Here is a 72,089-nt window from a genome sequence, read left to right as displayed (position 1 = left end):
AGGTCAGCCAAACAGTGTTTTGAAATATTATGTTGTGGAACTCATACATGCCTCAACCAGCCTAAACCAGCAGGTTTTTTCAGTATAAACAGTGCTTTCAAATTAATTTCAAACAGAAAAATCAAAACGGAATCTTCTGTGAAGGTACACAACATTTCTAGTGAAGTAAAACAAAAGGATCCACCCACATTCTTTCTATGTAAAAATTCATTTTAAAACATATTTTTTAGACAAGTACAAAGCTCTGGGAATTTATATTTGTCTTTCTTTCAAGGAAGTTAAAGAATCATATTTTTAGATTTCCCACTTATACTAATAGTAGAAGCCATTAAACATATGTGCCTGATGAATAAAAAAGCAAATTAGACATATTTTTTTCAGAGACCAGATCTGTAGTGGTTAGTTCACAACAGAAAAAGAAAATGAGATTTGAAAACTACTGAATTTACTGGAAGGTTAATAAATCACAATTAGAGACTGACTGATTGATGCTTTAATACTTTTTGCATCAAAGGATATTTTTGGAACATATTTGAATTAATCATCATGATGAGCTATTGTGATATGTTGGACAGAACAGTTTTAGCAAGAAATGAGTCATGCAAAGAGAAGTACAGTTGGAAAGAGAGATGTCATCTGTATTTCTGTGTGGCCAGGCAGAGTACTGTAGAGGCCTATAGAGAGGGGCTAAGTGTACACAGAGGAATAAATCACTAAATATTCAAATACAAGTATTAATTCATGCTATTTAAAACTGACAACCTCTATAAAAGTTTACAGAGAACACATTTTAAAAAGTATGGTAAACCTTTTTCAGCAATTTTGCACTACTCAGTATACTTTCTGTTCCTTTTTGATAGGTTGGCAATCAAGTATTCAGTTTTTCTTCACTTCTAGGTGCTCTTCAGCTCCTATAGCCACTCCTTTCAAAGCCTTCTAAAAGATATGGTCTAATGGGTTTTTTCCCAAACTCCTTCTCTTTTGCCCTTCAGGATGAAAAAAACCATAAAAGAACCGCCTTTAATTCATTTAAGAACTATCTCAAGAGAGGTTGTTTCCCTAACTGTACTGGCAGTCATCTCCATGTAACTAACTAGTAAGCAATCTTTTGTCTATTAGAAAAATGAAAATCCCCTCTGTGATGAATATACTACCCAGTAAGGAGTATAACTTCCATTCTTATTCAAAACTTTGACTACAATAGATTTTACATTTAAAACACCATACAAATATCTAAGCAGCTAATTTTCTGTTGTATATAAGTGATTCTTGACTAGGAGCAGGTACGCCAGCAATCCATTGCTTTACAGCAGAAACTTTGAGGAGTTATCTTCAAATTTTTTTCAATTTAACAGAACTACAGTGGTTTCAGAATGGATCCTAAGCATTTGTGTATATTTTGTAAATATTTTGTCACTATCCATTATCCATTTAATAAAGAAGGTGTTTTCAGGTTTGAAAAAACAAACAAAAAATAATTCCCAAAATACAAAACACTGAACCTTATTTTTCATACTTTAAAGGAAGAAGCTTTCACTAGACTTTATTCTTCCATACTAAATATCCTTTCTGAGTTGAAAATTCCACTGTATGAGTTGCACTTACTACTTAAATTTTCCTAATATTGAATTATTTTTTTATTATTTTTCTCTTTGCTTTATGTTAGCTTTGGATGTTGTCCAAATGTCATTAGAATTAATGAGTAGGGTTGAAGTGTATGAATAGAAATTTTATTGCACAAAATCACCACTTTAGGTAAACTCCTAATTTTCATATTATAGAAAAAAAGGATGCTTTACACAAGAAAGGAGAGCTGCTCAGCATACACCTTTTTTAAACTTCTACACTATTCTTCAGACTGAAACATTAGATATCACTTAGCCATGTATGAAATAGGGCTACCTGGTGCATAAACCTAACTAAATGTACAAGCAGTCGCTTGGCTTGACTTAAACTATCACAGATACAGTAATTTCTAATTCTTTCATTCTTTCATTTTACACTGGGAAGGGGCTCTGTGGAAAAGGCTGTGATTGTTCTGGTAGGCAGCAGGTTGACCATGAGGCTGCCCTGGCAGCAGTAGAGACCAACAATATCCTGGGCTGTATGAACACAGCTGGGCAAAGTAACTATCTCCATCTACCCTGCATTCAGTAGGAGCTTATCTAAAATACTGCATCCAGTTTTGAACCCTGAAGACAGAAAAGGCACTGATAAACTGGAGTGAGTTCAGCAGAGGGCTCCCAGGATGCTATATTATGCCAATACTTGATAAAACAAACAAAAAGCCCAAGCAAATACACAAAAATGGCCTTAAAATGTAAACTGTTTTGCTTTTTGGTTTTTGTATAATTTCTGTACCTTTAAATTTACAATGAGATTTTGAAGCTTTGGTAGAAATGAAAGTGCATAGCAAGGCATTTGAGTGGTATCTTAATCTGCTGACCCTTAAGTTTATTTTGCATAGTATGAAAACCACTCTCTCTAATCAAAAGTACTTTCTTGCTGAGCAACCTTATTGGTGAATTTCAGTTCCCTACTGAAAATCCTTTATAATAAGAAGGGATTATTAAATTTTGATTAGCATCAGATTATACTAATTTTATCCACCAACTGACATTTCTGCTAATTGAGGATAAATGCACTAGTCTGATACCTCCCCAAAACAGAACATATTGAAAGTCTCAGCACAAGCTGAAAACTTAATTAATATTCATTGTGCTTCCTGGAAGCTACTGGTTGCCTAAACCAGAGTCTTACAGATAAAGCTGAAAATGCAGTCTCTACAATATCACTATATGGCACATTTTGTTTGAATTATTAAATAGAAGTGATATATCTAAAGTTATTAGCAAAGTGTTAATGTAATGACTTTAGTCATTACAGACCTTTCTGTGATAAACTATGCTCATGTGCACTTATTAAAGAACATCAGGCTAATGTTGATTTCCCAGTCAGGAGAATTTCACACACACTTGAAAAATAGGAACAGAATGAATGGCAACAAAACTGGTCCTATTTTCTAGTAGCAATGAGTAGGATTGGTAAAAACATAGACATCTTTCTTTCTTTCTTTGATTACTTTCATCAAACCTAAGCGGAAATCTTAATTATTGGAAATGGAAGATACTTTTGGTTTTATTGTGAAGCCACGTCCCTTAATGCCTCATTGTCATACTCTAAAATGGCTGTATTTTGATGTGAAATATTGTTATTGCAAAAGTTTTACGTTACCTAAAATGCAGAGTCTTTCTTTAAAATACTGTGCACCTCACAGTTTAAAAATCAGCAGTTTAGCTATTTCTCATCTTAGATAAGGTATCCAGGGAACGCAGCTTTGACTACAAAAATGAAGCTGAAAGGAAAGTTCTTTTTTTTCAAGGATAAACAAATGGATAATCTGTGATATCCTTTTTTCTGTTAAGAATAGGGCAGATCACATCAAATGCACAGCACTAACACTCTCATCTAACTGCAACAGTCTTAATATTGATTTAGATAAAGGAGAAAGAGGTTGAAGAAAGTCTATGCCAAATTAAATACCAGTTTATTGTGTCACTTATTATGAATACAAGCATATTAGTGGATTTATTTGACGAGCTAATCTCTGGAATATGCAATTCTTAAGTAATCATTTTTTGTTTGCATTAATAATTGAATTAGAATGGAGTACAATTGAAATATAATTAGCAATTCAAATCAGATTCAAATTTGTGAAAAGTACCCTGAATTTCAATTGTAGCTATTTCGCCAGCATGGTTGGACTTTGAAGTGTTTGGAATTTTATAACATTTTCCTTTTCATATTCTGACATATCCAGTTGCACAATATTTTATGTCAACAAGTTTCACACCCATCAAAAAATATATAAAATGAGTTAGAATATTTTTTACGATTTTCTGATCTGATTTTACAATTACAGTATAAAATGATTGGCATAAAATTAATTAAAATAGTTACAATTCATTTAAAATTCATAATAATCCATCTTAAATCAGCTTGGTTTATTGTAAATCCTTAATTGCATTTTGTGGTATAAATGTCAACATAAAAGTTCTTAGTTTTCTGCAAACTCAGAAATCCAGTTACACGGTGACCACGACTTTCATTTCATTAAGAGCATTTTCACTTGTTTTTATACTTTGTGACGTTTTACTTCAGAGTTATCCTGAGACTTTTGCTAAGCATGTCTTGATTGAGAAAACAGAAGGAAAACAGAATGTATATTCAAAAGTATAATAACTTAATGCACCAAAGACCTTGTTCTCTTCAGACTGTGGCTGAAAGAGTTTGTTGATATGCTCTGTGCCTCCAGTTTTCTTTTAGCAAACATTTAAGAGGAAGAGGTCTTTTTTCACTGAAACAATATATACTGATATCACTACTATTGGCATTGTAACTCAGTGAAAAGCTCTACTTCTTAAATTGCAGGAACATAGGTTGTTCTGCCATTATGGGAAATGCTCAGAACCTATCACGCTCTTTCCTATTGCCTTTCTTGTAGAGAAGTAAGATAAAATTTTAATATTGTTAACATTTCTTATTATTCTTGGTTTAGAACCAGAGATTTGTTGCAACATGAGAAGAATGGAAGGGATAATTCCAGCTGCAAAGTTTCCTGATTAAAAAAATTCATTCTTTGTTGAAAGTGGGCAGAACTGGTACACACACATAAACAAGTTGTCACACATGCCCCAGTTGTATATTGTTCAGGTACGTGCATATTGGACCAAGCATATGGAAGAACAATAGCCTTACAGAAATATCCAGTATTTATTTGATACAGATGGACCTACATACTGTTTCTGTAGCATATAAAACTGTACCATCTGGCCTTTTGCTGTCCTTCTTTGAAGTATTATTAGGCTGTAATTGTGAATCATCAAATTTATAACAATGTAGATGTGACCTGCCTATCCTGACATAAGCAATTGGCAAAGTGAACAAAATCACCAATGAACAGACTCGGTAATGCTTTCAGAAGAACTTAAACCTCTTCTTTTCCCCATATTGATATTAGTTTGGGGAAAAAAACAAACAGAAAAAAGTGGAATTACATTCACCCTGGGCATTTCAGGAAAAGAACTGCTGAAGTTACAAATGATTGAATCCCTGAAAAAAAAGTTATTTTTATAATTAAAAGAGGAAAGCAGAATTTTTTTCAAGTTTTAACATCTCTTCTGTAGCTTTGTCCTCTCTAAAGAGGTTTACACAAGCTGCTTCCACTATTGCCTAAATAAAAATCATTAAGGACTCTATCAACAAAATGATTATTTCTGTTAACTAAAGAATGGCACAGTGCCCAATAATATAGCCTCAAAATTACTGAAACTCATGTGAACAGCAATAGCTTGATTTCAATTGGTGGTATTCAGCAACACTTTCATTAAACATCACTGCTTATGAACACATACACTCTAATGCCTTTACTGGCATTCACTATTTAAAAAATTAATGATTTTGAGTGTTAGTATCAGAACATACTAGAAAAACCCATTCTCTAGTATCTAGAGTTGTGATGATCTTGGATTTAATCCTACAGTCACATAAAATAGAATTATTCCTGCTGTAGGTGATTATAGACTATTCCTATAAGAAGGGACGTCAAGGTCTTTTTCAAGAATAATAGAGAATAAAGAATTAATTTATTGAATATTATTGAATGCAATGAAAAAACCCAGAGAAAAATGTACTTTTATTCTGAAATTCCATTGAAATGTTTGAGAAGCAACTACAAATTACAAAATATTCTCCTATTTCTGTTTCTGCTAAAACAAACAGAAGCACACAATGAAGTTCCTGTTTCGAATATGATGACAATTCAATTTATAGTACATTTGGAGAGACAGACAGTGAAATTTCATAAAAAGTCCGATCCTTACCCAGACCAAAATCAATATACAATGGGATTTAAGTTTGCTGTGTTCTAGCAGTGGTTAATTTAAATTAGCATTCTGTTTGCTGGTTAGAATGTAGAATTCTATATCAGACAGTTGAATTGCAGTTGCATTCATAGAGCTGAGCCTCTTCATGTAGGTCTCGCAGCAGGAACACGCTAATTCTTCCCTTCAGAAATCCTAACCTTCTCCAGAGGTTAGACATACAAAATTGCAGAGATCCTTTTCTCAATGTCAGCAATTAATTTTTTCTTCCTTAAACTCCAAGTGGCTTGCTTATTTTAAAATATGCAGGTAGGAGAAAAGTGCTGATAATAATAGTAATATACTATCACAACTGTAGCACATTTATGAGACTTTATCCTGAAATGAAAGCAATAGCTTCTGGTATTGCCTGTTGGGATACGTAAGTGTGAACAGGACTTGTTTATTTGACAATAGACAGGTGAGGAAAATTTCAGCACTACAAGGCTCTTATCACCTGTCCTGGTTTCTAATGGGAAATAGTCGATTTTCTTCCTAGTAGCTAAGTCATTTTTGGATTCAGGGTGAGAATAAAATAGATAACACATTGATGTTTTGGTTGTTGCTAAGTAGTGTTTCCCTAAGTCAAGGACTTTTCACTTTTCCATGATCTGCTAGTGAGGAGCTGCAGAAAAAGCTGGAAGCATGGGATTATGGCCAGAACAGGTGACCCAAACTGGCCAAAGGGATATTCCATACCACAGAACATCATATCCAGTATATAGACTGGGGAAGTTACCCAGAAGGGCACTGGTCATTGCTTAGGGTCAGACAGGGTCAGCAGGTTATAATATCAATTATATTGTCTATAATTTGTTTTCCTTGGGTTCTGTCACACTCTCTCCCTTCCCTTATAATCATCATTATCATGATCACCATCATCATTATTTACTTTCAATTATTAAACTGTTCTAATCTCAACCCACAAGGTTCACCTTTTCTTTCTGATTCTTGTCCCCATGGGGGATGAGAGGGGGAGGGAGTGAGCGAGCAGCTGCATGGTACTCAGTAGAGTCTGTTTTGCTCATGTTGGTACTTAGAAAGCTCTTTCCCTTCTTATCTACACCCATAAACCTTTTAATCTTATTTTGTCTCCAAAGAAGAGGTGAAAAGGAAGGACCAAATTGAATGTAATTTAACAAATCTGGGAAAGTGGAGTGGCAATGGAAGGGTAAAAGAGGCTGTTACAATTTCAACAATGTGGTCAGTATGCTTGTCTTGCAACACCTCATCAAGGTTGTTGTTCTGCCTTCTTGTTAAACTTCTCTAGTTCTTGCTATGTCACCTTACTTTATGCTCTCTGTGTTTGGGGGGTACATGATTCACAACTGAAGTTGGACTCGCCAGTGAGTCAAAGGAGACCCACATGTGCACAGATGAAGCACTCATCCTAGGAATAATGCAAAGACTGAGCATAGGATCTGACGATGGGAATTTGGCAGTCTTGGAGCAAATGTTAATATCAAGAAATGTGCAAATGTGGGTGTGCCTGTGAAGGGAGGAGATCGGTGTGTGTGCCAGTAGTGAACCTCCATCCAAATCAGGCGAAAATAGGATGAGATTAGGCCTCTTGTGCTCACATGTATGAGAGTGTTGCTGGTGCTTACCTGCGTGCTGGTAAAGGCACTGTATCCTGTTGTACTGATCAGCATATCTGGTCATGTCTGTGGGCAGGTTTGTGTGCACACAGATACCTGCATCTTTGGAGCTCATCCTCACTACTGGCTCAGTTGAGGTTCACAGGATCCATCTTCCCTTAACAGTTTCACTGGAGATGTACTGTCTCTTACGATGAGAAACAACTGAAATTAAATTTCAGCGAAGTAGCATAACTTCACTGTTCTAGGCATATTTGCGTTGGCTGCTGGTTTTAAAAATAAAGCCTTAGTCAAAGTTATTGTATTCTGAACTATATTTCATAAAGAAGTCAATGTTACGCTTTTTCAAAAGGTTCATTTTGGTGTTCCCATCTCTACAAATCTCTGGAGCTACCAGTTATATTAACCCTATGCAGTGGGATTGGGTTTTTTACACTTAAGAAACTCAAAACTCTATGGACAGCTGCCAGAAGCGAAAGCAATCAAACAAAGAAAAAAGTATTTATAGTTTAAAAAGTTCCACAATAACTTTAGTTCAACAGCAAAATATCTACATGAAAGAAAAAAAACAAACAAAAACCAAACCAGCTAGCATTGTAGCAATTTAAAACTCATTTAAATGATATATATAGTTTTCTCTTTAAAACCATCATCATGAGGATCCTCTGATAAAGCCACCAAAGCATCTTTTTGACAGCTTCTGGTTAGTACTAGTACACCAAAATATTATGCTTTTGCAAATAATTAATGAAGAGTAAGATCTTTGACATATGTATTAAAAAATTTCTGGGGTGAATAAAAGTCAAACTGAAAGTTCTTTATTAAATCAGTATTAACAGTGGTCACACAGCATACAAAATCTGATCTAATCTAAGTTACTACATAGATGGTCCAGCAGCTCTTCAGAGCTGGTCCTGTGAGGGCCCCTGACACTCACTCTGCATGCAGCAGAGCAAACCCCACCTTGCATCTCTTTGAGATGTTCTTACGCTGCTCCTCTTACCGGTGAAGTTTGGCCTCAGCTGGCTGAACCTGGCTGCAGCAGCATAGTTTCCTTGGTGCTATGCCATTCTTTTACTTGTTTAGACTATTCTGATTTTTAACAGTCATATAATAAATGTTTAATCCCTTGTCTACACTGTCACTGCAATTCAGATAGGCAAAGTCTAGCAGTATGACAGCTCTTACATTTTCAAAGATACTTAAACCTAAAAGAGGAGTGATTAACAAGGTGGGATGCAGGGTCGTCTTGAAGGTGTAGCACAGCATAAGACAATGCTGCATAATTATTAATACTAACTCTTGAGTACTTTTCAGATTCCCTCTTTAATCAAAACTAACATTAGTTGTAAAACATCTCTTAACAGAAAAACAAAAGACAGATGTACATTTCCTTTAAAAAGCCAACAAAGAGATGTTTTCAAACTAAACCTTCAGGTCTTTTAAATGATGACATTTGATTGTTAAAAGTAATATAGCACAAATGACTATCCCCTTGCTTTTTGTCTATCACCTTTTGTGCTACAAAATGTTTATAAAGAAAATTTTCCCTTTTTTCTTACTTTTTTGCTCTCTAAAACATCATTTACATGTTATTTCAAATAACTCACTCTAGTCATTTTGTCAGTTTTGTAACTGCTTCTGTCCATTTTATAATTTCACGCATGACATTTTCCATTACCTTTAAGTAGCCAGTGGCAGTTATTTAGAGAGGTTTTTTCTTCAAAATATTTCCATGGAGACTAGAATTAAATAGTCATTAAAATGGGAGAGTCCTTTTGTTCCTGTAAAATAGCTCTTTCACAGCACTGGAGTTGCTGAAATTTGCAATTACATAGAATCATAGAAATATTTAGGATGGAAAAGACTTTTAAGATCATCCAGTCCATGCAGGAATTTAGAATCTATGTGTGTGCGTGGATCCGTGTGTGGGTGATGAGTCGTGATGGTGATGCCCTTAAAAACATCAAGTTTAGTATTTAGATAATAACTAGAATAATAGATATACTGACATACCTGTTCCAGTCCTTCTGAAGATTAAGGCACTAATATCCTCAAGAAATTTGTGTTTTGCTATAGCAAATAGACCTCTCTTCAATTTTTCCGCTGCATTCATCTACAACAGCTCTGAAGAACAAACAATGAACTTGTGTGAAAAGAGACAAGAACTAAATTTCAAATGTACTGTGGAAGAAAACCCATGAAGTGAAGCAGCAAATGATACTTGGGAAAAGAAACCCCAGTATTGCTGAATATGAAAATAATTTGAAATTTAAATGCAATTTAAAAAGTAAAAGACCTGTAAGACAAATATTTGGGTTTTTAAATACAGGAAACATTAAATTAAACATTTTGTTTATTTTTCATGAGGCCAAGACAAAAATAACTGCCAGCTGCCTTTTGAGAAGAGGGAAGGGTTGGTACATTTTCAAGCTGAACAAAATTGTGAAACCTGTTCTTATAGTTAGGATGTATTGTGAGATTCTAGAATACTAACTCTCCAAAAATGCTTACTACTCACTTAAGAAAAAAGACAGTAACAGTACAGAAAGCCAGCACTACAACTAGTACCACAGGTATTCCCAAAAGAAAAGTAGCGAAGTCTAATAATAAAATTAAGGCAGCTGAATATATTTAACTACACTAATTCTGTCTGTAAGGTACATCTCATGGTCATTAAAACTTGATAGCATCTGACGTCACCATGCTCTACAATGAAAAAGGCTCCTAGAAATTCATTCTGAATAACAATCATATTTGTTAAAAATATCCAATTGAGTGAGTAAACATCACACATTCAGCTGACATCAAAATATTATGTGCTTCATAAACCAGGATTTTTCTTTGTATTTTTTAGATGTTCAAATAAAGTTCTAAACAAATCTTGGTTTGGACTGCATGAAAATGTTTTCCCTGCTTCTTCTGAAACATAGAAAATAGTCTTTAAAATAAAAAACATGTAAAACTAACTTAAAGACAAGGTGCTTTTAATTTATTTTTATTCACATCTTAAATTTACATATGTAAATAGAGATAGCCATGCACACTTCAATACAAATGATCTGTTCAGTCTTTTGGTAGTTTATCTAAACCGCCTCCCTAACATAAAACTCTCAGTTTCTTATATAAAACTTTCAGTATGATGGAAAGAAAAATCTACAGCTGTGAAGACATAAATTCACCTTACAGATTAACATATTGAAAAATCATAAAAAATCAAACAGCAAAACAGTACGATTATCTGAAGGCTTTCACATAAAACTGTTTTTAAAGGCAAAAGTAGGTCTCCCACAGGTGTACTTTTTCACAGAAACATTTCACAAGTATACATTTAACTCAAAGCAAATTAACTCAAAGCAAATTAACTCAAAGCAAAAAAAATTAATTTGAGGAACAGGAGATGCAAACCAGAATAAAAAGCCAATTCAGCTTTGTTCTGTGACCATCAGAGTTGCCTCGCTGTTTTGTAAAAATGTAGTTTGAATTCCTCATGCTGTTTTCTTCTGCTTATTATAAGACTATGCTCTTGTATCAGATATCAAGTGAGATCAGTAAGGCTTGTGTGCTTAAAGAATATTTTCTAAATTTACCATCTATTAAAAATCACAGAACTGTAAAATCATACAATCATTTAGGTTAGAAAAGACCTCTAAGATCATCGAGCCCAACCATTAACCAAACACCGCCAAGTCCAACACTAAACCACGTCCCTGAGTGCCACATCTACACATTCCACTGGTAACACCAGTTTTGGAACCAGATATTGGTTAGCTGTCTCCTTCTGTTTCTTCCCTCATCATTCCCTGCAACTGGAAGGACACTACTTGTGCTCCTGATCCCTTAACCTATTGTCCCAAGCCCCTGAATTCTCTCTCAATCATCCTCTGACTTCTTGTGTACTACTTCATTGCTGACCACCTGAAAATAAATAATAGATGATAATCTGAGGGCTGTACTGAGTTGGGAAGGTTTGTCTTCCCATGTTTAACCCAGGCCCCAGGAAGACAGCAAACTGCCCTAAGGAGTGGGTCCAGTATTGCATATTGGGCTTTCTGTTCCCTTCAGAAGGGCATTGCACATCATTTTTTTCTTGATGGAAGCAGTTTGATACAGGGCGTAGGATGACACAACCTCAGGGACACCTCCAACACAGATGAACCTCTTTATTGTGCCATTCCGCTGGCAGAGTCTCATACCTATTGTGCAAGGGCACCTGGGAAGCTGGGGCAGTCAGAGAGAAGATGCAGCTCTGTGTTGGTCAAAGATAAAATAGAATTCCACAGTACATTTTTTAATAGTCCAAGAATCTAAATAATTTCAAAATTTTGACACTGATAAAATGTCATGTTTAAATGAGAAAGTTTTTATGGTGTTCAGAAAAGGTTACATACATATCTAATTAATACAAGACTCACCAAATTTAGTAAATTATTCCTAGGCATAAAGTTAAATATTACAAATTTGTAACATCAAATATCCAGTTTCAATAAACTAGGACTAAAGTTTTCCGAATGTGCTTGTGCATTTCAAGCACAATATTCTCTAACTAAAAGCCAAAAATTAAATCCCACAAAACATTTACCAATATTTTGTAACCAGATCTTTATTTTACACAGATTACAAAAGAAAGTATACTTTTTCTTCCCCTAGAAAACTCCCTCAACTTTTTAAATTTAAAACAAATATGGAAATAAATTATGTAAAGATATAATCCAAATGTTTTCATATTCTCAAGGAGAAGTATCTCTGTCTATAATATGAAAAGAAAATTAATGTTATTCTTTTCACAGGTCAAAAATCTCCTTTCTTTGCACAGCAATCTTACCTCCAACTGTGACAAATCAGACTTTGATCTCAGAGAATATTATGCCTCCTCATTGACTAATATATTGGTAGTGATTTTACTTAGAACTCAACTACATATTTCTAGTTTTGCAAAGTAGAAAAAAGAATTTCCATTTATGTATTAAAATTACAAGTAGATGAAGATGATACAAATATAAAGATGAAGCTTGATATATAGATGATGCTACAAAATAGCCCATTATCTTGGTTATTGCTATATGGCAAAAAATAGGAAAAGGGTTATGTCTTTTTTTAATGTAATGTCATGTCTATAGTATTACCAATTTCTTTTACAGAAAACATTAAATTTTGATGTTATTTTTAGTTTTCAATCCTGTTTCTATGGAAACTATTATAGCTGCAGCTTGTTAAAACATTTGAAAAATGTATTTTATTGTTTATTATAATCACATACATGTCAGAACATAAAAGAATAACCTGAAAACTTAGTTCCATATCTAATTATTCAAAAATCCTGATGGAGTAAAGCAGTGAGCTTTTACCCAAACTGAAATTCAGTAAATGTTGCAAAGGTAAGATGAGCTTTCAAATTGCCAAAATCTGCCATCACATCTAATCTAAAAGACTGAAGAACCACCTTGGGCAATAAAAGAGTACTGTTTTACTCAGGAATCTGTGTTATTCAGTATAACCCTAAGAATGAGATATAGAATATAAATATTTGTAAACTTAAATGAACCTATATTATTTAAATGGATGATTGCAGTAGCATATTTACTGAGCACCTCGATTTCATTTGAAGATTTCATTCATCATGCATAATCTGACATTTCTTCTTCCAAAGCACTTATTTAAACTCATAATATCACTGTAGGATCACATAATTTGCAAGGACAGGAATTTTCAAAGAAGTTTCACAAAAAGAAGTGTACATTCTGACATATGTAATTATACCATCAGGTTATATCTTCATCTTGACTGAAGGCAGATTGAAGCTGCAAGTTTCAAACTAAATGCTAACACTTATTTACATTCTTATTTGATTGTTAGGGTTTGGGGTTTTTTTAGTTTAAATATTTTAGTTTTAATATTGTGTTAATGTTTCCGAGTCTTTTCTTCATTTTCTTTGTCCATAATTTGTAAATATATTTAGAAAATGGTCATTACGATAAAATTTAGCTTCTCCAGATAAACATAGAGAATATGGTCATGTTCGTGTCTTCCATCCACAGGGAAAAAAAATATTACAAATTCTAAATAATAGAATTTATTTTATAATAAATTTTATTTATCCTAAAGCATACACTATTCAATGTGCAGAAACACACCTGAACTCTTTTTTCTGCTGACAGATGAAAGACGTGATCTCAGAGAAACCTCACACTAATTCATGGGAAGTTGATGATACAGTTTGCCCAATATTCATTAGAATTTGTTTGCTGAGAGTATCTGTGGGATCAGTTGGGTTACACTCTTATTTATGTCTCTACAAATATACAGGTCCAAAGAAATTCTGATTCTCTAGTGGAATATCAGTTACGGAAAACTTCATCTATATTAAAAAGAAAACCAAAAATCTACAACATATTAAATCATTGAGATTAAAAATAGACCACAAGCAATAAGCTCAGGCAGTAGTGTTTGGAATGTTGATTCCAATATTTAAATCTAGAATAACATAAGTGGAAGAGTTGGAATTGTCCTCTATCAAATACTAGCCCCTAGCTGATAAATAAAAAGGTATATCTGTAGAAATAAACAAACAAAAATTTAGAAGCAAAATCAACTCAAAAATCTACTATAAAGCACTGACCTTTCTTTCATGAGCTGTGCAGAGGATTTAGTTATATGAATCTTCTCTTGAAAGTAACCACCAGTTTATCATTCAGCACTGCACAGCATATTTCTCAGTCTCATTTACACTATTCTCATTTTTATTCATACAATTTCCCCTGTTGCTAAGTGGTAAGAGGTGAGATTTTTCATTCAGCTAAACTTTGGAGTCCATCTAGAAGACTACTGTATTCTTTCCCACCATTTTATTATTTAAAAATTTCTCATTAAAAAAAAATCATGGAAAAAATGCATATACCTCTGAGGCCCTAGTTTTCTAGGATTTCTTTAAACACATGTTTTTAGTGAACAAAGCCTGCTCAGAATTTGAGTTTGAATATCAAATATCATTATTATTACTATTTTCAATATTAATATTTTGAGATAACTGAGATATTAGCTGACCTTACACCCTGGTTAATTCCTATGTATCTGTTGATCCAAGATGCACTACTATCTTAAAAATGCAATTGCAAATTATTCATCCTTAAGACTTTTTGTTAAAATCAAGTATGGAGAATATTTTTTAGTATATTAGTCCATAAACACTTAGTACTACTATCTGTTAAACCTGGGCGAGCTGATCAATTGCCATCCATAAGAAAGCTTTCATTTAAAAGAACATGACTTGGTGTTCTCTTCCAAGAAGCTCAAGCCTGCAACTGTAAGGAGATAGACTATGCTGTATTTAAAGACCAGGATCAGTGATAGTGTTTCTGAATGTTAACTCCCTGCTCCAAACGGTATTCCCACCATGGCAGGGATTCAATCTGTTACATGGAAAGTTACTGAGCTTGTTCTGATGTTGATTATGAATAAGACACCTTGTGCATTACAGTTTATTGGTATTCATAGGAAAAAAAATGCATATCTGATAAATTCCAGTGACTATGATGTAAAAGGCAAATTAAAATATTTTCATTCAATAAAAAGGCAGTTTATTCTTCTCTCTAGAACAACAGCAGTTAGAAATGGATATACACAATTAGGATGAAGATATTCAAATTGGGCAAAGAAATATTTTTAAAGTATACTATCAGAAATGATGAAAAAGCAAGAAATAGCTAACTGTAACAGCAAGAAATAACAACGAACACTTTAAAATAATGATCAGAGTTAATTAATACTGAATGTGAATCCACCAGAAATACTCATTCACAATAATAGTAAATGAGTTCATCATTGCTTTTATGAAACCAACATTAAGCCAGTGAATTGGGAGTAAAAGCAATTATGTGCACTATGATATTTCTATTCCTCATTTTGTATCTATTTTGTCTTCCCACAAGTTCAGTCCTCCAAACAAATTCATGAGTAAATGAGTACATGAGTACACATTATTATCATGCATAATTCCATGGAGTGAAATTTATGGAAATTCAGGAAGATTGTTTTAGTGATGAGTCATTTGCAAATCAATTCTGTGGTCCCATTCATCTTGTCTATATTTGTAGTTCCTGCTAAGACATCTAAACTAGGAATTATCTCCCTTCCTTCCAGACAGAAATGGCACATGACTAATTTGCAGTAAACCAGAATGAAAACAGGTAGACTGAGTCAGACTAAGAAACAAGTCTGTCAGAAAAGCTATGGGTGTCATTGTTCTTTCCTGGTGATTGTGTAGAGTATTGTCTGTTGTCCCTTCCATTTTAAATACTTGAAGATGTACAAATGTAAATCCAAATGAAAATATCTGATCCTTAGGGCCCAGAGAGACAAATATGTTGTCTGAAGGCAAAAAATTTCAGTAAGAAATGCTTCAGTAAGGATAATGAACCTCTGAAGAACAGGGACAGAAATGCCTGGCACTCACTCAGCAGCTCCATCACTCCCTTCCTCAGCAGGATAGGGGGGAAGAAAATAAGATGAAAAAGAGCTCATAGGTCAAGTTAAAGGCAGTTCAATAAGAAAAGCGAAGATCACATGCACAAAAAGAGGAAAGCAAAGAAAAAGGTTTATTCTCTACTTCCCACCGTTTGGCCACTGCCTGGGAAGTAGGACCTCAGCGCACTTAATTGCTCTAGAAGACAAATACCCTAACGACAAATGTCCCCTTCCCTCTCCTTTGTCTCAGCTTTTACTACTGAGCATAATGCCATATGATATGCAATATCATTTTGGCCAGCTGTCCTGGCTGTGTCCCCTCCCAGCCTTCTGCCCACTCCCAGCTTCCCAGCTTAGGGGTGAGGGGGTGTTAGAGAGATGACTGTGATGCTATGGGAGCAGTGCTCAGCAGTAGTCAAAACACTTGTGTGTTTTCAACATCTTTCTAGCTACAGATAGAGGCTACAGCACTATGACGGCTGCTGTGGGGAAAGTTAACTCATTGCACTCAGATACAATACACAGGCTAAGGGAGAATTTTACCTTTTTTCCCCACTATTTTTAGATATAATTCCATTCCTTCGTATTCACAAAATCTTCACTGGATGCACATGTTTAACTACAAAACAAGTAGTTCTCTAAGTACCAAACTGAGAAATTTTGTCTTCCTACAGATCTACATGCTAAATACTGAATGTCTGGGGAGAAATAAAGAATATGCAGGAAGGTAGCGATTATAATGAATTCCTCCCATTTCCTGCATATAAGTTTAAGAAGGTATGTTCTGATATTACAGGTAATAGTCTCATTAGAGTTACTACAATCTAACTGCCTATGTTCATCAGACATGTACATAATTCATTTTGAGGAAGGGGAAAAATGTTTAGTCAAATAGTAAGCTCAAAAGGTATTTATGGGAATGACCACCCAAAATGTGATTAAAAAAACAGGAGTAAAATTCACAGTTCCTCTCCCATAGTCTTATTTAAGGATGTAATTAAAATATGGATATGATTATTTAAAAAAAAAATCCAGGAAAAGAAGACTAGAATATACTGGCATGGTATAACTTGTTTTCCTTCACTGAGACTTATCTTCCCATGAAAATCCTCTTTCTACAATCATAAATATTAAAACTTGGTAGCTTTCAAGGTTACTTTTCATTCTGAGACTCCCAAGCAAATGGCAGGAGTCCGCAAGCTTTTTCAAGGAAGTTTTAGAAAGTCTGCTTTGTTTGAATCTCTGGCAAACAGCTTGGTGCATTTCAGTATTTTTCTAACATATTTTGTGTTTGCTTCAACATATCTTAATTTAATAAAACCTAAAATGCTAGAACAATTAGATTTAAATTTGATATAATTTCACAGAATCACAAAATATGATGTGTTGGAAGGGACCCACAAGGATCATCAAGTTCAACTCTTAGCCCTGCACATGACACCCCAAGAGTCACACCATGTGCCTGAGAGTATTGTCCAAACGCTTTTGCCCCGCCTGCTTTACTTCCGACATTGGGGAATTGCCTGCTCCTGCATGCTTAGGACGTGACATTTAAAGTGACCAACACTGATGGACCCCAGGACTGGCAAAAACATTACACACTAATTCCCTGAGCAGCCTGAAGTCAGCTCTCCTCATGTCCAGACTTGAGCTTTTGCTGGCACCTGTCAACAAAGACTGTAAACTCAATTACTTCATGGTCGCTGTGGCCAAGACGGCCACCAACTTTGCTCTGTTGATGAGGAGTAGATCCAGGAGGAAATCTTTCGGAGTTAGCTCCCTTAGGACCTATTCCATAAAGCTGTCATCCAGACTTTTTAGGAATCTTCTGGCCAGGTTGTACCGGCTGTGTGATACTCCCAGTTAATTTCTGGCAAGTTGAAGTCCCCCATTAAGGCCAAGGGCAGTTGACTTGGAAGTGTTCCTTAGTTCCTCAAAGAATAATTGAGGAGGCTAGGAGGTCTTTAGTACACTCCCACAATGACATCCACATTACTTGCTTGCTCCTTGATCCTCACCCAGAGGCTCTCAACTGTGCCACTGACTACTGTGAGCTCCGTACATTCTTGCCCTTCTATAACACAATGCCAACCCCTCCTTCTGCCCTGCCTATCCCTCCTGAAGAGCCTGTAACCACCCAACAGGGTGCTCCAGCCACAGGAATCATCCCACTCATGCCAATGATGTTCCAAATCTTTGGGTCTGGACCAAAACGCTGAGCTCAGTGTGTTCGTTCCACATGCTGCATGCATTACTGTAGAAATATTTCAGGTGTGACATGTCGTAGCCAAAACCTCTTGAAGCAGATCGAGGGTTCCCATTAGTGCCTCTTTCCTCAAGTTTTGGCACACCATCCCATTGCTCATGACTGGTGAGCCTGGTTTTGTTCCTTACCCCTTCCAAAGTAGTTTAAATCTTTGTCAATGAGACCCACTAGCTCCTGTGCTAGAACTCTTTTCCCCCTCTGAGATAGCTGCATCTCATCAGGTGTCAGTAGACCAGGTGTTGAGTAGATCATCCCATGATTAAAAAACCCTAGTTTTTCCAATTACACCAACCTCAGAGCCACACATTGACCTGATGGATCTTCCTACTCCTATCAATATTACTCCTTGTTACCAGAAGGATCAAGGAAATCACTGCCTGTGCTCCTGATCCTTCTACCAATCATGCCAGGACCCTGAAATCTCTCTCCTGATTGCCCTTGTATTTCTTTTTTATCAGAGAGCACAAGCATTCCAACTTGTGATAGAAACACAGAGGTAGCCAATTCTAGCCTCTCTCCCCTTTATCCTTGAGTTTGAAGAAAGAAGAGGGGTTTGTTGCTCCATGGAAAGCTAGCACCTACTCAGTGAAAAACAACAATATAGTAAATTTTACTTTCTAGCTGTTTCACCTTCCTTGCTTTTATATAGAGTCCTTTCCTTTTATTGCTAGATAGCAGTATGCCCTGTTAGTCAATGTTTCATTTCAGCTGCCTGAACACATCTGCCATCACTTGCTCTGTGTCCATGAGATAACTGGATATATGACACAGCATCTCTGAGACATATCTGTACAGACCTACCTACTCAGTGCCTCAGTGCAATCTCAGATGGCACCTGATGGCTACGCTTAGGCAAAGTATATATGTATATGCCCTTGCTGTCAAATCAGCTGATGTCCAAAAGTATGGGCCTTAACAGAAGTTACTACAATCGAGACCTGAGGGGAAATTAACATTTTGCCTCAGTTAAAGACAAGCTTTTGCTACATGCACTCATTTTATTATTCATTCTACTGGGCATGCATTACAGCCTAATGTAAATAAGAGTGCGAAAATAAAAATCACTTCCCCAGAAATTGCATAAATTCTGCATTGTTATGAAATGAAACTTTCCAAAAATTAAAAAAAGAGTTCGCATAAAGTGCAATTACCACATATCCTATAGTCCCTTGAAATATGTTGAGTCTATAACCAGAATTCGACTGTAGTCAGAAGTCACCTTGCTTAATTTGCACCTTGCTTAATGATCATCATGGTAATTTCTATTTTGTTGCCATACTGATGATACTGCTATTCCAGGATATACAGCAAACTGTCCCTTCAAGCTTGTTCTGTACAAGCAATTCCTTATTTTAGTATATGATTGAAACACTAGGGAGAAAAGCTCTTATCTGCTATATTGTTTAATCTTTTATTGATTAAGGACAGTAATGGATTTAATGAAAACAGTATCCTATGTATCATACCTTATATAATATTTGGGGAATTAAATTTTACATTCCTGACTTCCTTTTTAAGGGTTCACTGCCTATTTCTCTCTGGTATTCTCTCTGTAATAATCAGTCTACTGCTGAAATTCCAATCAGTGTTGCAATTTAAAAGCCAGGTTCACATTAACATCATTCCAGGCCATCTGTTCTGGTTGAAATAAATTGAAGATATCATTCCAAATGCAAACCAATTTTAACATAATACTTTATTTAAGAGTTAAAAGCAGAAAATCCATATTTCCACATAAGTCATCCCAAAGGACATAACAGTAATGCTTCAATTTAAATGACAGTTTAATCTTGCTATATTATCCTATATTTTCCATCCTTCCAAAAGTTAGAAAGTAACATTCATCCTGCCTATTATTACAAGCACACACATTTTTAGTCTTTCTTTCAGAATAAAAATTTCCCCCCACTTAGATAAAACCCTAATATTTCTTTCAAAAACTGGGGGCATTTTTCAAAGACTGACTTCTTCTTGAAAGGAAAAAAACACACCACAAAGACATGAGAACAAACAAACCCATTTTTTCCCCCCCACTTTTAAGAAGAAATGTTGTACCAGGTGGCTGTCAAGGCTTTTAATTGCGCACACAGTTTAGATTATAAAGCATATAATGGCATAACCATTAATAGCATATAATGGTTGTTCAAGTATTGATGTCTGAAAAGCCATCTTACTTCTGAGGTTTCATTCCATTTGTGAAGTACTTTATTTCACTGTAAACTATTTTCCTTTGAAAAAGTCAAAATATCTGTATCACAAGTTTTGACAAATTATTAAAGTCCCTTTCTTTATGTTCTTAAGAAATAAATTCTCTCTTGTCCTGTGTTCTGAGGTTTTTGGTGAATTTAAGAAAGAGTAGACCAGGTACTGTGTATTCTTCTATACAGCAAATAGCATTAAATTCCCTATAAAACAGTTTGGTCACTGACCAATCTGTTTGCATTTCAGGTTGGTAAGTTTAATTTAGATGTTTCTGTGGTCCATGATTCTTATTTAGAACAAGAAAGCATAAGGAGTCACTTCTCAAACTATACTTACAACAACTGTACCCTGCACTAGGCAGAACAGATGGTGCATCTCAAATGACATTGGATATCAAGTGTACACAAGTGAAAGAAGTTCCTCTTGAGTGGTGAGATCGAAATTCTACTGAATCAACCTGAAGTATAATGGCAAGATCAGCTTCTAAAATGGATTGTATAATCACCCCCATTTTAATTGTCTTTTCCACAATGGAATGTAATGTTTATTTTCCTCAAGCAATAAATTTGTGACTTCTCAAATAAGGAAAATATTTTCTTCCATTTCTCTGTTTATCCAAAACCAAACCAAAAAAATTGAATGTTCTTCCTTCTTTTCTTTACCAAATATAATAAAAAAAGAGAACATTTTAGGCTCTTATGAAGCCCATATTTTTTTCTATTATGCCAGGAAAAACCACCAGGTATCTCAAATTCCACAGCAAATATAAACTGATTTCTACTTTTTTTTTTTCTAGATCACTATGAGAAGTTTATTAGAAAGTCGTAAAAGTAAATGAAATTTTTAATAATTTACACCATCTTCTCTGTAAAAATATCAGCTAAAAGGGATGTCCTTTATTTTCTCAAAGAGTGAAATTATGTTTATGAAGGGCAATTTTAATTAATCCTCAGAGTGAATCTTCCTCTTTTATTTTTGCTAGTTATATCAGTACAAAGACTAAAAACCAAATTAAATCTATTTTTCTTTATTGTTTGTAGTTTCTTTTCCTAGCTTTTTGAAATGGCAGACAACTTCAATTACTTCTAAAAAGTTATAAAATGCACTCAACTTCTGAAGTGTTTCAAATTCCTTTCTCCACACATGAAAGAAAAAATGACAACAGAAACTTGCAATTTATATTCAAATATCATTTTTAAATTTGATCTGATTAAGATGTTCAGAAAATATTATATCTTGACATCTAATTGGTGATCACTCTGCATGTCGCTAGTCAGGCTGTATTTGATTCTGATCATCACCCAAGACACAAAATTGAGGGAAAATTCAGATAAAAAAAGAAAAAAAAAAAGAGCATTTAATGAATTAAGATAGAACAAAAAGAAGAGGAGCACCAGGAGGTAACCAAGGCTTTTAGAATGCATTGGTAACCTTCAGTGGCTTGCATTCCTGGCAGCCTTTTGTGCCTTTGAACATTTTCTTTGTAAGACTCAAGGGCAGAAATTTGTTTAAGGTGATAGAAGGCAATGTAAGCACATTTATTTCTGACAAAGAGAACTGCTGTTGTAGGCTGTAGAAGAACCACTGCTCATGGTTTTAGAACAGATTAAGCACAGCACTAGAAAAGGTACTCTTTGGAACAATCCTGTAACGGCAGGAAGATGATAATTATGTAGTATGTGTGCCTACAGCTTGTGGAGAGAACATTCTTCATTTTCCAAATGACTAAGCTCACAGAGTTCTGCTCTTCTTATTCATGTTGAGTCAGTTTTAATTATTAAGCATTGGCTTGATGTCAGCCTCTACTGAGACACCAAAACAGTAAAAATTCAATCTCTTGACCAAAAGGCCAAGAACCTTCCTTGCATCCTCACATATGTTCTGAAGTTCTCCCATGCATCAAATGTCCAGGAGGAATAGTTTATTCAGTACCTCAGGCCAAGGAGATTAAGCCCCTGCTGACTCCAGTGTAAAAACTGGAAAATTCCATTACATCTTACTTTTCTCCTGAAGCTTGGAAAAAAGTGTGCAGGGCTTTTACTGGTTTATGTCAGATTTGGCAAGCAAGGACCATGATTTTATCTTCATGGTTCTTAAGTGCTTAAGGGTGCGTGTTATATAACCAGTGTGAATTTACAAAGTGTTAGGAAAGTAATTCAATAGTCCATTTTATGACCAACCCCTTCCTTTCTATCACTGAAAATGTCCTTTCCTGGGGTTTAACTTTAAACCCAGATATATGATGGGGTATTCTTTCCAGTTAATCTTCTCAAATGGCACAGGTCCTAATCCTTGCTTCAAAGGTATTGGTTCTTAGCAAAAATGCTTTCTGAAACACTGGAGAATGAAATCTTCTTTTATTTACACTACCTGACACTGTGCTGCAGTTTATGCTTCATATCAAGTTCCTTGGAAAGTGGCTTCTTTTTCTTAGTGTTTTATTTGGTTGGTTTGGTTTTTGTTTGTTTGGGGTATTTGTCTGTTTTGTTTTGGTTTTTTTCCTTGGCGTGGCCAAGCCAGAAAAAACAAAGATATTGTAGCAGAATTAAGTTTCAGGTGAGTTCCTAGCTCTCAGAAAAGAACTGAAGCCCATTCCCCTTTCACATAACTACATAAATGGCCAGCAAGGGAATTTTGTTGACTCCAGTGTTCCTTTTAACCTCTGACAGTCTACTCAAATATTATATCATGTTCTTATCCATCATAACATGTTTCTATTAGCAAACAAACCGGAAGTAGCCATAGAATACTTACCAGGTGTTTGTAGTACAATTCCAGTTTCCATGAAAAATACAAGTAATTTTTCTATATTGCAATACACTGAGAAAGGTTTTCAATATGTTACTTGTCTGTCTTTGCAAGATAACAGCAAACCCATATATACTCTTATGAGTTTTCTTAGACTGAGACTAGTCCTGGTGAAAAGGAAAAGGAAAGTAGGGATGGTTGCATAAGAAATTTTTCACCAGTATTCAGTTCCCTTTTCCAGTATCTTTTCCTCATTTATCTGGTCCAGCCACACCAGCATTTTCTGTAACAATGACTTTGAGTTGGGCTATCATAATAAAACACCTTAAACCAATGTGTTTGTGAGGGAAAAGGGATGACCTATCTTAATTAATGAAGAAATGACAGTTCTGTCTACTTTTCCTGTCTTCTTGATGAAGATACCATAGCAAACATCTTGATGTTTATTAGACCTCTTCTTCACCTCTCACTGGACCATATAGTCTTCTCCAGGACATAAGCCAGAAAATATCTATGTACATATTTTCAAATTGAAAGTTTACCATGCTCTTCTCAGTTAACAGAATGTTACCATTCTATTCCAAACCCTTAACATTCTATGATTCTATGAAAAACAAAAACCAACCATACAATTACAACTTCAGTCTAGTTAACCAAAATAGAATCTTCTCAGTGTCCATAGTTCCAATGAAATTATATAAGTCTTGAATATTTAAAATGATTAATGGATCAGAAATATCTCTGCTCTCATAATATCTCAAAATATCAGAATCTCATTGCATCCAAAGAAATGTGAGCACCAGGCCAAGGTAGGTGAGTGTGAAAACAAATTTCCCTTAGGGGAAAAATGAGTACAAAGTCAATCCATTTTTGTACAGAGACTGGAAATATTAGAGGGAGAATAAAAAAGTTCATATATTTTAGTAGCATGACAGGTTATTGAGTTGGGAAAATGACCTAAATGACCTTCACGTGTTTAAATTAAAACAATGAAAATCCCTGCTATTTGATATAGCTTAAAACTTTGGAATTAGCTCACAAATCTTCAGCATTCAAGAGACTAAGTAGTCAAAATTTGGAACAGAAATTAGCAATATCTGTTACTAAAGTACTTGTAATTGAAAGTTACCACCTGATTTACAGATTTTGGCTGTCTTCCAAGCAAGTGGCTTTGACTTAGCTTTTCTCTCCAAAGGTAAACAGTGCATGTAATTTTAAAAGATAACTACCTATTTCCTGAAAAAGAAGTGGAAATTCAGGAGTGCTGTATTCAATCACCTAAGACAGATGCCAGCACCACAGCATTGTCATTTAGTTAAGTCTTTCCCTGTCTGCTTACCAGGTTTGCAAGGAGCAAAGCAGAACTCTGCATCTTGTATCTCTTCAATTATTTGTACTTTCCTGTAGTCCATTGATCGAAGGAGCAAGATGCCAGGGAGAGTTAGAGTCCTATCTATGGCTGTGGAAAGACAAGAATCTGGTAGGCTGGCCAGATATGCTTAGAAATGTTACACCCATTACTAGACATTGTGATGACTGATGCAATTAATATATCTGCACTACTTTGTTTTCTTTTCAGAATTAATTTTATTTACTATAACCAGATAATTAAAATATAAACTTCATTATTAGCTACCAATCTTGCATTTGCTTGATCAGCCATCATGCTGGTATCATGATCTATGTCATCTACAACCTCTGCAGTCAGAGAGCTGCTCATTTTGAAATTATTTTTAAACTTGAATGTAAAAAAAACCTTACTTATTTTAAGATAGGCATATAATTGAATCAAGTGGCAAATGAGAACAAGCCTTTTGCTCTCCAAAGTGCCAGTGCAGAACAAATTTTAAATTGCTCAGCAAGAAATCTTTTTTCAGATATTGAGCATTTGTAGAGTTCTGTCCCAGTTTTTCAACTACTGACTTCCTTGAAATCTAGTTTATCTTTTTGCTCTTAACGTCAGTAAAATAAATGCAATGTGTATTTCAAATATATATATGCATCTGTAGGCATTGATAACAGTACTCTGGACAAACAGAATACAACAAAACACTGTCTTTTAGGAAGGATCTCGCTTCTGTACTGCACAGCTGAAGTAGGTATCTGAAACTGTTCAGTGTCCTGAAAATAAATTTCTTTTACAAGTGCCGGACATGATTTATTGATTAGTATCAGAACAAATAGCAAAGGTAATAGCAAGCTTGCTTCAATTTAACTCACATCGCGTGGCGTAGAAATTAGTTTGGAGGCAAATAACTGAATTCCAGGACACTATTGTCATATTTCAAAGGCATTTTGTTGCCCAGATGTGTTTAAACTTAAAAAAAAAAAAGAAAAAGAAAAGTTGTCCAGCTGCAGTATTGCACACTTAGATGCTGTTTCACACTCTGTTTGTAACCTAAATCCTTTCTTATTAGGGTATACTGCAGAGAACTAGCTTTGACATTTAACAAGAGAAAATCCTGCTTTAAGGATCTCCTAAAGTTTAGCAAGTGAATACTGAAATTAAAAGTAGCTATCACCACTTTCTTTAATGGTTTATTCTGTCCTCTTGGAATTTTATTCACTATTACCATACAAGCTTCTAATATTTATCATAATCCAAGTCATGTATTGCTGGACAGACAAAGTCAACAAAGAAACCATCAGTTCCCTGTTTTTCCCCAGGGAAAATATTGATGTCTACAGGTGATATATGATGGAGGTATTAAAAGTTCTCTAATAAATTCTAACAGCAGTAGTCTATGAACAGAAATATAAAAAAGGAAAGAAAACCACAATAAAAAATTAAAAATAACTTATCAAAAAATTATAATTACAAGACTTGTATTCATAGAGGACTAGAAAAACAAAATATGAAGCAAAGCTGAAAAAATTATGTAGAATAGATCCACTGATATCAGTTAATCAGAAGACCCCATTTGCCATACAGCATCCTGGACACCTACTTTGTGTCACTAATGTCATTGTAGCACTAAATTTTTGGTCTGACTGTAAAGTTGGCCTCACATTCTCATAACAAAAAAAATAAAACAACAACAACCAAACAAACAAAAAAAGCCCAAACAAAACAAAAATCAAATGAAAGCAGAACTGTGTCTTGCTATATTTAAATTAGGTATATTTTAGAGAAATATCTTAAAGATACACTGGTACATTTTATTTTCTGAGAGAGGGAGAAAAATTCTCATCCAGAAATGTGCAATTTTATGAATTTGGCATCTTTCTGGACCTAAGGTATTCAGAGATAAGGCGGTATAAATTGAATAATTTCATCCATAATTTACGTATCTAAAAAAAAAGAAGAAAAACTTGTAACGTGAACAATTCAACATTTATGTTAATTTACAGCTCGGGGTAAAGTTTCACATCTAAGCTGTAAGCAAGTAACAAGAGAAGGAATATTATGGAAATTCAGAGGGAGATTCTTAGCACAATCAGCATACCCAATGCCCCTGCAATATTGGCTTGTTGTTTACAGTTAATAAGATACACAGAAACCTTCCCCTGTTACAGCAGATAAAGTGCAATGACAGATATTATCGATTTGCATTTCCACGCTCTAGCCCTCCCTGCTTTGTAGGCAGCTGGGTGATCTTCTGCAACTGTGGACATCATGATTTTCACCTTTCTCCTACTCAGGGTGAAAGAGTGAGTTAGAATGTCACTTTCTCTCAGTTAATCTTCACCATATGCCTTGTTCTGCATCTGCTATTAGAGTTTTCATTATCTTTTTCAAGTAAGCTACAGAAACAGTCAAAGGCAGGAGCTGAATTGGAAGTAAAAAGAGAGTTACTTCTTAGTTCAGTATTGTAATTAAACTGGGGGAGGGAGCAGCAGAGAGGAGGGTAAGGGAGGGTCTAGTTCAATTCCAGAGAACTCCATAGAGAATGCAGACAAGCTGAAGCAATTTCAAGGGAGCCAAAAAATTATTTACAAGGAAGGCAATAGAGTCAGCACAGATAGAAACAGTTTCCAAATGTGACCAGTGAGGCAAGTTAGATGTTAAACAATTGTGCCTTGCTGCAGAAAGAGTTTCCAATTCCAAATGTGATCAGTGAGACAACTTAGATCTTTAACAATCGTTGTCTCTCTCTCTGCTTAGATAATAAATCAGTGCTTTTACAAATCTCAGTGTGACAGAAATAATTGTGGAAGCATCAGCCTCCAAATCTAGTGATATTTATTTTACAAGGAAATACAACAAAGGCTAAGGGTTTCCAAACCTTTAACTCTTTTTCCAAGCTTCCTTTTCTAAAAGCTATCACTTGTAGAAAGAAAATTGTATTAGACTTCCCATCACTTTAAATAATGTTTTATTGGGAAATTAAATCAACCACAACAGGAAAACTTGTTTAAAAGGATGACAAAGGACAGATAATCCAGGCAGAAGTAAACTAAAGGTTTGAAAATAAATCTGTAGCCTGACACTAGACTCAATTCTAACAGAGGTCCTTTCCTTATCTCCATTTTCTATGTCCACTCAAATTTACCGTGTGAAGTACAGTTCCTTCTCCAACATCTTACTTTGTCCAGTATGCAGCACCAGTTTCTGTCTTTCAAAGGCTGACCTCTATGACCTCAGAGGTCTTTTCCAACTTATTGATTCTGTGATATCTTGAGAGAGGGGAATTGTCAGTGATTATCTCTCACTAAAAAAGGTTCAGGTTCCTCTCAGAAAACTTTCATTCTGGATTTGTGCTACATTAACTACATATTTCACTCTAACTTAAATTTTAGAACTGTCTCCCACTCTAAAGAAATGTGTTTGATCTTCATGAGTGCTCCTCTTTTCCTTCACCTCTGAAGAGCCTGAGAACTGGCACACAGCTGTCAGGGCCAAACCAGTCATTAGCCTGCTTCCTCTGTCACCCAACCCTTAAATAACCAACTTGGGAACAAATAAATTAAATTTTCCTATAATGTACCAGAACAATATAAGACTTTTTGCACCCAGCACAAAACAATTCATATTACTGAGAAAAATCTCACCACGTTACTTTAATGTGAGAAGACACAGGCACATACACAGACACAGTATAGGTTAAAAAACAAGACATTGAGTTACAGGCATTATATCTTTGAACTGTGTGCTTGCAAAACTGCAGACTTAGCTTTTGGCTTAACTGTGAAAAAACAGCATAATATGTTCTTTTACCCAGCACTTCAGTTAGTGTTATATAAATTATAAAAAGTGCAATACAGTGCATACTGGAGGGCTATGTAGCTCTGGAGGTTTCGGTTTTGTTTGTTTCTTTGTTTGTTTTAATTGCAGCACATTTCTGAAAACAGAACCTAGCCAAGACATGATTTTTCTGGAAACTGCAAGGGAGTAATTTGAAGATTAAGAAGAGAGTTTCATTGAGTAGAAATCAGACATAGAATATCAGATATTTAAAAGGGGTCCTCCTCCATTTGTCTTTAATACTGTGTATAATATGACAGCCAACTCACTAAAATATTGGAAACAAATATATTTGTACTATACTGCAATAACTGAAAAAAAGGACACCTTTAGGAATCATGTCACAATACTGATAATATGTACTGTGATATGCAGAAATCTAATTTAGTGGATCCAATACAGTGCCTGTAAAAATCCAGTTCCAATACACTTAAGAGTTAACCAAGGAAGTAGAGAATTTCAACAAACACCCTATTAAAATTCCTACTCATTTATTTGTACATACATAAGGAGTACACACTGAAAGAATGGGTTTGTAGTGGGGTCTTTTCCCCATCTATTTACAGTAAACTGCAGGAATTCTTAATTTCTAGACAACTCCTTTTTAAAAAAAAATTTAATCTTTTTTGGACTCATTTAATAATTAGAACTCCTCTGAAACACTGAAACAGAAAAAGCCTGAGGTTATTTTAATAAGATTCAAAATTGTAGTCACATGAAAAATATATAGAAAAGTTCTACAAATTTATGCCTTGCTGAGAGACTATGTTATTTGCAATAACCACATTCAAATATATCCAATGTGACACTGAGCTAAGAAAGGTTATTTAAAGTGTTACAGATACAGAGTTTGCCAAGATGTATTAAGGTTATCAGTAATAAAATATAAACAAATTAAGAACTTTTATAAGTATGGAGAACTTTTATAAGTATGGAAAACACTTTTTCTTCTCCTGTGTACCTGATTTCTCACAAAAAGAAATTGCAAACTGTTTCAGGAATATAATTCCAAGAGTAAAGCACATTTCTACTGGTAAAGAACTGAAACATTTTTTTTAAGTAGTAAAAGGTTGTTTTCTGGAATTCAAACTAGCTTGAAGTTTAATTACCAAAAAAACACATTCCCAAGTGCTCATTTGGTCCAGTAGTTTATTGAAGTTTACTTCTACATGGTCAGTAATTTCTTCTCAAAAAAATTTTATAAATATTTTCAGCAGACTGAAAAAAATAGACAAAAAGTAGTGTTTGATACTATTATTGAAATCAATATGAATATTCTATTGAGCTATGAGGTTTTTCTGTAGGTATTTTCTTTCACTTATTTTGCTGCCTTCTTTTACCTTGTTTGTAATGTAATCTCCTGACTATTACTTCATCATAAAATAGTCCCTTAAAGCCAAGTCGGAAAAACAATTATATAATTTTTCTTTTCTTTTAAATTAAAATTAGTAAATCTGGAAGCACAGCATACTGTGAAAGAGAATTAAATTCTTGTCATTATTCTCAGTCCTTTTACATTTAACTGGAATATAAAAGGTATTGTTTAAGGAAAAAAGAGACCATTTTTCTTTTCCCTCTGTGAATGCCTAAGATAATGATTTATTCCTATGTATTTTAAAGGACCTGTTATAAATGCAATATCTGAGTTACACTTTTAGTGGATTCCCTTTTCCTGGAACAGTCTGACAAAAGGAAAAAAAGGAGGACACAGGACTGCAAGCAAAGCACAGATGAGGCTTACCTTTGCCTTCTCACCCATGCGTACATTTCAGCTACATTTCTGCGGAACAAAGTGAACAGAATATCTTTTACCTTTCTTCTGCTGATCTGTGTTTTTATGTTATTCCCTTTTAGTAGTTCAGAAAAGGCGATTGTGCAGAGAAGGTCTAATTCAGGTTCCTCTCTTTTTATTCCCTTTTTCACCCTCTCCCCCACATTGTGACAAAACACAGCCAGCAACAGGTGTGATTCATTTGACAGTCGTGGGGGCACCATCTACTGGGCTGTTGCCAGCAAAGGGTGCTGCGGGAAGGGATAGTCAATCACCTCTGAAAGGCCTCTAATAAAGGAAGTGAGGAAGTCTCTTTTCTGGAGGGGATTGGTAAGCACTTACCTTTTTTGGGAAACAAACATGCCTCTGAAGGAACTAGGTCCTATGCTTTGTTGACATTTTTTGTTCTTAACTGTAATTAGAGTCTTCTCTTTTCTTCTGCTTATTTGCTGACTTGAAGAGCTTTGTGATACCAGACACTGAGAACTGTGTGAAGTAATAGTTATATTTTATAGCTGGATATCATCTTTACCCAGTGTTAAGTCTTCGTTTCTCAGTTGTAGCAAAGAAAACTTTTCCTTTCCATGTATTGGAAGATGAGTGCTAACAAGCTTATTTTATCCTACACACCAGATGAGGATACTGGGATTATTGACTTTCCTAACAAATTCAGCTGTGGATAAATTTTAATGTTAATACTGCAAAGCCTGCTTACACTCAATATTAAAATAATGCATGCTGTCTTGAAAATAATTTGGCTGAAAAATTATTTCTCTAGCTGAAGCAATGACAGTTCTTTTTCCTTAGGAGGTTGAAAAGTTGTACGGACTTCCTCCAGTTATGCTGCTTCCTTATTTCCATCTCAGGGGGATCCCTCATGTTTGTCTGTAAGTTGTGGTCCCAGTGGTTGATTGGTTTATCAGCATTTCGTGGGACTATATACCCAATAGTTATGACAAAAAGATAGCTATTAGAGTACTTCAGGAACTTTCTGTAAATAAAATATTTTTTGTTTTGTAGCCACATACATATACACATGCGTATACATATATATATATATATATATATGTATGTATGTACCTGTATGTATATATCACTCAATTAATTGGAGCAGTGGTCTCCAAAAGGACATGCGTGATGGAGGTGCACAAGACAGTCTAGTAAAGTGTGAGAAGAAACTATTAAAACTTCGGTAGCAAATGTCTATAATCTATTAATAAATATATAAACTTATATATAAATATATAGATATAGATACATGAATATTTGGGGGGCTCAGAAAATTTTTACTAATGGAATGTGTGATCAAAAAAGCTTGAAGACCACTGACTTATAGAATCAGAAATATCTGCAATGGTGTTTAGAAGTCAGGAGAGTTTCACTCAGAAAATAGACCATTCCGTGGATGTAAGAGACATGATGATGTTACATTTATCATGTCAAATAATAGTTAGTGAACAATGCAGACATCAAGATTAGGCAGTCTCCTCTTTTCTGTGGTGGCATCTCATGATAACAGATATGATATATTCTTATGCTGATATTTTTAAAGCTAAATAAGTAAATTTTCATAATTACAATGAAACCCTTGAAAGAACATTTTAAAAAATGCAGTAATGTAACTTGTCTCTTAAACTAGTCTTTTTAGGATAATTACATGTAATTGACTAGTTTTCTAAAGAGATGTTTAAGTGAAAGACATCTTTTGCAAAGAACATAATAAAATTATAGCAATAATAACAATTTGCTTTGCATGCTACAATATGTATTTTATTGATAGTTTAGTGCAGATGGCTTGGCATATATTTACACACTACACTGTCTTACTAGGCTGGCATATGGTGAGTAAATTCTAACTGGTGTATGCCCAAGGACACCCACAGCTGTTGGAAAGATCATCAGCTCTGAGAAAGATGCACCAAAATCTAGATGTGGCTAAAATAAATGTCAAAACAGATTTTAAAACGGAGTAGAGGTAATTTTTTCCACACTTCTATCTAAACCTTTGAGTCATACTCTGAAGAGACTCCACCTTTTTGGGAAGAAAAAGAAAGACTTGTTAAACTGTAACATGAATGTCCTATAGTTCTAAAGAATCAGAAGAATTGTGTAGGATTCTTCTTGAGCAACGTTAAAATTCTGTTGTTCTTCCATGAAAACCGAATAGTACTCTTGTATATCTGCTTAAAAAAAAAAAAAAAAGACAGAAAAATCCAAACCAAACCAAAAAAAACCAAAACCAAATCGTTTTTAGTAGCTTTAGATTTTGAGGCAGTTTTAGTAAGACAGCAAAAATATTGCCATAAATCCACACGGCTCACATAAGCTTTGAATAATACAGAATAGCTGCTGTTCAATGTCTTCATGGTTGGTTGAGGCAGTGTGAGAAACTTAAAACTGACAATATGAAGTCTTGAATTTTCATCTTGCATAATGAATCTAGTTAAAAAGTCAAAAATGAGAGATAGTACACTGTAATTGTTTATCAAGAAGTAATTTCATTGTCACTTCCATGATTTCATAACATCAGTGTAGATGTTCAGATGAGAGATGGTGTGATTCAGAGTACAATGATATTGCATTTCTCAGTCAAGTGATTAGAGGATTTTATAGACAATAAGTTCTCACAGAATATTTCACAGAGATTTTAATGGTAGGTCTTTAATTTTTTTTCTTTTCAGTTGTTTTGCTGGGACAAGAAGGCTTTGAAGATCACCTGTTTCCAAGCAAAGTGAAAGTAGGTTTGCAGTAAAGCTGAATTCTTTATATCTTTCTATTCCCGCGTCTTTATTGGGTGATGAACACACTCAAAAATAATAATAATTAGTCTGTAAATATCATGCATGCCTGAGATGGGAACCTCCCTATCCACTTCTACAACTAACATAAAACCACTAAATAATAATTTTTTAAAAATTCTTTCATTTTACCTTTTTTTTTTCCAATAATTGTTTCATTTATTTAGTGCACATGGAATTTAGGTTCCTTGTCACAATGACTAATACTACCTGTAGGAGGAAATAATAGTTCTTGGTCCAAATTTTTACTTAACAATTTTCTGACATATTTTAATTAAAAGTAAAATGGTCATCTTCTAAATATTCCTTCAATTTTTTGAAATCTGCAAAAGCTGTTGACTGCATGGCATTTTAATTTTCTCAGAAGATATAGTGATAATTTACAGATTATCATAGAGATGGGAATCCATAATTTAATCTCTCGGTTTACTTTAACAGGCAACTCTGTATACTAGGAAACTGAGTAGAATAGCTAAATTCATATTATTTTGTTGACCAGCACATCTTTCATTTGATCAGCGTATGAGATATACAGTAGTCAAACACGTGCATTTATAACCACAATTTAAAATAACACAAAACAAAAAAAAAGTCAACATGAGAGTGACAGTGACACTACCACTACTTTTATATATAGACTCAGTGATGCAGTGAATTGAGTTTTTCATGCCTCCTTGTCCTGGTGTGCACTCCCTTATACTCCCGTAAGGTTGATTGGGAGACAATGTCAGTTTTACAGACTTATCCTTATGATGAAGTAAAATATTGAAGAATTTGGAAACAGTAATTCTACTCCTCTGGAGCTAGGCCTCTAGAAAATAGGTGGTATCATTTTGAACTTAAATTCAAGTAGGGTGATTTTAGGGCTGAAAATGCTGTGAGATTAAACAATCCACCCCAGTCTTTACTTACCACTTACAAAGTGTTCATTTGGGATTTGAACTTGAAAATGTTAAATGCTGCTGTGATTCAGTTAGACAGATATTTACCAAGAGCTGAATGTGATGCTTAGTAAATATCATAATTGTTTTCTTCCCCTGTGAATTCCAAGAGCTTTGTATCAGCCTCTTAGCCATAGCAATGGCTTCTTTTCCCATGTGTCCTCTGACTAATTCTCTGTCTTCATTTAAAGCCAGGGCAGAGCTGTGTCTTTGTTCTCCTGGAGTTCTCATGTTTGTCTGTTCAATTGCTCCTTCTTCTAAGGAGAAAACAACAGTTTACGGTAATTCCACCTGATGCAGATTTGTGCCAAAAGCAATTTGGAGAGAATCTTGAGCTAAATGTGGACATTTTCTTGGATTTTTATCCACTTTCTTGTATTAATCATCCTCTCCTTGAGCATGTGGGTTTTACAATACATGAAAATTTACAAAGTGTTCCCCAAATTAGCCAAATATAAATCTAGAAAAGTATTTTTAATTGCATTTCTCGGTCTCTACAGTTCTCCAGAACTAAAATAAATGGATAATTCTTATAAAATTCAAATCAAAATTGTATTGTTTTTTAACTTACTGTGCAGTTACAGAAATAATACATGAGGAAACACAAAATTTATATTGCTATTATTCTGTTAAGAGCTTGCCCCATGAAATATTAGGTCATTATCTAGAAAAAAAAAAGAAAATAAAAACCACAAGAAACAAAAACATTAAAAATAAACTTTTTTACAAAAGAGAATGTCTCATAAGACTAAGGTGAAAACTGTGGTAGAATAGAGCAGAGAAGTTAATCATCTTTCTGGCAATTAAAATAGTTTCCTTGGATATGCTCATGAAGCTTATTTATATTGTAATAGAAATTTGAGGCTTTGGAGGAATAATAAATATGCTCCCTGAAAGGACAGCAGTAGCTTCAAACTAAAATGTCAGGAAAAAGTAATTTCCAATCTCAACAGGTTTGGGGAACCAATACACAAAAAGTCACCCTGAATGGTGTGTCAAGAATATCAATGTTCTCTCAAAATATGGAAAGTAAGTTTTCTTTTAAGAGAAGTAAAACCCTTCAAATAGCTCTGTGAATCTCTCTCCTTAACCTGAAAGAGGATCTGTTCCTTTATTGACATCCATTTGAGGAATTTGGTCTTCCTGTGACTTGTGCATGAAGAGGGAAGGGGTATATTTAAGGAACCTGAGTTATAAAGATTTGAGCAGAACATTTGAAATTTATAATTTCAAGGAACTGAATAGCTATCCTACTGGAGTTTGGCTCCAGCTTCTCTTTTATTCAAAAATTATCACTTTGATTCTAAATAAATGTGCTATTGAGATGATGGTACAATGATATGTGTCCCAATGCAGTCAGTGCTAATGTCTGTCTGGTTTTCTTACACTCCCACTGTTGCAAACTAACCATATGGAAAAGTAATGTGCTACATTAGGAAAAATTATCCTGCAGTCCATATAAATCCATTACGTACCTATTCATCAGAAATACAGAGATAAGACTTTGAAACTACTCTATCTTACTATGTAAAAGTTTCCTCCATTGCCACAAAAAGGTTCCTAGAGTTTTTGCAAAAGCTCAAATTTGAGAAAAGTTTAAAATTTGAAAATGAAGCTTTACTTAGGAAGAAAGAAGGTCCTAAATTCTTATCAGGTCCCATTCTGAAAAATATTTCAGGTTTAAATTATATTTGGAAGAAAATATTTTATGATTTCCAGATTCTAAGTATTAATTATATAATTTATACATAAAAATATCTATTATAAAATAATTAATTATTAATAATGATTTCTTCCTAAGGGTACTAAATTATAGATTTTTATCATGTTGCAGTTTTTCTGCTTTTATGACAAAGCAACTATCTTTGGAAATGCAAAATCTGATGAAATCTAGATTTTAAGAACCTTTATCAAATTAACTGCTCCTTTTACGGACATATGCCTCTACTGAAGTTTATTCAACAAGCTGTGCTGAAAATAGAACTATGCTGTTACTATTTCACTGCTGCCCGTATGGGTACAAGATTAATTTGCCAGAGAAGAAAAGCCTGGTTTACAGAAAATAAGCCATTGTGCTAAATGGAATGAATCATTAGTAGCGGTGAACCCTGAGGAGATTTAAAGCTGGATCGAGATTGACTAATGAGAAAATGAAAGGAATATGGCTCCTATCCTGACTAATTAATCAGTGAAAGCCCCATGCCAGAGTTACGAACAGGGTAAGCCTACTCTATGTTCAAAGTCATGCTTTTTAATAATTACTTTTTTCTGTCTGGCTTTTTATTTAGATACTCACGTATTGGCAAGTCATTCAAACCATTACCTACAGTATGGTGGAAGACTCTCCTATGTAAAATGCCTTGCATTTAGAAATTTAAGGTGTTGTTTCATGCTATATCACAATTTTAGATTGCTATATGTTGCTGTACATAATTTTGCCACATTCAGGTTTCAACTCTAACATTGTTACTTGGCACTTGTTACTTTTAACACATACCAACTACTGATTTATGTTGTTGCTGGTAGTAATCTAGCACCTGTGTGGCTATTTACTGTTTTCTTGGACATCTTGCATGAGGTGAGTGCACATGAACTTATTATTATGTTAAATAAATACTCAGTATGTTGCATCCAAATTGTATTGTATTTATCAAAAATTTAATGTACAGTTAGCCTGCACCTCCATGGAGAAGCTACAGTGTGTAGGAAACATGAGATTTTTCTGAATATACACAGACCTCTGCAAATACCTACTGTAGTGGTTTGGTCCAAAATACTCATTACTGTTTATCTGCTGTGAGATAAGAGTTAGGAGAAATGCAAAACAGGCACCAAACTTGAAAGAATATAAAGAAGTTTATTAACAGACCTAAAAGAAGAAGGAAAAAAAATTATACCACCTTCAGAACTCTCCTCCTCCCCCCACCTTCCTCCCTTCTCCCACTGACAAGGTAAGAAGACAACCCTTAAGATGTTCAGTCTGTTTACCACTTCCATAATAACCTTGTTCAGTCCATTTAGAAAGAGAAGTCTCTTCTTGCTCATGCTATGAAAACATTATCACAACGAGACAGCCACCCACTTCCAAATATTGTTCAGTCCATTTAGGAAGAGGAGTCTCTCTGCCTGCATGTGAGTCCTTTCCCCTGACTTGCAGCTTTTCCCGCAACTGCTTTCGAGGGTCCACTCTTGAAGTTTTCTGGGGTACAATTTTAAGGTTGAGCCGTTCAGAAACAAAAACAGAGGCCCTTCTCCTTCTGTGGGAGCAAAGGGTCTTCATCATCTTCATCGTTAGGACTATCTCTGGGAGCATCTCTAGGAACTGAGGTTTTCTCCTTTCCCATTTGGAGCAAAAGTCCTCATCTGGTTCATCTCTACGGACTGAGGTTTTCTCCTTTCCCGTTTGGAGCAAAAGTCCTCATCTGGTTCATCTCTCCCTGTCCAAACTTCTCATGAAATTACAGCTGCGTCAGCATCTGCCTATCTCAGCGCAGGTGCTTTTGCTCACGAGTTGAACACTCCACCCCCCATATCTTCATGAAATTACAACAGGATACTCTGATATATCATAGCTTCACAACAGACTTTCAGCTTTAAGCATCTCCTCTCTCTCTTCCCTCAAGTTTTCAGCTCTTCACAGCAATAAAAAGGGTTAATCTCACCTCGGCCTTGCAGCTTTGCAGCTGGAATGTTGTATTTTTCTTATCGCAGTGGAGAGGGGGGAGAGCCGAGCCGCTCCGGCTGCCCACGGCAAGGCAGTGGGGGGGGTTCCATGGCTGGAACAGGTCCATCGGCTCCAGGATGGCCGTGGCCCGGCCCGGCCTGGCCCAGGCAGGGCCTGGCCGGGCCCGCTGGCCCCCACACGGGGCCCGCAGCCACTTGTCCCAGCGCCGGAAACGAGAGAGCGAGCTTGGAGGGGGAGTTTGCCTATTCTTAAATGTGGATCACAGAGGTGATCACAACTTTAAGTGGCTTAGAGAATTGTCCATATTCAAACTGGCCAGCTGATAGGTTCTATCAGTTCCCAGAGGAAACTGTAAGCACCCCTTAGCAAGGACGTCCCTTCCGGGACTATGCTTGCTAACCTATGACACCTACTCACAGTAGGTTTTATGTTCTGGAGGCACTTACTGATGTTAATCACTCTTTCAATACCACTCTTTGTGGTATTCAATTTAAAGCATTTTTCACACTATAAGTTAACAATCTAAATGTGACAAAACCAGAATGATATGTGTTGTATCTAATGAGTAGCCACACATATATTCCTTAGGAATCCAGTCTCATCTGGGTTTTGTCCCTATTTGCCACATATTCAGGAAAGGTTTATGACTTCAGCAGGTGAGATTTCCACTTTTCATATGATATGTGTTGCAATGTTGCAAATTAATTGTCAAAACAACTTGACAGGATCCCACTTTCTTTTCATTCAGTTGCAGCATTCTTGACATCAAGTACAAGGCTCTCCAGACATTTCTTCCAAGTGCATGGCTACTAACCTGCAGTAACAAGCAGAAAGTCACATCAACACAGATGAAGAGTAAAGCAAGCAACCCAGGCTAAATGGATGGAAAGCACTTTTCACCATTTTATTCACTTGACGCTAGGGGCAACATTCAGCCTGCATTCAGATTCAAGTATTATGCAATACAGTTTCAAATAGATTGAAGGTAGACTGTGTGCAAGCTCGGGTTTACCAAATAATAAATCTCTCAAAGTGTCAGCTGAAAGATATGTGTACATTCACATAGATAACAACAGATCATGGATTCAAAAACTTCTATTTTTTTGCTGTCTCTGTGGACTGGGAATGATGTTGCCTATTCTTTGCGACAGGCCACTTGAGTAGTTATACTTCTAAAAAACAGAGCTTCAAAGAAAGTACTGCTGCTGCTGTAATTATATTAACTACATGTGAAGAATACTTATGCAGGAAGCAGCATAAATTTACTGTACTCTTATCAACTCAATAGAGGTGTTTGCTTATTATATGATTTCATAGCATTAATGAGGTTTGTGTTCATTTTGCTCACAGAAGTCACTAATACAATGGTTAAGAGTGAGGCATCTGCTTCCCATGCAATTATTTCTGGATAAGAATTTTGCAATGTATTTATGATTCATTTTGCTATTACCTTACTACCTTGCATAATTCACAGCATAGTTATTATTTATTCAGGATCATCTGAAATGAAATTATCATGAAAGGAAAAACAAGTAGAAAAATACATTTCTGGAAAGGTATGTAGACTATCAAAACAAGTCTTAATTATTTCAAAACTAAATTTTAACTCTATTCAAACATCCAAATTGCTTACAATTTCCTTACTAAAGAAAGATTTGAAAAGTTAGTATGAGCTTAAACCTTGTACTGGGAGTAAATTTTCTTTTTTTTTCTCCCTTCCCTTCCCTTCCCTTCCCTTCCCTTCCCTTCCCTTCCCTTTTTTTTTTTTTTTTTTTGGTTTAATAAACTTGTAGGTTTTATTCTAAGCAGTATTGTAAATGTAATAGATGCTTTATAAAGCACATGCCTTCCATCAGCATGGTTATCTTAATGTCAGCTCTGTGGACACCAGAAATAAGTGTTGTTTCATTGACTGAATGCATCTAGCTGGATTGAGGAGCCTTTCAGGGGATTATCAAAGGATATAAAGATGAATGCTACAACAATACCAAGTTACAAGGTATTAATTTGACTATCCCCAAAAACATGTAGAAATCTGTCAGAGAATTTTGAGCATGTAATTAGCATTACCCTTGCATCCTAGAAAAAGAGATAATTTGCAGTAAGCCCAAATACTTTGTAATGGGCAGCTGAAGGACACCCACATGCCATGTATTTGCAATAGTCATAGACATCCTATCTATGAAAAGCAATGAGCACATTAGCAATGTCCGCAGGACAGTCTGCTATTACATTTCAAATCTGTCTCTATCACAGAAAGTTTTTCCACTGGTTTAACATTTTTCTTCCTCACCAATTCCTTAAAGCTAATGCGAGAGACAAGTACAGGAAAAAGTTCTAGGAAATTCTGTATCTTGTCATGGACAGGCTTGTCACACACTGTAATAAGAAAGTGCAATGCCTACGTGTCAGTCTAAGCTTTTTCTCCCCTATCAAACAAAACTGCATTCTTGGTTCCTTGGGGAGTTTTTCTCTTTGCTGTTATGCTTCCAGATCAACACATCATTGTAGGTCAGGTTTTCTGTCAGCTGGAAACACAATACACAGACACCCTGAGGACTTGCTTTCTTATGCAATGGACTTAAATGATCCAATGTCTTTGCAATAACTATCGTATGAGTGTCCTGTTTTGTCAGCCAAGAGAGTATCCTAAGGGTGAATTTAAAGCTAAAACTTCATGCTTGCATTGAAAGTATGTTTTAAAACAAATGCAGAGAGTATTAGCATGCATTTCTGCTCAAGGTTAGAGGTATTTTTGTAAGATTATTTAGTAGTTTCTTTTTATTGGTATATACATTATTATAAAAGAAAATTTATTTTCAGAATATGCATGTTTAGACAGAGATGTAACCACAAAGCCAATTATATACTTGTAATAGAAATTATAGTCAAGCAGTTGTGTCAGAAAATGAGTATGATTATTCAAATATTGAGGCTGAAGCCAAAGCAGTTACATCCATAGAAGCAAAGTGTATTAACCAAGATGTTGTGACTATTTACTTGCCTTGAACCAAGATATTTGCTTAAGTGAATACTTTAACTGTGGACAGCATACAACCATTTTATAACACTGTAGCACTAATAATAATGATAATTGGCAACAAACACAGCTTATTTGTAATGGAATGAAGCACAAACACACAAATAATAAGTAACCAGGGAAAAGCATGTGGAAACTTTCAGCGCAGCTGTGCAAGTGGACTAAAGGAAAAAGTGCAAATGGTAAAATCAGGATGAAAACAAGAATTTAGAATAGAAGAGAGCTTATTTCAGGGTCACATTTGCTTGTTTTGTCTTTTATAATGAAAAGATATATTTATTCTGGATACATTGTAAAAAATTTATAAAGATAACCTGTTGCAGTAGTTGTGGCCGCTGCCAGAGTGGCTGGAGAGCCACAAGGCCCAAGTGCAGGATTGAACTCGTGGTGGGTCGGCTCCGAAGTCTAACATCTCCCTCCAGGCGACAGCGAGCTCCCGTGGTCCTTTGTGGTTCCATGAAAATTGTTGGTTTTTGGTTGGGCCGTTGGCACTCCACCCCTGCTTATGTATATAGCCTTTAATACGTATGTCCTCTGTTTAATATGTATAATTTCTAGAATGTTCTCTGGTCTTCAACGCTCCATTGGCTCCCTGTTCCCTTGTCCCTCCCCTCTCCTTCCCTCTTGGATTTTGGGTTGTTACTCTGTACCCCCTCCGCCACCTGACCCTCACTCGATTGGCTTATGTTGCTCTACCCACCCATTGTTCCTCTCCCTATGAAACCCCTGGACCCTCCAGTGTTTGGGTCCTTTTGTCCGTGGACCCTCCACTGAATAAATCTGCTGGAACCCGTACAAAAGGCCTGTCTCAACTCCTTTACCTGCAGCTGATGTCCTGGATTTCTGCCTGCTTTTGTGATTGTGCCTTTCACCGCACCAGCAGTCGTGGGTGTTTGTGTGCAGGCTCTGCGGCCCCTCCTGGTGTCTTCAACATGGAATCAGCATCTCCGAGATTGCCGCATTCCCTGCGGACACTTGGGGAGACCAGCGCTGGTCCTTTGGCCGACACAGCGGGCTGCATCAATAACCCTCCAGAGTGAGCAAGAAGGATGCCTGGTAAAACTAAAACAAGTATTCTTCCCAAAAGAGGATGAACTATGTTGGGAGCAAATGTAGGAACCATGTGAGCACCAAGCTAGGAAATGTCCATGCTGCATCCAGCTCTCCATGTGGAATAGCTCTCAAACTTCATAGTTTTGATCTCAGACTGCAAAGATCAAACACTGTTGTCGCTGTTGTCCGTAGGGACAGTGAGAAATCACGACATGAATTCAGGTCCAGGATAGAACTGAATTATTTAATTAACTATCACTTCGTTTATATAACTTGGTTCGCAACAGAGAAATGACATTATTGGATGCTTAACCATACACCTCCCAGAGTGATTGGCTGAATTCTACAATGCCTATTTCACAATATTTTTTTCAGTGTGGAAAACAAGACTGTGCATAACAAGTTTGCACCTGTGAGATAAAGTCTTGGTTTACAAAAACCCTCTACACTGTTTACAGCTAGCTTGCATGAGAAAGGAGACTCTCACAAGCAGCTGTAAAATATCGGAAACTTTCTCTGCCAGCCTTTTCAGCATCTACACACTGTCAGCATCAGTCAAGGGATATCAGTCACTGAGGTATTGCACACCCATAACTAATCTAGAGTGCTAAGGATTAATTGTTTGAATATTTAGTGATAATAGCTGAAAATTAGTAAGTCAATACACAGCATTGGCAATTTATATTTCTAATGATTTACTGTCAATCTGCAAAGTGGTTTCTTGAAGTTTGAAAATGACCTAATGTAACAGTCCTTTAGATTCTCCCGTGATGATACCTAGTTTCCTAATTGATATTGATATATATATATAAGACAAATATTTAGATTTTTTTTCACAGCCGCAGTATGATTGAGCATAAATTATTCTGAATTTATAGGCAGAGGGGGAAAAGGAGACACATCATTTTACTCCATATTAAGAAAGATTTGTAAATGCTAAGAAGTCACACAGCAGATTCCCTTTAAGATCTATGGAGATTAGTAAAGGGGGACAGCAAAGGTCAGGGAATGTGTATGTTTCATTCTCATGTTCCAATATATACTGACATCATGATTAGATATTTACTATACAAACTAAATAGCTAATGAATATGATGGAAGTTTCACAGCTAGGTCTGTGTAGCCACCAATATGATAAACACTAACATCTACGTTAGTTAAACCCATTGCTGCTAGAAAAGGAATATATCAGAAAGCAGGACTGTGATATACAGGTAGAAAGATGAACCTAAAGAGAGCCTAGTCTAGATTTTGTTCTAAACACTCTGGAGTAACTGGATGAGAATGCAGGTTCTGAAGGAGAGATGGCTGATGAATGGCCACATCCACTGAAAATGGCTAACCATCAGAAATGTAAGGAAGGACAGTAACAGGCTGAAAATGACAGATTTCAGAAAAGGTAGACTTAATGAGCATAGAAATGTGTTAGATGAGCCATCTGGGAAAGATTAGGAAGCAATGACAGGTGAGAGAGAAACATCTAATTATAAATTACAACTCTTCACAAATTTTTCTGATCAGCAGAATTGTGAGCTTCTAAAAATTATTCCATAAAGATGAAAGCTTGTAATACATTGTTCGCTTTTATCTTTAGTAAAAAAGTAGACTTCTCTAACTGCATCAGTGTTTTTGTAGTAGAAAAATAGATAAGATCCATTACTGCACTAAAAAGACCTTTCAAAGCTGTGAGAGAACTTACGTATTTGTTGGATAATCCAGGGTTGATGAACTCGTTTTTGTTTGCCTAAGATACTTGATGAAATAAAATCAGCAACATTAACAATTTTTTGTGAAAAGCCCCAGAGACAGGTGACAGGACAGGGGTCTGTTTTTAAAAAGCAAGACTTTAGAAGCCAGAATGTTTTAGAACTTCAATTAGCTTTTACTTCTCCTGTGCTATAAGAACGAGTAACCCAAATAGCTGTAAAGACACAGCAGAAAACAAGTGACATTTGTTGCATAAAATGAATTCCCATTGAACAAGAAGTGCAAGAACCTACATGTAGGCAAGAATATTTAGGTTTATGAACATAGTTTCAGAAAACAGAGGTGAGCAGTATTTTCACATAAAAGGTTCAACGATTATCTAACATGACTTTTGCAGAGGAAAATTAGTGGTTTTTAAATGGCAGGATATTTTTAAGACACACTGCTCTATGTAGGCAAAATCTCACTTGTATGTTTGTGTTCAGTTTGAGGCTCTGATCTTCAGCGAAGTTTAGATGAAAACAATTAAAATGCCTAGAGCTCTGGCAATGTCACTGATGAGGAGAGGATAAAAGAACAGAAATTACTCAGAGGTGAGAAGGATGAACGATTGTTCCATAGCAGCCTTCAAATAGATAAAAAACATGCTGCAAGTAAAGGCATGTAAAGGAAATGAGATAATGTCATATTTTTTGTCCATAATAGATACTGCAAAAATAATGATTTTGAATTCTGGAAAGAGAGATTAAGAGCATGTATAAAGTACCATAATCCTCTGCTGGGATATGAGGTTGGACTATGTGACCTTGAAAGGTCCATCCAGCTTTATTTCTCTTGCTTTTCATACAAAAAGGGGCCAAAATGCTCACCACATTACTTAAAGTAGGGAAATTTTTGGAATTGAAATTCAAGTGCTTAGGATGTGGATGAATATCTACAAAGGAATATTAACTGTCAGTTGAGGAAATATAGAGTGCTCAGGACAGTAATGCAAATACACTTGCATATGCTCGTGTGTTTCTATAAAATTAGTTACTTCTGTACATCTCTCTAAGATGTGAACTTTGGGGTTAACCACTAGAAGCTGCGTATCAGAAATTGGTGGCAGATTATTTATTCATATCTAGGAAAAATGTCACAAATCTGATCAGTAGCCCAGATTTTCAAAGCAAACTGCCAAAGATGAAAAGATACACCGTTGTAAGTCTTGCATGTATATGTTTAAAAATTCAGAGACACAAACTAGTTCACTGTCAAGATATTAATGCATGTTGATGGGAATGAGCTGCGGGTGGGTCTCAAACTGAAATGCAAGCAATATTGCAGGTCAGAATGGAAGTCAAAATTACTGTTGTCAAAAGGCCTTTCCCTTGTAAAATCATCCTTCAAATAATTATTTATCATTTTTCCTCTTTGCATAGCTTTTTGAGGAAAAAGTGGATTTCCACCCATGAAATAGAGTGTTGTGGTATATGATATTAATTCTTTTTTTTTTAAGTAATTGAAGTATTGTATGTGCTTTATGAATTGTTAGAAAAAATGACTGATCCTGAAGAAAATATCTAACTCAGAGCCAGAAGTAGATGGAAGATGTTACATCTCATTCCTTACTGTATGAATTTCTGGGACAGTCTCATGGTTCCTGAAAGAAATACATGTGAAGTGGTGAAAGACATCAACTGCACAGAATTAACAAAAACAAATTGTATTACTTTCTTAAAATTATGCTCATTGTTGATCTATTTGTGACATGACCACTATTCAGCTTTCTCTAGAAATCATACTAGACACCCATAATGATAATTTCAGATGTATTTTCAAACTGATGTGAAATTGGGCAGCTGCTCTCTTACATGAAAACAGCCTTCAAAATCTGAGGAGATTGTACATGCATATAAAAGAAAATCAATTACTCTTTGCTAGAATATCTATAATCGACTGGTTGACATGTCCTGCAATGAATGTGCTCCTTTGAATTTGTGATCCAAACTAATGGGCTCCAATCATGTAAAAAAGAATTTCTGGAACAAGTATTTTAGATTTTATATTCTCAGATGTTTATGTGCCTTTTTTTCCACTTAGCATGGTCTGCAAATACAAAGGTAAGAATGTGAGTTTAAAATAATATATATTTACTAGAAAAAAAAGGAAAAAAACCAATCCAAAACATATAGCCTGGAACAACTGCTCAAAGAATTGTTTAAACAATAAAGGACATTGCCAAAATATCTTTGCAAAATGATTAATGACTCCTAACAGAGAGATTGGGAAAAAAATTAAAAGGTAAGACTGCATTTAGATGTCATCAAATCAAATTATTGGGGCAGAATAGTCCATAATAGAAGTCCAAGGTTAATAAAAGCTCCTGATGCAGAGCAGTTCCTCACCTTGTAACTAGATTCAAGCAGTAATGCTCAAGGATTAAGAATAAATCACCTCACACAAGTATTCAGTTTAAAACTGAAAGAACGTACAAACTCCAAACAAAAGATCCAGTCACCCATGCCTTTACAAATGCATTACAGAAGAGAAAAAAATTATTTCTATTTTTTTAATAAAAATGGTTAAAATAGAGGTGATCTAATGAAAATTATCCACTGTATTATACAAACCATGGGAAGCATATTCAAGTTGAATATAGATGAGAAAACCATGAGGGATGAAATTTAAACCAGAAATCTCTAGGTTTGGGGGTTTTTTTCATCATTTTAGTTAAATCAATAAAACCTCGTCCTCTTCTAAAGAAAACCTAATTGTAAAGGAAAACCTGTGAAAATAATTTCAATCCAATGATGTACTAGAGCTGAATGGCCATGTGAAATGCTGCCACAATATGGATGCTGACCCATTCAAGCAAAAAAATGAGCATAGACATACTTGAAAAGTACTATTAAAATCCATATTTTATGGGTTTTTTTCCTTAATTAAAATATGAGGTAAACTTCATTGAGGTCAGTGATTATATTTTCGAAACTTTGCAATTAATGTGCACTATTTAGGTATTTTGCAAATAAATAAAATACAGAAAGTTTGTTTAAAAAAAACAAAACTGAAAAGGACAGGGAAGAAAAAAGAACTACAGTTATTAGAGACTGTAGAGAACTATGCATAATTCTATAGTTTATTATCATGTCAGTCTCAAGACATGGGTAAGGATATGAGAAGCATGCTCTTTACTCCCACTCTATGCCATGTGTTTGGTGGTGCGATTTTCAGCTATTTCTTGTGAATTGCAACATGTACTGGTAGAAATCATGACTTTGTTTATTCCAGAACTTTTTAACCAGTTAATTCCGAGGGAGAAACATCTCTGTTGGGTATTTTTCCAACACTGGATCCTGAATTTGCAGTAAGTTTTAAATACAGCCACTCACAGGTTCTCTGGTATGTGTTACCTGCTGTGTGTTAGTGGAACCACAGAGGTTTAAAATACAATTTAGCTGTTAGATTTGTACTATTTTCTGTGCTTTTGAAAATAGTTATATAACTTGTAAAGAGCATCCCTCTGATCTGTTTGTTATTTCTTTATGTACATAATACTGTTAACAAAATAAAAAAAACAGGAAAAATTTGAAAAGAGATGAAACAGAAATAAGAGAAAAATCATCTCTGAAATTATATTGAAATTATTTAGGAGTATGTGCTATATTATTAATAATCAAAGCTTTTATTGCATGTATTTAGAGACCTCAGATGTTTTAGGCCCCACTGATGAATATTGTGCAAACACATTTTGAAATCTTGAAAGATAACTGATAAATACAGTAGACAGATAAGACATGGGGATAAAATGTAGAAAATTAGAGGAACCAAAGGAATAGTGTCAAATCAATTTTCAGTAATTTCATGTTTGTACAATGGATTTTATGTTCTCCTATTATGATTTCCTTTTGGATTTCCCCTCTGAAGACCTTCTGTTACAGTAATTTTATCAACTGTCTTACAGCTATGTACAGAATATCAATATTTTATGCAAGATAGGCACAGTGTCATAATAAATGATACAATGAAGGGTTCTCTGGCTCTAAGTAAGATAGCACAAACTCCTTAGCCTTCTTCCCTGTGGGGATTCCCCCAGATAAAAAGTTTAGCATTCACTTGCCCAGAATAAGAAATACTCTGCTGGACCACAGCAGTGGTCACAGTATTTGTTGGATCTCGGTATCATTTATGACCAATTTTGTTTCCTTTACCTCCTCTTGTATAAAAGTGTCAACCCAGAAACTGACTGCCCTGAACAGGAAAAATAGTCAATGCCCTTACTATCATCCTATAAAGGTCTGTGAAGCTTCCTCAAGGTATCTCTTATGAAAATAAACAAAGATAAACCTCATTATTTCTCCAGGAAGCAGCATGATAAAGACTTTTCAGATCTATAGTGTTCATTATTTGAATTAGCATCAAGAACTAGAAAACTGAAAATGATACTCACAATTTTTTATTTCTTTTGGAAAAAACTTTTTGCACAATGTCAGCTGCCAGCACTGGAAACTCCCCCGTCCAGCCCACTTTCCTTTTTTTAGCTTTGTCAAGAGGCACTTGCCTTTTAAAATAACACAATATAGAAGATCATTATAAAATGAAGCATTCAAGTTTTGATGATCTGTTTCCTCTTAATTGACAACTGTGAAAAGATGTAGTAATGCAGCTGTCGTACTCCTACTTGGCAGTTACCTTCCAGAAAAAGAAATAATTCCATGATTTCCTCCATGCTAGCTAAGTACTTTTCAGGGGACACAAATGGAGAAAAGAATGCAGTCATAGCTTCTTTCAATTTTATGTAAATAACTTTTGATCAAGGAAAAAAATAGATGAAAAGTGATTCATGAAGTTGAATTTTAATGGATGCTTCTTCGATACTGCAGATGGAGCAGTTCTGCTGGAAAATTCTATTTCTTATTGTGAGCAGCAAGAAGTAATTGATTATTATTTTAATTAAATAATGTCAATCCATGTATTAGAAAAATTAAAAGCTGAATGACTCCTGAAAACTATAGAATATTTATGTTTGTGTGCACAAGCATAGTTTAATGGGTATATATAACTTTCCTGCATTTAATTCTAATTAAAAGAAGTAACACCCACATCCTTACTTTACAAATAAAATAGCAAATTATGATTCTATTGCTGTTTAGTGAAGATAACTGAAAACGAAATGTGACTTTTGATTGACAAAGGGATCCACAAGGAGCTGGTCAGAGAAGAATTTATCAGGCAGTGTTTAAATGAAGATTCATATTTTGCGTTCATGAAAGAATGTAAGGGGCTCCCCAAGTGTAAAAGCATCTAGCTCACATCATCAGTTATGCCTTTTTTGCCCTCTCGGGTTTTGTGATGGCTTTTTTTGTATTTATGTTATTTCTAAAAAGACTAGCCCTAAAAGTGAGCTTCCCAGATGTGAAATAAGTATAGAGAGGTGTCATTATGACTGTGGAAAACTGTAGGAAATCTGACTAAAAGGAATTTCATCCTTATTCTACACCCTACCAATCTCATTGAACAGTCAAGTTTATAGAAGCCATGTCTATGAAACCATAAACTTCAATTGCTGATTATTTTAGCAGATAAAGTAGAAAAGAAAAAAAAAAACACAATTCTTAAGAAAATCAAAGCAGAAAAACATCACAGAAATGAACAGGTGTAAAGACTGCTAAATGGAAAAAGAGTAAAGCAAAACTGAAAATGTGTTTCTAAGGGGAACTGAACATCTTTATGAAAGGTTTCTGCATAAGCAACTGAAAGCAAAATAAATACATATGTTTTCTGACAGAAAGATATCTCCATTTGTTCTACTATTACTATTTAAATCTATTAGATATATTACTGGAAATCCTATCATGGAACAAAGAATGTGAAATCCTAAACAGTTATTCTAGCCCATGGAGCTCAATTAAAAATAAACCCTGGGTGATAAGCAAAAGTCTCAAAATAATAGGAGAGTTAAATTTTCTAATTTCATTATGATATAAAATGGTTGAGAAAAATTATCAGCCAGGGTGAGAAATAGCACAAAATCTTTTTTATTCAATAAAAAATGTCTCTGCTTGGAAATGAGGATAATGCTAGGTGGGGAAGACTCATGAATAGTATCTTCTTACCTTCCCTTTTGAAGGAAGCCTGTATGTTACATATCATGTATGTCTGTACAAAGAAATTTAAACAAAGGCAATGCAGTGCACCAAATTTTATTTTCAGTTAAATAAGTTGGCTAGACAATGCAGTAATATTAATACAAACCAGACAAATTCTATTTGATTTTTATATATACATAATGGCCATGATTTTTTACATTTTCATGAGATGCACTATTCTAAGAACACTATCAGTTCAAGATGTATACAGATAAAATTTAGGCTCTCAGCTCCCACTGGCAACTTCTCAATCCTTGAGACACATTCGACCATATTTAAAAAATGGTTTAAAGTGGAAAAGATAATTCAGTTCCTACAAGTTATCAGAAGGTTAGCAGATACTGAGAGTGAGTCAGATGACTGGACCGAGAAAAAGGATACATAATTAATTAATAATAGAACCAGAATGAGCTGGCCAGTCAGTGCACTTGCCTACTTCATGAGACCATCAAAGAGGACTTAAAATCACCCAGGGTTAATTTGGTGGGAAATTAGTGAGAGTAGACATGAACTCAAAGATAAACTGAATTAAATAAATTCCACAGGTTACCAAACAATGCACTCTTCTGAGAGAACACAACCTGCTCCCTGAGAACAAATTGCTTTTACATCTCTGAGTTTACACTGAAAAGCAGCTTTAGCTTCTATGCTATGAACCTGAAAGTAGGGTAGGGGATCTAGGTCTTCCTGTCTCATTTGGAGACATTACAGTTCCTAATGTCTGCAGCTAGAGAGAGGAGCAGCCCAGAGCCTCTGGCGCTGCGTTCCAGAGTACTTGTCATGTGTTGTCTCTTCCCTTCTCCATGCATGGTAGATTCAGTCATCATGTGATAACTGTGGGGACTTTCTATCATTTTAGACTGCAAGAAAATGTGGAAATGCCAAAAAAGAATGGGGAAAATACAACAATTGCTAATTAAAGGAGATTTCTGAACATATCCTATTGTTCCCTTAAATTAGGATTGACTCAGAGACCACTGAAAACAGGTAGGAAAGCTTCTTTGAATTTTACTATAGTTGTGCTGGCTGTATATTTGGTAATGCTGTCTTTTAGAGAAGAACCTTTTTCATGTTCATTTCACAAACAAAATTAAGCAAACTTTTAATTTTTTAATTGAGGGTTTGTTGTGGGGTTTTTTTTTTTCTTTTTTGTCTACAGATTTTTTCTGAAAGACTTTAATGCATTGTGCAGAACCATTGTAGCACAGTGCAATAAAAATGCTAAAACAACTGTACTCTTCAATAGTAACTAGAATGAATATTTTTTAGTACTGATAACCAGACCTATACATTTGCATACTCAAATTCATCCACAGCAGTATTGGTGACCCCATTTCTGAGATTTTTCTGCTTAATAGTTTCTGCCAGTAATTCCTTCTGGGAGCTGATACCATATGGCTTAGGTACTCCGTGTTTCAACACCTACCGGACAAATTAAAAAAACTCTCCTAGGTACAAACTGATGTGAGGAAACTACAGGAAAATAAAACTGAATGTAAGCACACCAGTGCGAATTTTAAATGAATGGAGAGGATAAACCCCAATTGTCATACAGAAAAGAACTGAATTTTTGATTGCTTTTCAGGAAAAAGGAAAAGAAAACAAAATCAAAATCAAAACAAACAAACCAACCAACCCATTAAACAAACAAAAAAACCTGAAACAAAACCACAAAAATCCCCAAAAACAAACAAAAACCCCCACACATAAAAAGAACACAAACATCTCAAAACTCTCAATAAAAAAAGCACAAAGGAATAAAGGCTTGCACAATAAAACAGTAACAGTAAAAAAATGGGGAGAACCTCTTCTTACGACTGCAAAAGGTGCAAATATTGTAATTTCCAGGCTTAATTGTCTCTCCTGCTTCTCTCTTCCCTGGAAGTTTTTGCTTAACATGAAAGCTGTCCTGAAAATGTTTTAATTGAAACATGACCATTTGTTCATTTAAAGAAAATATAACTTCTGACAGAAAAATGGTTCCTGTGAATGAAGAGGAATGCAAATAAAGTAATAATATACTGCTCCAAGCAAACAGCACTTGGTACATGTTCTCTGCCAGAATGTTAATATCCTATTGCAGTGCGTGTTTTATGATCTTTTATGCATGTCTTAAGTATGCTACTCTTTGTAAAAGTAATCTGTTTCTATAACAAAATTGCAGGCTGATAAAAGTTCTTTATGAGGAAATAACTACAAATCTGTTTTTACTAGTTAAGAGTTTCAAATTTACTCATATCTATAAACAAATGCTCCAGAAAATAATTTAGGTTTAATATTCGTGCTGACATAAGCTCATTTGCTTTAAAATAAAGAAGTTTTAAAGAATCTAGATAATGTCTGCCATTTCTTCTTTACATGACTTTCGGATTAGACTTAATTTTTACAAGTTTTTTTCTTGTTAATAGAAAAAATCAGAAAATAATCAAATGGAATCTACTGCTGTGCTTCCTAGTAATGTTTTTCCTAATAGAAATATTTATAACATTTCACTGGATACTCCAATCATCATAAGTCAAAGCACCTTAAATGTTTTAAAACTTCTGATGTAGAGCATTCACAGTTAGGAAGTATTGCAGTTAGATTTTCCTGGGCAGCCTATATTTAATTCTACTTCTTTGTCTACAAGGAAGATTGGAATGGTGCTCACTCAGCAATGCACATGCTTGAACAGACAGGAAGCTGAAACCAAGTGGTTGTCAAGGAAGTGAACATCATGCATTTTCTACTGATACTAAGCCAAAAAATTTAAGGGAAGGAAAAGGAGCAAAATTACTTGTACTGTTAAAACGTTGTCCAAAGAGCCATAGTAGCACAAATTCAACCAACCATTATCTAAGAGAAGAAACAACACAATCATTACCTAAGCAATCACTTCAGCACGTGCCTAATTTTGTGTGATGATAATATACTTTGTATGTCATCAAAGTGCAAAACTAGATGATCTCTGTGTGCTCCAACAGTCAAGTCAGAATTTTATATAAACTTGCCCATTTGAAATAGATACCTGTTATCTCCTTCCTGTCATTTTGCCCTGTTCTTCCTTTTTTCCTTGCTTCCAAAGACTCTACTGTTTGATCACTATAAAAAAGTTATATAAAATGAAGACTGGCCTTGTGATTTGACTGCAATGTTATGTGTCTTCAAACGAACAAAAGAAGATAAATTGCTCAGCAGTATGCTACAGTATCACTTTCTAATTAATATTACTACAGAATCTTGCCTTTTTTTTTCTTGCTGTGAGACAATAGCTAGTTTTGCTGCCAGTTCCAAATGGAACTTAAGCATGTAAAAATAGATCAGAAAAGCATTGACTGTGTCTGATTTTAAATAACATTTAAATTTAAATAAATAGGAAGTTTGCAGCAGGAAGATGTAGTATTAATGCCCACTTTCCCATATGAAAAACTTTTTTTAGTGTTTATCTATAATGCCTCTTTCACCTTTACCACATAGTTGTTCTAAGGCTGAAATGTCAGTTGAGAGGGGTTCTTATTCACAGCAGTGTTAAAAATCCTTATTTACATTGTGATTAAAAATACTTGCATTTTTGGCAAAGCCTGTAATTCACAGTGGATATCTTTGTAAGTTTGACATTTATAGTTTTCAGAAGTTTATTCCAGTGGTAGTGTCCTAACACTGGCTGCTGATTGCCTAGAGCAATATTGCCTAGAGCAATATTGCTCATTGAAGTCAATCATATATTACAAATTCAAGATAAATTTTAGTGTTAGGAAACTTATTAAATCTAGTATTTAAGATAACAAATGTCCTTCACCTTTCTAAATTTTTTAATTGAAAGGCAAAGAAAAATGAAAATGAGTATATTTCAAAGAATATGAAAGAGGATGCACACAGAACCTGATCCTACTTTCATCATCTATGAAGATCAGAAACAACATAGCTAAAATCAACTTAATTATTTGAGACTTTCCAGTCTTCAGGTATCAGATATTTTGACTTGATTCTGTTTCAAAATGGAGCTCAAAGGATTTGACTAGACATACATGGTCAAGTACACATCTATGAAATATTGATAGTTTCAGATAGTATTAATGTTCTTCAGGGGATGATTGAATGAAAAAATGGTTACGCACTTCAAAAAAAAGTGTCTAGGAATGGATTCATAAAAAATTAGATATTATGAGAAAATTTCTAATCTGGAGCTCAAAGCATCATAATAATTTGCCAAAAATATTTATAAACTTCTATGAAAAGGATAAAATGTTTCAATTTATGTTCAAAAAATAGAAATAGCACAGTTGCAGCTGAGGCTGGAGTCTAATTAGTGAAAAGACAAAAAGACACTTCCTTCGGAAAAAAAAGAAAAAGCAAAACCAATCCCAGAACCAACCAAATATAGAAAACCAGACAAACAAAACCCACTCTGAAATACTCTAATATTAAAATGTACTGTAGTATTAAGGCTTGGGGCAGTGGGAGGGGGAGCAAGATTTTGGGTAATTTTTAGAGAAACCAACAGTGGTGTTGACTGTTTTCTGGGGGTGGTGGTGGTATTAGTCTTCAAAAGATACCTGACTTTTTAGATCTAATGTAATTTTGAGCAGTGTTAATATTAGAGATTTCTTTTTTGCTCTTACAATATTCAATTCATCAAATATCCAAATTAATATAAACATTTAACACGAATCAAATCCACCTAACTATATTTTTGTTAGTTTTTCTTTCCTGTTCTTTCACTGTTGTCATCTCTACTGGAATATGAGACTGCAAAACAGACAAGCAGATATGATGAGCACAAGTGGAGGGCAATCAGCAAGCTATCTCTTTCTATATATTCTAAGGAAGCCCTCCTTAAATATATATATTTTTAATAACTTTGTGAGATAGAAGACTGAAAGAAGGTGGCTTTGTCATCCTTCATTTAGGTCTGAACACAGAGTTTAAAAATAAGTAAATCAGATACACACAGAGGAAAATGGACTTTAAGTGGTCATTCATTGAAAAAAAGAAAAGCAGACAAAACCAGAAAAATATCTAAAACCCACAAGTTTTTCAAGAGTCCATGAAAATGGTGGATATATATATTTCAAGACTTGTCTTATCATGAGGTTTTACAAAATATTTTCACAAATTTTACAGAGATTATTGTAAGTCAGAGGCAAAAGTAGGGGATAGCAGACTCTAGTCAAACAGGATTACACATATGATGTTCTCCTGCTCTTTCATCCTCTTCCCTCTGTGGAACCAGGATTAAAAAAGAAAGACATATTAGGAAAATGTGAACTTTATTTTGCTACAGTGCAAACCAACCAAATCCAAGATATATTTATAAAACTAACATCTTAATGGGGTAAGTGTTAATGAATTCTCAGTGTTTTTGAAGATTTCTGTACAATGCCTATTACAAAAAAACTTTGCCAAAACAATGTAAATGAGAATATATGAAATTGCAATTTAATGTACCAAGTAAAACAAAAATAGTTCAAGAACTTAGCAAGGTGACAGCAAGCCAGAACCTTTTTTCTACTATAGAGAATCTATTTTCTGTAACTCCATGAAGAATTTGCGTGAGCTATTCGCTGCTGGATTTTTTTGTATTACATAATTAGTTTTGTTTTGCTGACTCTGTTGACTGTTCCCAAAGCATAATTAGAGATTTTCTTCTGCTGACTCAGTAGAAGAAAGGAGTATTTGGAATCACATAGTCGTAAAGAAAAAGTCTAATCGGTACTCATGCAGAGACCAGCTACAAAAGGGATGAAGTTTATGGTTAGTAAGCGCTGGAAGTTTACTTTGTTCTGGGTGTTATCTTTGCAGTTAGGTATGATGAGCTTGCCAAATCAAAGCTGCATCAAAGAACTACCACAGGAAATCTTAAACCTTTTGCATTCCCCTTCATCCTAGCAAGAAGTCCTTGCTGAAATGAGCATGAATGTTCAATAACCATTGACTTATCAGTGTGAATCTGAGGAATTCCAAAGTGAAGGTCTATTAGTAGAAGTAAATTACAGCTTCGGGATGCAATTGCCTTTTGAAATTGTGGTAGTCAGTAAAATCTCAGTATACAAAACAACAGAAGAGTAAATACAGGTGTGAGGTCCCACTGAAATAAAACAAAAGCTCATACAATTAGTTGTGCAAAAGTACTATATTACAGGCTGAGTACATGTAATTATAACTGAGTACATGTTCTTATGAAATCAATCTTTTAATTTTTAACAAGATGACAAGATGAAGTTCCTAATTTCCTTAAATGTGGTAAGTATTAAATCCTCCTAAACAGTCTCCCATAATGAAAAAATTCAATTTCAGTAGATTTCATGAAGTATGAACAACTGAGAGCTGTCATCCAAATTCTCATAATTATATGCCTATATGTATTTTTAATTTTAAGTTCATATTTAAAAGAAAATAACTCCTGAACTATCTACATCTTAGATAACCATATACTCAAAGGGCATTTTCAAGGGCAGAGTACTGCTGAAGATTGTTTCTTCCCTGAGATTAATCATCCAAGTGCACGCTGGAGTGTTAGTCACTGAATTGGACCTGAAGCCTGATTCCTGTTCACTGCTGAAAATAGAGTATTGATTTTGCCATTTCCAAAATGAGGGGCGGGGGTGGTTTTGGAGGGTTTGGGTCTGGGAAAGGGGCAGACAGAGCAGGCAAAGGAACACCCAGACAGTCAGAGAGACAGATTGAGCAACCTGAGTCCATATTCATTCCCAGTCTGGTGGCATCAGCAGCTACCACTGCATCATAATACCCAGTGTAAATGATTTCTGACATAATGGCACCAAGGTTTGAGCATTAATCTGAGAGCAGCAATCCCAGAGATACCAGCAGTGAGAGATCTCAGCAGTGTGGGTCCCCCAGTGCAGCTTTCATGCCTTTTCCAAAAGCTCAGATACCTACCACATGGGATGGATAAAATTCTGTGACTTCCACACAAGAGAATAGGACTCCTAAAATTAATCCAGTAAATGAGTCTGTAAGAATTTTAAAAAATGAAAAACAGGGAGAGGATAAAATCTAAGAGTTATTTCTCATTTGAAAAAATAGCAATATCAAAATTAGTTTATTTCAGTCTAATACCTGAATGAGTATTCATTTTGGATTTAGCTAATGACATTTCCTAAAGTTTTTTCAACCATTTTATCTTCCTTCTTACAGACTGCCTATCATATTTTATATTTTCCCTAAAGTCTTGAGTTGTTACACTTCTAAAGAAGACAAATTGAATAAATAATCTGCAACTATATATGTTTTTTTTCATTTAAATGATATTTTAAGACTCTAAAATGCCAAAAACTGTAACTAAATTCAACCAAAGTGTTGTTCAAAGTACTGTTTAAAGTTGTTTAAAGAACTCACATTCATTTTGCATAACCAACAGGCCTAGGGCTAAGGAACTTCAAATTTCTTTGGTCCAAAATGTAGATTTTTCATGGCTTCACTCAGTAGGCTGTGGGGAGTGAATTCTAATAGTACATACATACATACCTAAATTAGACAATATGGAGTATTTAATAACCACCATATCTTTAGAAAATCTTCTCTTGATGAAGATCTAACCGTCTGACAGGAAAGTTTTCTATGTTCTTTACACATCGCCACTGGATATACTTAGGACTATTGCCACAATGGCAGAGCTGAAGATTTTGTCAAGTTTATTTATTTTTTTTAGCTGATGTTAAACAGAAAGACTTGAAGCAGGCATAAGAACCTGGTGGTTAAAATGCTCCTTTTTCTCTTGTGCCACATCCTCCTCTCTTTGCTCACTGAGGAGGCAAACAGCCAATGTCTCAGCTGAGCTGCAGCCCAGCAGAGCTGTGATGCTGCTGCCACCTCTACTGTGGAGACATCTCCAGGCCAGTTGGTGGTACAGGGGGAGAGTAAAGAAGAGGAGGAGAATACCTTGGAAATGAGAAAGACAGAATTTAACATGAAATTATTTGCTATAAAGCTGTCTTCTCCTATGGCATGAAGAATTAAGGTCCATCTCTCTTCTCACTTGTCCTACAGACTTACCACAGCCGTGTTACACAAAGCAAGGAAGAATTTGTGTGATTTGAGGGAAAGGACTACTCCTACTAGAAATCCCAAACAACCCAGACCAAGCTGGCCTGTAGGAATGTGTACAGTTAGTACAGACCAGGCCAGTCTTTCCATACAGAAGTCACAGCAGTCACCTTTCCAAGGGCCTCTCTCCACAGAGCCAGGACACATTGAAAGTGGAAGCCTGTTCCTGACCATGCTACAGACACTCATGGTTGATGTAAAGCAGAAGGCTGAACTGTGAGAGGTTGCTTTTCCAGATTCAGCCACCAGACACAGCCAGCTTGCTTCTGTCAAACCTTTTAAAACCATTCTCTCAGCTGTCCTCAGGATGTGTATTACTGAGATGAAACTGGCGATACTGACCAAATTGTTATATCTTCATTTTTTGTCAATTGTATTATCACCAGTACAAATCATAAATGAATCTGCTTATGGCAAAATGCATGAGAAGACAGGACACAGTTAATGTAAAATCTTTTTTCTCAATTTTATTTTCCTGAAAAAGTCAGATTTCTATAAATAAATGACTGTGAGGAGTCAGTGAACTGCAAATTTTACACAGAAGTCTTCAGTAAGTACAACTCAAGAATTTGTTGATAGACAAAGCTTCTAAGAGTCTCAATCCTAGTTACTTAAGAGCTACAAATATTCTGAATTCCAATAGTAAAATAGAACAATGAAGGTGAAGCCTTGCACTTGAGTGCAAGAAACTGACATTCTTTGAATCAAATTAGTGCAATTCATTTATGCCACAAGAAAGGCCAGACACAGATAACTCTTTGCTTCATTTCTAGACCCTACTACTTTGTAAGCATGGGGTAAAAAAAAAAAGACACAAAAGTTTGTCTAACTTGCAAAATACTTAGCCTTAGCAAAGTGTCAAATGTTGTATTCATGTAGATATGTAGGAAAATATGCCTGCTCATTTCTCAGAATTTAAAATGCCATAAAAGTAAAGAAAGTTGCAATTAATGCCATGGACTATTTCAATGTCAAAAACTTCTTATTCTGTCCTTACAATGATATTCAACTTTTAACAAAACAAACATATTCAACGCTATCCAATTATTGCAGCAGTTTCAAGATGACAAAATTTAAGTATTCCAAAAATCTAAAGTATTGAGATGAGAGAACTAATATTCTTCCTAGCTGGCATTTAAGAAACCTCATGTCATTATTGAGTAAATCTAAAGTGTTTTTCTAAAAGTGTTTAGTCTAATAGCCTTTTCTGACATTCACAAGTACTGTAATTTGAAGAGGAAGAGTTGTTTGTTTACTTAATATGCAAAGTGTAAATTATAGTTGATTGTTCCTTGTGACCATTCTACTTCCATCCCATTCACATAATACTATGACTTTTGGTTCGTTTTTTTAAATTTTCCTCTTTCCATTTTATTTTAAAAGTCTCTCAGGAGAAAGAAACTGAGAAAAACGCTAAGAGGGGGTGAAAACCTGCACACAGGAGCAGTAGCTAACTTGCTTTACCTTTTTCAGCCTTCAGTTATGCATGAGGAGGAGCTACTGGATACTTAGGCATGTTATGATCCCTCTGCCTTCAGAGTCAAGGAATATATTTAATAAAAATCTGTCAGAGATGGTATGATTACACTAGATCTTGCTCAAAGGAGATGTGCAGACCTCTGGAAATCCCTGCTTTTCAGTGAAATCTATCTCCTGAAGAAGTCCAGTTAAAACTGTAATGCAAGATTGATTGGACCAAACTGAATAAATGTTTCTCTTGTACAGATAAGCTTCATTTTTTTCAGCTATTTCATTGCCTATTTAATTTACGCAATACCAACCTGCAGACATGAATGATAAAGAAGCATCCACATGAATCCAACAGCCATTCAGAAATTCTAGGCTTGAGAAGCTCTAGCAAATCAGTACACAGCTCCTTCACAAGAAATAATGAATGAGGACCATTGAGGATGGACTTCTGTAATTTCCCAGCATTAGCCAGATGCTTTCACTCTGGAAAAATCCTTCTGCTCAGGCCATGGCTCTGTGCAGAGGTGAAGGACCAAGTCAGCGCTTGCCCATTGAGGAACAGGGAGGAGAAAACAGAGAAGCCGGTTCTTACCTACACGTTACAGATCTTGAATGTTTGCTGTAGCTTCTGACTGAGATCTCAACTCTGCTTTTGGTTTGAGCTAGGTAAGGTCCTTCAGGTTATTAATAACTTAATACAAGCCTTTTTCCAGACTACCATGATGGAGAGCACACCGCAAGTTATTTATCAGTGGAGTGACATGAACAGAAAAGTGAACTACTTGCAATGTGCAATGCAGGGAAATAGCAGTGACCTGCCCAATAATTCACAATATGTTAAGTCAGCAATTTACATGGTGTAAGTGTGAGCAAGACCTGTTATTCATCTCTCCTGATGGTAAAAAAAAGTTAAGCTGGCCCTGAAAGAAGCAGGAGGTCTTTACTGTGCCCTGGAAATCAGAACTCCTAGACCTAAACCAGTTTATTCTGTTTTAGTCTTGACTGATGTTCTCAGGAGCACCCTCAAAAAATCCCACCTTCCACAATACTTGTACAGTATCTTTGACTGAGGTCTGGAAAAGTAGAAAGGTCCCTCAAGTATACATAGGCACTCAAACAGATATTTATGTCATCATTATCCTCTTAGTATATGTGTTGAATCATTCACCTTGATATTTGTTGACATATAGTTCACTTTGAAATTTATATTTGTGAAAAATTGTGTAATCAATTTTTTTTACAGTTTCTTTAGAGTAATCCCATCCTACAGGTGTTAGAAAATGCATGAGTTTCTTATTTCTTTTCTCAATGGGTGGGAGCAGAACACAATAAAAAACTTAATTGCTAAGGATAGCTCTGTAATTCTGAGAAAGTTGGAAGTAAATATTTGTTTATATAAAGATCAACTATAAAAATTGATTGACTGAAAAATAATTCTATAATAATAAACTTCTCTGAAAGTAAGATAGGCTGAAATAGGGGCTAATTTTCAAAACCACATTTATTAGGAAAAGAATCTAATTAAGGTCTTCTAATCCTGGCTAGGAGATACAACACTAAACTCTAAAAATAAACATTTAATTTAGTGGTAGGGAAAACCTAATTTAGTTTACTAGTTATTGTTAACATGCAATAAATTGTCTTCTGAGACAATCTCAGCATGTGAACATCAGACAGCATTACACATCAGTTTTCAATGTAGGCTGCTGTGTGTTATTTGCGCAAAATCATTTCTTTGCTGTATCCAGCAAAGAACAATAAAATAAAAAACTTCAATTTTCTCTCTGTATTTTTCCATAACTTGTTTTAAACTGCTAATTTTTTTCTAACTCTTTCTTTAAATTTTTTATCACTGCTTTTTTTGATATTGTTCTATATATATGGTTTCTATTTCTTTATTCCATTCTGCCATATTTTAACTCTGATAATTTGAAATCCTTTTTTGCAGAGTTTCATTTTCTCCTCCTATTTTTCCTTTACTTTTTCTTATGTTGCTTTTTTTTCTCATTTTATAGATTATAGAAACATTTCTCCTCCCTAGTTATCTACATTTTTTCTATATATATGGATTTAAATTGCTTTAACTCAAACTTTCCTCTTCTGTCATCATTTCCTCCTACTTCACTATCCCAGCACATCTCTCTTCTGCTTTCTCTTGCAAAATTATTTGAAGTAAATGAGTTAAAGCACTCATTATTGTAGAGTCTTTCAATTCATTCATCTGAAAGTTGCCTCAACTAAGCTTCAACTAATAGATTTTCAAGTGTTTTGTTCAGTCTGACATAGGATTTCCCAAGAGGCTGAATCTCTTTTATTCCCTTTGGGACAATGATCCACAGCACGATAAATGTTCATTATTTTCACCGTCGTCATTAATTTTGTTCAATCTTTTGATGATGCCTTACTACAATAAAGCAAAACCTTTACAGAATTTTTCTGAGACCTTTCTCTTGATAGGCTGACTTTGCTCATACTTGCTCTTTCATTTAGTGGGCCTTGTAGGAAAAATTTGATGTCCAAGGTCTTAGGAAGTTCAAACAAAGATAGCTCTGACCATGCATAATAAATGTCCTTGAACTCGACAATCTCTTCAAAGGGTAGAGCAGCACAGTCAGAGCTATGCTTTTCACTGTGTCTTCCATTCAGAAAAAGACCCTGGTTTCATTCCAGTGTCCCAGCCTCACAAGACTTACACACAGGTGCATTGACTTGTCTTGTAATTCTTGTACTTTGGCACTTGTTCATCCCAAAATTTAAAATCTGGACACTCTCAGTTCCTGCACCAGTCAACACCTTTCCTATGATTCAATACGCAAGATTCCATGCACCAGGAGAGAAAGTATTTTCTTAATATGCTTAAAATTGATGTGATAGAAACAACAGAGATAACTCAGTGACAGCTATCTACAGTGTATAGTACTAGGCCACTGCTTTTAGTGCTGGAGAAACAGACAGTAGTCAAATGTAAAAGTGAGGCTGTTCATGAAAATCGGGTCTGTACTTTGTATAAAGGGCAGCAAACTATACACTGCAAGGAAAAAGAGTCTTCTGCAGCCATGTGTCAAAACTTCTAATAGCTTAATCACTGAGCCAGAAATATTCAAAATAAGTATGGATGGTGAAGGAAATTAACAGCTTGTCCTACATTACATGTTCCTATTTACAGAGACTTCCATAATGTAACTCACACAAGAGTGGGACACAGACAATGCTTAGGAATTCTGTCATAACCAAGTTTCTATAAATTCCAGGCATTTTGAAACAGTAGCAGTAATAACACCGTGACAAAGTCTTTTGAAAAGAATGGGAGTAGAGATGTGCAGGAGCCCCAGCATATTACATTTATATCGCATCTCCCTTTGCATTTGCCAACAAAGATCCAATGAAATTAAGATGGCTTTTAAAAATTACTCCATTAAAAATAAAATTATAATAAAAAATACTGCAGTGATTAAATGACCCCAAAAATGAGCAGTTTCTTTTTAAAGAAAGGCTGATGATGATCTTTTCTGTCCTCTCCTACTGAGATAGTCATCAAAGTGACTTCCGATGACTCACGAGTATATCATTAAGGTTCAAAACAACAGCTTTGACTCCTTTCTAGTAGACATATAATCTACCTGTCACATACATTCATTTTTTTCTATAAACTGCATATGGAGCAGAGCAGCCTGTTCAGATATAACACTTGGCTTACTTCATACACAGAGATACAAACCAAATTTTAAAACCACCGCTTTTCTCACTGTAATAAAAACGTATCTCCCTCCTCCAATCTCACAGATCCATTTTTATATTTTCTAACTGCTGAACATTGCTATGGCAAGCAGACATCCATATAACACTGTTGATTCAAGTGACTCCATAGAGGTGAAGTGAGATATCTTGGATTTTTTCAAGTCCACATTCTTGATTTCAATTTAACCGTAAGTATGACTTTCAGGTATTGGCACTCATTCACATGATTTCTTGGGTTTGTTTGGGTTCACCACACAATAGAATCACAGCTCTCACAAAATCCTTCAACTCATTTTATCAGCTTTCAGAATATTTACCCAGGCCAGGCTGATACAAGTGGAATTCCTGCAGATAATTCTGTGAGATGAGAGCTACCCAGTAATTCTGAGCCTCTGATTTTCTAGATGTTGAGACATTTGATAATAAACAATTTATAATAATCCAAAGTGAAAACTGGACTATAACTTTATAGGTGACAAAATATATTACTATCCCCATCTTCTCCTATAAGACAGATTGGTTTTGTAATGGAATCAGGATTTGGAGTATCATGAGAAGCAGAGGAAAAATGGAGTAAGTATTCTCCTTAAACTAGAGTCCTGTATGTGTTTGACTGGACCGAATTTTTTCATTTTTCCTATTTTACTGTAAGTTTATAAGAAAGAAATATTATTCCTATAAATCAATCTATTCCTAAACACAAGTCATTTACCTTCCTTCACTAATCAGGAACGGTCTGAAGGATAGAAAAATGTTTTCATGGCAGTTCTGTTTTAATTGGCATGGGTTGTATGTATGAGCTATGGGCTTTAGAAATGTGATTGTATTCATAACTCTGTATAGCACCCAACAACAGCGGACAAACCTACCCTGACATTAGTTTGGCCTAATTCAAATAGATTTTAATTTATTAATCACCTTGTGATGCAGTTTTCTTTCACATTCTTTCCACTTCAGCAAAGGTACATCTTCTAGTTTTACTTCCAGGATCTCTTCTTTCATACAGATTTGTGAATTTCAAAACAATGAAAAAAAATATTATTCAAGACAAGTTCTACCCAGGTGGTCAACTACTTATTTTTTAGACATTGGTCTTTCTTCATGATCTTTTCAATTTTTTTGTATTTTTATTCTTTATTCTCCATTCCTTTACAGATGCACTATACCTCCCACATTCAATTGCCTTTGATGATACTTCATTTTTAAATTTCTTTATACCCATCTTGACATTTATTCAGCCCACTTACACTTATTATTTGATGGTACACATGTTTTTCTAACTATACTTTAACTGGAAGGTTTTAGTTTCTTTTTCTGGCATGAGAATAAATAATTTATTTTAACTCATCAGTTAGTCCCTGCATTCTTTACTGATTTAGTCTGTTTAAACATGTGTAGGGGCAACTAAATAAAGGCTGAAAGTTTGGGATGAAATCAGATATGATAAATGAAGGAAGGGAAAGTACAATATTGCACTTTGTGCAAATCAGATCAAAGTCAAATATTATTTATTGTCTAATTTCCCCTTGTACACATTGTGCCAGGAAGGAACAGTTTGCTGTGTCAACAAATCTACAGACTAATTTATTCCTGAAAGTAGATGTGACCCTGTTTATTTCAAGGTAGTTTAACTGTTCTCCTTTGCCAAATGATAACTGATCTCTAGAGGCTCAGATTCAGCCAATTAGTCTTAGCCTGATCCATCCCTCCCTAGCACTCCTATTGTATTTTCTGAGAAGCTCTTTCATTTTTTATTTAAGAAAAACATATGGGAAAGGATTTTCATTTAAGTATTTTTGATATGGGCAGAATTTCCATGCACACTTCTCCCTAAAAGCATTATTTATGGCATAAGACATTTTGTCTCAACATCAGATTTTGGACTAGAAAGGATGTAGTACCCCTTGATTATTTTGTGTATATATATCAAAATATATAAATATATTTGAATGAGGCAGCTTTCACAACTTGCATGAAACCACCATGCAGTGAAATCACCACCATGCATACTTCTCAGGTTTATTTAAAATTTCCACAAACTGATGTTCTATGGGCAAATAGCTTGAACTATTTTATGAACAAACAACTACTGTCAGCTCCAACAATAACTGCGACCTAACCAGCATTAGTTCACAGTTCACACCCAGAATGTTTTTCTGAATCAGTAACAGTCCTTTCTTATCCTTGGCTATTGATTATTGATATAATTAAGAAGCTTTGAAGAAACAGAAAAAAAATGAGTGTTGAGCAAAAAAAAATTTAAGTTTCCAATTTTAAGAACTTGTATTAATTTTATCACTGTAGAAAAATACAGAGATGATACATCACCTTGATAAACAGATATTTTGCAGGGACAGTTATGCACAAAATCTTCCTCAGTCTGTAAAGCATTTAGATCTGTAGGAGGTTTCTATCTGCACTAAGCAGTCTGCCACATGCCAGGCAGCTCACAAAATGTGTCAGAGTGTAGGATAGCTGTGGAAAAGATGTGTTACAATATTTTCTACGCTCTAGTTTCAAGTAGCATTATCCTGGACCCATTAGTGCTGTGAAACACTGCTGTGTCCATACCATGTAATTTAAAATCAACAGTTTTAACATTTCTTTGGTGAGTTAACATCACAAGGACACACACATGCAAACAAGCTGTGAGTCAAAGAACACCATCTACATAGTGCTAACATATTTTCCTGAACAATAAATCTTTGTTAGTTTTTTTCCAAAAGAAATTTTAATACTAAGCCACGAAAAGCAGACATTTTCTAGAAATATTTCAATGTCTTCACCAACATACAGGACAACCAAGACTTCAGGTTTTTCTGTCTCTGTAGTAACAGCTTAAATTTTACAGTTACAAATGTGAAATCACTGCCTAATGCCAGCCTAAAAGCATAAGTTCAAAGAAGCTTTCCTATATCCTAAATTTCACTGACTTTCTGAAAGCTCTTAAAGTTGATGTACTTTGGATGCTGGTTGAAGTGTTTGCTGTGTGCAACACTCCTATCTTACAATCCTTCATAATTCTTTGCAGGTCTCATTGGTTTCTAGATTGATTCTTTGGCCCCAATGTATCCTTAATGACTCTTCTCTGTTGTCTGAGTACATACAGGAAAGAAACTCGGCACAATAGTCTTTTCTTTAAAGCGTACTTTTCCCATGCTTTCAGTGGCCATAGATGAGAGGTCACACACCAGGCATAGGGCCATATTTCTGCCTTCAGGCTAGTACTTTTCAAACACTCAAGGCAAGCTCACAGGTCATATCTGTAGAAATCTGTTTGGATAACAGAGGAGATCTGAACCACTTTACTGTCTGCAGAATTTATCTATGACAGAGATTGAGACAAGCTAAATCATTTTTTAACTTAAATAGTACTGAAAAGTTATTTTAAAAATAATCCATTTGGGTAAGTGTATGGACACTTCAAGCAGAGAAAAAAGTGGCATGGTTGGGAAAAACTGAGACTGATCATTCAGTACATGCCAAAGTAAAGCAGAACAAGAACCAAAAAAAATAAAATCTAAAAGACAGAAAATGAAATGAAACCAACCAAAGAAACCTTTAAACAATGTTTTGGCCTGGATCACTGTTGGAAAAAAAGACAACAAACGCAAACGTTGAAAAACAAGTAACCTTGCCCTTCATGCAAGAGGCATGTTACTCACTCAAAGGCACCCAAGGAATACAATACTGCTGCACAGACCAGACAGAAGAGGAATATAATAAAACAATAGAAAACAAAAGTTATCCAAGAAAAAAACAAATCTTTTACAGGTAATAGAGATTTGTACTGGTGACAGTACCGGCAGCCACTATGGAAGAAGCACTGTTCTCTGCCAGGTAAAATTACACAATTTCTTACTGGTTATTTTTCACCAATGCCTGAAAAAACATAGAAGCAAAAGAGAATTATGAGAGTCTGTTCTGCAATATTGAGTTTGAATCCTGAGGACATGCATCTAGTCAAATTAATCAGGTAAAAAATTAACAAGGGAAATGCTAAATAGTGAAAAATATAGACATTATTAAAATAGATATTCTGTAGAGTGTTGGTCTCTCTGTACCAGCAGAAGATGAACCTAGATGTGAAATCTCTACATATCAGCAGAGAGGGGTCACTTAAATGGAAGTAGTGACTAGGACATTGGTTTAATTTCACAGAAGCTGCTAATTTCTAAAACAGTAAAATAATTTCTCATCAACATCTGCATTTTCTTGAGGCTTCCTAGAGAGGTGAAGAGCAGACAACTCATTTTAAAGTGAACACCAAGCTGACAACAACTGGACCTTGTATATCTGAAAAAAAAGTAGAGAGGAGAAAGGTTGTATATTAAGAGCAAATTAAATCTCACTTAAAAAGCAATAAACTGGTAACCCCTTAGATACTAAGGATAAATTTATGAGGTCCAATATAAGGACCATTTATTGAGAGGAGAAAGGTTGTATATTAAGAGCAAATTAAATCTCACTTAAAAAGCAATAAACTGGTAACCCCTTAGATACTAAGGATAAATTTATGAGGTCCAATATAAGGACCATTTATTAAAAAAAAAATCCACAATTATATAACCTTGCCAGAGTCCACTTTAATAGAAAAAGGTATTCAATCTAAAAAGTATTAAAGCTAAAAATGAAATGTTGGTCACACAGGTTTTCTTTCTCTAATACATTTAGCATAAAAACAATTCTATCTACAGCACAGGTACATAGAAAGCTTAATAGAAAGAGAGCCTCCAATTCTCCTCCAATTCTCTTCTTCTTCCGTCCAAATTCTGTAGCTTTTAATAGGTAGAGTAAACAAAAGTTACCATTTTCCTATTTATGATTGATTTGAACCTTGAAAGATGTGTTGTGTGAACATGGTTAATTAAGTTAGACCAACAGCCATTTGAAGATTGTAAAGGGATAATAAAGGAAATGTGAAAATGGTGGGGGGGTGTTAAATTTAGTAGGTTACTGCCTCTTAAAAAAAAGATATTTCACTTCATGTCTAGCACTGTTATTATCATTTGTCAACAGAAGCAGCAGGTTTTGTTCATTCAAGATTTCATTGCGCCAGTAGCACATCAGGAAATTCAAATTGATATCTCTAGTTTCATAACTTTTTGGATGGTGCCCTAATATATAGCAACTCCTAACACAGAGGTTGTTTATTTCTTGTACGGAAGTTAAATACCTCGTCATTATTTTTGTTTCATAACTCTCTGAGTGAAACATGGTGTCTGAGCAGGCACACACAGCAGTGTTCATGGGGTCCAAAAATGACAGCCCTCTACTTTCAGCTGCTAAGTGCTGAGCTGAAGGAATGACAGACCATTGCAAAGAGAGGAAGACACCAAGTCATGCTGGCTGGTGTCTGGATGTGAAGGGGCAATGCTCTGCCCTACATGGGACACATCACCACTTTCTCTGTGTGTCCAGCTGTCCTCAGATTCTTCAACAGTCAACCCTGGTCCATTTACTACAGCAGACTCCTGAAACTGTGATTTCATAGCAGGGATACTGAGATTTTTAAAAGGATCAATAAGTATAAACTAAACTTAAAAAAAAAAAAAAAAAAAGACAGGTCAGGGACATTTTTCTTAGTGCCAGTTGTTCCCAGAGGCTACATTTTTCAGAAAGGATATGGTGAGTTATCTCCAGGGTTGACAAGGCCAGATAACATTTCAGTTATTAGCAGCAGGAGGATTAATGGACATCCACCAAAAATATCATGTTCAATACATGGGTTATTCAGGGATGAGGATGATTGAATTTGGAAGGAAATTGTTAAGGTATCTGAAAAGTTAATTTAAAATGGGAGGAGGTACCAGGCACTAGATCTTATCTGAAGGCTTATTTGAAGCAAGAGTCCAAAGCATCTGTCAGTTCTACAGATGCTCTAATGCATGATTAATCAGAGTTGGAAATGGACAGAGATCAAGGAATACCCCAAAGCTGAGAAGTGAGTTTAATTATGCTGTTTGGAGTAACAAGAGTGAATCCACGTTGTCCTGGGGTGATGTTATGTAGCCGCTTTATTCCTTAACCGTCCGCTCAATGCCCAAGGACGCTGTGCCTTTAAGATGGACCTGGGGGGCGGGGCCGGAGCCTCGGCCCAGAGGGGGCGGTTGAACGGTTCAGCCCAAAGGCTCGGGGGCTGGGGCTCGGCAGGGAGTGCGCTGGGAGAGCTGTGCTGCTTTTTTGAGTTTCCTCTGTGTTCCAGCTAGCTGGGAAAAGGTTCTGTTGGTTTTTTCTTGTTCTTTTTTCCCTTTCCTTCCCCTTGTCTCAGTGCCTCCCTTCCCTCCTCGCCGGTCCGGGGAGACGGCAGGGGCGGCCCTGGCGGGCCTGGCGGGGTGGACCCAGCTGGTCCGAGCCTGCGTGTCTGTTCCCTCTCCAGGAATTTGTTGTATTTTGAGGGGTTTTTTTATCCTGTTCTACCGTTTTGTTCGTGTGCTAATAAACAGTTTGGTTTCTTTTTCCTACTTTGAGTCCTTGTGACCCGTTTGTCTCACTGATGGAGGAAAAGGGGAGGAACACATTCCAGAGTGTTTCCTCCTGAAGTTTTGTCTCAAAAACCAAGACATACCTTCCTTTGCCTTTTGTTGCTTCTATAAAAATGGCAGGGAGTTGGGTATGAGTAAAAGAAATATGGATAGGATATAAGGGAGAAAGGACAACTGATGATATAACTCTAGCATGTGAAAACAATTAAGGAATGTGTTTTGATATGCACTGTACAATTTATTGCAAGAATTCCCACAAGAACTAAGATAATAAATTCATGCCCTAATTAAGCCACAGCCTTTTTATCTTGTTTTTCATCCTAGACACAGAGAAAAATCTCTTGTGGATGATAACAAACATGATGTTTGCATCTAATAGTTTGTAGAACCTTGTCCTTCTGATGCTATGGTTTGGTCAGTTTGTCCAAACATTCATTTATGCACATTCTTTCCTCATATGCAATGCTGCATTACCATTAAATTCAGCTGGTGAGAGTGATGCAGCAATTTTTGGAGAACTAAGTTGTAGCTTCTCTATCCTACCTCTTTTCCACTTTTTCTTTTGTTTCTTTTTCTCTTTTAAATTTTCTTTTCTGAGTCAGGTTGTCCCATGAATTCTTTAGAATCACCTTAACGCTTCTAATCTATGCTTTCCTATGCCAGTTCTTGTCCCCTCTTTATTGCTCACCCCGAATTCATTTTTTATTATAATAATGTATCACTTACTTGGTTGCTTACCTCCGAAATGCATTTTGATTCCCTCTCCTTCCATTGTGTAGCCTTCTGAAGATTTTTGTCATGTTTTAGATTTTCTCTAGTCAATGTCCTTTCTTAAAAACTGAATTCAAATACAGATTTAGCCCTGTAATTAGTACTTAACAAAGTGTAAAAAAATTGTAATTTCCCTATGAAAAAATTTTTAAAAAATACAAAAAATACCTTTATTAATGCATCCAAGGCTATTTCTAAACTATGTACAGAGATACAGATATAGCTCATCACAACGTTGCTTTTGCTTATTCAGTTTTGTCATTTTATTTCCCCAAATAATTTGAATCAATTCTCATGCCGTTAAAGCACTCTCCTTTCTCTGAGTCCTCCTAGTTCCCTCTGCTATTTGGATTTGTCACCTCCCATAAGTACATTACACTTTAATTTCCCCTGAACTGACAGAGTGATGACTTTCAGTGTGAACTGCTTACTTCATTTATACAGGAAGGAAATAGTATGGAGTCATTACAAATTCTTAGGGTTCAGCCTGTTTCTGAGAAGTGTGGGATCTGTGTTCATAGTTCTATCAACTAATTCTAGCACAGACTGTTACTTGTATTACAGGAGGCCCTGGAAGATCAAATTCAGAATTGGTATGATAAAGGCAAGTCAGGAAATGTCTGTCTGTGTGGCATAAAGCAGTATTTTTAGCTCATTATAGATCTCGCAGGAAGGATTTTTGTCACCAGCACAGTAAATACTAAATGGAATTGGAAACTCAGGTTGTGAGATGTTAGTTTTCAAGGATGAGTTTATTTGAACAAAAATAGACATGTATGGAAGAGCACAAAATGCAAAACAAAGTACCAGAAGGACAGGAAAAATAATAGTTCAAACTCGCATAGTTGGCAGCAAAACAGAGGATCCTCAGGTGGGAAGCTGAATAGGAAGGGGATCTCCAAATCATAAGCACATTACAAGCATGAAGTACTTTTAATGAAAAAGACTATCTGTCTGACTTCTCTTATTATTTAGATATTCAGAATAACAGTTTTACATTTGATATCTGCAGGACAGAATTTAAAGTTCGTAGTTTAGTGTAGTAGGATCTTAATCCAAAAATCACAGTGAAAATGCAGAGGTTGTTCAAAGAATTCAATGTGGGTGAGGGCATCCCCATGGATCTACAATTTTTTTCTTTCACTGACTTACCTTATTTTAACATGGAATAATTCCACAGCAGGATAGAAATACTGCACTCTGCAACAATAAAAAATGAAAAAATTAATATTCAAAACTGTGAGTAAAAAAACCTGCCATAACCTATCTTTCGTAACTTGCGCCAAACTCAATTTAGAAAGCAAGAAAAATTAAAGTAACATAGAGACAAGCAATCTTTATTCTGAAAATGTTTTACCTTGGCAGCCAAAGATATTATCAGCTAGATGTTTCAGAAAGCTTTGAAGTTTTTGTTGTTGTTGTGTTTTATATTTTTAATAAGGGATTAAATAGTACCTTTTAAAAATCAAGCTGTGGTGGGATGCTGTGAACCAAAACTTTATTCAAAGGCACAAAGCTGCACTTCCATTCTGATTTATGTCGGTCGATAGAAAATAACTACCTTACGTCTGCTTTTATAGGAAGCACTTGATATACTTGATGAATTTTACTAAAGCTTAAATTCCAGCTTTGGACATTGGGACACTGTTCCAGTTCTATTACTAGCAGGGTAGCGGTAATATATTACAACAGAATAGCATCCCTCTAGTGTCCATTCACCTGAATCATTTCAGTTCTCATCCATTATGTACCTAGAGAAATGAAACAAGCGTCTTTTTCTCTGCATAGTCTGTAAATTATGAAACATTGTATAACCAGCCAGTGTGAATGATTAACTGAGATCAAGAGATATTTCACAAAAATGGCTCATTCTTCTCAATCAGAACCACAACTCGGTATACCAGATCAGAAAATATGTCATATGTAAGTGTTCTTATTCTGATCCCTAGTAAGAGCTATTCTCATATCTTGTGTAATAACTTGCTATTGAAAGATCATAAAAGTAAAACTATTCTAAGAATATTTTTGCCTATATAGAAGACACCTTCTTTATTCAGAATCATGTCCTTT

Source organism: Corvus kubaryi, unplaced genomic scaffold (assembly GCF_017639235.1).
Source record: "Corvus kubaryi isolate FWS band 111438036 unplaced genomic scaffold, C.kubaryi_AGA036_p1.0 37385, whole genome shotgun sequence".
Taxonomy (NCBI): domain Eukaryota; kingdom Metazoa; phylum Chordata; class Aves; order Passeriformes; family Corvidae; genus Corvus; species Corvus kubaryi.
Note: the sequence above shows the minus strand (reverse complement) of the source record.